Consider the following 71,178-nt stretch of genomic DNA (forward strand, 5'->3'; position numbering starts at 1 on the left):
TCAAATTTACTGCTGTATAGTTGCTCATCATATATTCTTATAATTGTTTGTATTTCTTTGGTGTTGGTTGTGATCTCTCCTCTTTCATTCATGATTTTATTAACTTGGGTCCTTTCTTCTTTCTTTTTGATAAGTCTGGCCAGGGGTTTGTCAATCTTATTAATTCTTTCAAAGAACCAACTCCTAGTTTTGTTGATATGTTCTACTGTTCTTTTGGTTTCTATTTCATTGATTTCTGCTCTGATCGTTATTATTTATCTTCTCCTGCTGGGTTTAGGCTTTCTTTGCTGTTTTTTCTTCAGCTCCTTTAGGTGTAGGATTAGGTTGTATATTTGAGACCTTTTCTTGTTTCTTGAGAAAAGCTTGTATTGCTATATTCTTTCCTTTCAGGACCCCCTTTGCTGTATCCCAAAGATTTTGAACAGTTGTATTTTCATTTTCATTTGTTTCCATGAATTTTTTCAATTCTTCTTTAATTTCCTGGTTGACCCATTCATTCTTTAGTAGGATGCTCTTTAGCCTCCATGTATTTGAGTTCTTTCCAATTTTCTTCTTGTGATTGAGTTCTAGTTTCAGAGCATTGTGGTCTGAAAATATGCAAGAAATGATCCCAATCTTTCGGTACTGGTTGAGACCTGATTTGTGACCCAGGATGTGATCTATTCTGGAGCATGTTCCATGTGCACTAGAGAAGAATGTGTATTCTGTTGCTTTGGGATAGAATGTTCTGAATATATCTGTGATGTCCATCTGGTCTAGTGTGTCATTTAAAGCCTCTATTTCCTTGTTGATCTTTTGCTTAAATAAACTGTCCATTTCAGTGAGGGGGTTGTTAAAGTCCTCTACTGTCATTGTATTACTGTCGATGTGTTTCTTTGATTTTGTTATTAATTGGTTTATATAATTGGTTGATTCCATGTTAGGGGCATAGATATTTAAAATTGTTAGATCTTCTTGTTGGATAGATGCTTTAAATATGATATAATGTCCTTCCTCATCTCTTATTATAGTCTTTGGCTAAAAATCTAATTTGTCTGATATAAGGATTGCCACTCTTTATTTCGATGTCCATTAGCATGGTAAATTGTTTTTTACCCCTTCACTTGAAATCTGGAGGTGTCTTTGGGTCTAAAATGAGTGTTTTGCAGACAGCATATTGACGGGTCTTGTTTTTTTATCCATTCTGATACCCTGTGTCTTTTGATTGGGGCATTTAGCCCATTTACATTCAGGGTAACTATTGAAAGATATGAATTTAGTGCCATTGTATTGTCTATAAGGTGACTGTTACTGTATATTGTCTCTCTGTTCCTTTCTGCTCTCTTACTTTTAGTCTCTCTCTTTGCTTAGAGGACCCCTTTCAATATTTCCTGTAGGGCTGGTTTGGTGTCTGCAAATTCTTTTAGTTTTTGTTTGTCCTTTAAGCTTTTTTATCTCTCCTTCTATTTCCAGTGACGGCCTAGTTGGATATAAGATTCTTGGCTGCATATTTTTCTCATTTAGTGCTCTGAATATACCATGCCAGTCCTTTCTGGCCTGCCAGGTCTCTGTGGATAGGTCTGCTGCCAATCTAATATTTCTCCCATTGTATGTTACAAACCTCTTGTCCCGAACTGCTTTCAGGATTTTCTTTTTATCTCTGAGACTTGTAAGTTTTACTATTAGATGACAGGGTGCTAACCTATTTCCATTGATTTTGGGGGGATTTCTCTGTGCCTCCTGGATTTTGATGCTTGTTCCCTTACCCAAACTGAGGAAATTCTCTGCTGTAATTTGCTTCAATATGCCTTCTGTCCCCTCTCTCTTTCTTCTTCTTCTGGGATCCCAATTATTCTAATATTGTTTCATCTTATGCTATCACTTATCTCTCAAATTCTCCCCTTGTGGTCCAGTAGTTGTTTATGTCTCTTTTTTCAGATTCTTTATTCTCCATTATTCAGTCTTCTATATCACTAATTCTCTCTTCTGCCTCATTTATCCTAGCAATAAGAGCCTCCATTTTTTTATTGCACCTCATTAATAGCTTTTTTTATTTCCGTTTGGATAGATTTTAGTTCTTTTATTTCTCCAGAAAGGGATTCTCTGGTATCTTCTATACTTTTTCCAAGCCCAGCTAGCATCTTGATAATCATTATTCTGAACTCTGGTTCTGACATCTTACTAATGTCTATATTGATTAGGTCCCTAGCCATCAGTACTGCCTTTTGTTCTTTTTTTTTTTTTTTTTGAGGTGAGTTTTCCATCTTGCCATTTTATCCAGATAAGAATAGATGAATGAGAGAACAAAATACTAAGTGGGTAGCAATTATCCCAGAAAATTATACACTAACCAAATCACCAAATCAGAAGAGACCTAAAACCAGGGGGATAAAAAGGAGAAAGGAAGAACAAGAAAAATATATATATACATACATATTAGAAGCCACACACTTAATTTTGGGTGTATTTTGGTCTGTTAGAAGAAACTGCCTCCCCAAATTTTAAAGAAAAACTTATACATACACAAAAATAACAGTAAACATGATGAAAGAATGGAATATGACTGTAAAGATGAAAATTGAAAAAGATTCTAAAAAAGGAATTGATAAGATAAGAAGTTGGTTGAAGGGGCGCCTGGGTGGCTCGGCGGGTTGAGCCACTGCCTTCGGCTCAGGTCATGATCTCGGGGTCCTGGGATCGAGCCCCGCGTCGGGCTCTCTGCTCGGCGGAGAGCCTGCTTCCTCCTCTCTCTCTGCCTGCCTCTCTGCCTGCTTGTGGTCTCTCTCTCTGTCAAATAAATAAATAAATAATCTTTAAAAAAAAAAAAAAGAAGTTGGTTGAAAAAAGAAAAAAGAAAAAAAAAGAGAATGTGATCAGGCTGGAGACTAGAACAGAGCCATATGCTAGATTTAGGGTATAGTTTGATCTGTTAGAAGAAACTGTATCCCAAAACTTTAAAGAAAGAAAAACTTATATTTATACAAAAAAATAATAATAAGGTTAAATACAATGAAGGGATAGAATATGACTATAACAATGAAAATTTTAAAAGATTTTTTAAAAAGGTATTGACAAGATAAAATAGTTTAAAATAGGAAAGATAAAATTTTTTTTAAAGGATAAGAAAAAAATAAAATTTAAAAAGTTTAACTTCGAAAGACTAAAGAATCATGGGGAAAAAGCCATGAATTCTATATGCTACATTCCCAGAGCTCTGGAGTTCCATGGTTCTCACTGATTGGTGAACTTAGTCTTGGTTGGTTGTTCTTGCTAATCTTCTAATTAGCACCCTCAGAGAAAAGAAGTCAATCCCTACGGTCTCCCTGGTCTCTGGCCATGCTTCAAGCTCACCCAGCCTGTGACCAAGCATTTCTATCTCTGGCACACAGCCCCATTAGAGTCTCCAAACCCAGCAGATTCCTGCAGCATGCTCCTGTGCTGCTCCTCCCAGAGCAGGAAGGTGAGTCTCCCTGGATCTGTCGCTTGTGGGGTCCCTGCTGGAAGAGCAGTGGCCAACTGTGCCCCAGATCATGGTTTAAGGTAACCCTGAGATGAGAGCCCACCCCTCGGCTCCATCTCTGCAGCCAGCTTCCCTGCTCTGATACCTGGGAGCTCTGCCACACCCAAGCACCCCTAGTCTTTCTGTGACCGCAAGGGACCTGAGACCACACTTTTCCTGCAAGGGCTCAACCCCCGCTTAGCCTCTGGAGTGACATCCTACAGAGCAGACTTCTAAAAGTTCTGATTCTGTGCTCCACTGCTCTACCCCTTGCTGGGAACTTGCCCCTCCCACTGTGGTCTGTCCTCCCACCTTGGATTCACTTTTCTGCATGTCCTACCTTCCAGTAAGTGGCCACTTCTCTGTTCCTAGAATTGCTGCTATTCTTTTCTTCAATCTCCTGTTGAGTTTGTAGTGTTCAGAATGGTTTGATAACTATCTAGCTGAACTCCTGGGACCAGACATAATTTAGGTCTACTAGTCCTCTGCTATCTTGTTCCTCCCCCCTAGCAATAAGTAAGCATTTTAAAAATTATGTTTCAATTTTCAATATAGTAAATTTTTTTTGAGAGGGAGAGAAAGTGTATAGTAGGGGTAGCGGCAGAGGGAGAGAGAGAATCTTAAGCAAGTTCCACCCCCAGTGTGGAGCCCAACATGGATTGATCTCAAGATCCTGAGATCATGACCATAGCTGAATTAAGAGTTGGTTGCTTAACTGACTGAGCCCAGGCACTCTTCAATATGGTAAATATTAATAATTATAATCCATAAGTAATGCTCCTTGGGACCCTCAATAAGCTTCAAGAGTGCAGAGTGGAGGTAAAGCAAATAGTCCTGAAAAACAATCTGAGGGTTTTGAAGGGGCGGGGGGTGGGAGGTTGGGGGAACCAGGTGGTGGGTATTAGAGAGGGCACAGATTGCATGGAGCACTGGGTGTGGTGCAAAAACAATGAATACTGTTATGCTGAAAAAAAAAAAAAGCAAATAATCCTTTAGGATAATACTCATCATTTCCTTGACAAATAGAAGTATGTACACAGTGGTATTTCTCTGAAGCTATTGCTGCTAAATAGAGCCTCATCACATATATTCATTCTAATTTATGACCAAGGTAACTTCAAATCACAAAGAAAACTTGGGGGTGAACAACTGAGCTTACACACCAGCTGCATTGCAGTCCTTCAGAGCTCAACAATACAATGCAACTTTCTATAGCCATACTTTTTACAACTTCTCAAAATAACAAAAATGAACACATTCATTAATAGATTCAAGATTATCTAGTCTCCCTGTAGCATATAAGAAGAAGCAAAATTATATAAATTTAAAATTATGCTTAGTAATTAATGTTTCAGTATTCATCTTACTTAGAATGGTAGGTATTCAATGTGTAGCCATTACTTAATTCAACTTAATGAAGTCTGAGGTTTAGTTACTTAAACATCCTGGAAATTATCTTCAAGTTGACATGCTACAAAACATAATTGCTGTTGAAATCACATTTTATCAGAATAACAAATCAATTTGGTAAAATACAAAGCTATATTTTTCATAACTTTGAACATTAAGTAGAAGTATTCCTGGCCTATGTGGTCAGTAAATCTACATAAGTTTGGGAAGAATATACCCACATAGAATAAAAATCTACACTTTACACTGAAACAGCAGTGAAGACTTAGCTGTTTTTATTAAATTAAAATGACTAAACTAGCTAATTTGGCAAATTTACCACAATTATGTGAACCTGAATTCTTTTTTTTTTAAGATTTTATTTACTTATTTGACAGACAGAGATCACAAGTAGGCAGAGAGGCAGGCAGAGAGAGGGGGGAGCAGGCTTCCCACTGAGCAGAGAGCCTGATGCGGGGCTCGATCCCAGGACCCTGAGATCACAACCTGAGCCGAAGGCAGAGGCTTTAACCCACTCAGCCACCCAGGTGCCCCGAACTTGAATTCTTAAAACATTTTTGACTTAGTCTCAATAGGAATACTTTTTATTTCTAATACATTGAAAACATTACAAGTTAAATTTCCTTGTTTTCTGGGAATCTTAGAAATATTAATTTATATAAGCACTATTGTATCTCAATAAGCTAATCAGAATACAGATCCTTTCATTTAAGATAATTTATAATTCAATTTGTTAATAACAACCATAAGAAAATATTAGACTCTCACATAAGGAGATGTAAAGGTCTTTCTGACATGTAGACATCCTGAATCAGAGAGAGGGAACCTATCACTTCAATTCTAGAATTCAGCCATGAGTCAAGAGTAAACACAGAATTACAAAACCCACTGGTCCGCAGAGGAAAATGTGGTGCATATATATGGTATGTGTGTGTGTCTGTGAAAATATATGAATATTATATGAATATATTATATGAATATATATATGAATATTTACACAGCCATAAAAATGAATGAGATCATGCCATTTGTGACAACATGGATGGGCCTAGAGGGTATTGTGCTAAGTAAAATAAGTCAGACAGACAAAGATAAATATCATATGGTTTCACTCATATATGAAATCTGAAAAAAACCCAAATGAATAAACAAACAAAAGCAGAATCAGGCTTATCAATGCAGAGAACAAACTGATGGTTGCTGGGGGAGGGAGGTAGAATGGGGAAAATGGTGAAGGAGAGTGGGAGGTCTCGGCTTCCACTTATGGAAGGAATAAGTCATGGGACTAAAAGGCACAGTACAGGGAATATAGTCATTGATATTGTCATAGTGTTGAATGGTGACAAATGGTAGCTACACTTGTGAGCATAGCAACATATAGTAACATAACAACATAAGAGTTGAAGGCTATGTTGTGCATGTGAAACTAAAGTAACATTGTGTGTCAACCATACTGAAATAAAAATTATCTTCTTATATTAAATATATTTAAACATTAAAATAGACATATATGCTTTATGCTGGTAGCTCTTACAAAACCAGGAAAGAATGACATATTAAGTAGAAATAAAACTATATATCTGAATAAACTTCAAATTCACATTAATGTGGTTTAACAGAGAATGCTGGTTTGCTGCAACAAAACTAGGCTTACAAAAGGAACCTGGGATATTTTGCTTTAGTTCCAATTCTTCCGGAGTTCAACAATGACTTTGTGGCTCAAATGTCACTTGGCTTTTCTGCATCCAAACTACAAAGCCTTCATTGTGTGCAAGCCGAGCAACACTTGGCCTCTACACCACACCACGTTACATGGGAAATCAGCCTGTGTTTTCTCCCATTAGCTTGTAATTAAAGTAACACAACTTGGTACCAGTGAATTTTGCCGTAAGTGCCAATGCAGCAGGAAAAATCTCAAGGCATTTCTCAGAAACCAGTTAAGCATATTATACAGAAAATTATCATTTCCCCCCAACACTGTCATCAAAATGAAAATGCACTTTTAGAGAAGTTGTTCAGAGAACCAGCAAATTCCCTAAATTATTCCCATTGAGCCTGAGGGGCACACGGCTTTAGTGAGAAACACAAGGGAAAAGCATGTATTTTGTTGTCAAATGCACGTGGGTTCTAGTCCCTGATCTGTCCATTAATAGCTGTGTGACCTTGAACAACTCAGTCTGTTTTTCTGAGGCTGTTTTCCCTCTGTAAAATGGAAAGAAAACAAAAGACTTTGTTTAAGAATCATTGAGTAGATTTAATGAAACTGTTAAGAAAGGTATTAAATTGGCAGCACAATGATGTATATCCCTTAGACTCCTGCAGCAAATCTTCTAGTTCAAGAAATAACCCACTTGAAGGGCTATTCTAAGAATATTGCAATTGTATATTGCCTGAGGCAGTCAATGTTCTGGGATACGGATTTAACAGAAAGTGTCAAGACTTTGTTAAAGTTCCTGAGATTCACAATTAGCAAAGTGGTCATGGGCAAAAGTGGTGGATCAACACAGGGGTAAGGTGCCAAGCTCTGGAGAATGCATGGTGGGCATCAGCCCAGCCTGTGGCTGATTCTGCAGGCTCCTGGAAGCTGCTCTCCCAACACAGGGGTTATTCTTGGAGGAACACTGGTTGGGCATGGGAGGAAGGCCTGAGGCAGTAGGGAACTTCGAGCCCAAGTGTGTGCCAACACCTGGACCAAAAGTGCCTTTCCTGTGGCAGTGGACACATGTGTCACCTGGACTTGCCTGACCACTCTCTGAGAATCAGAACAATAGCAAGACCAAGAGTGACAGCAGCAGAGCAGTATTTGAGTGAATAGTCTGCCCCTGGAAAGGACCCATGTCCACGACCGCCCCAGATGCTGAGGGTCCCTGCTAATTCTGGAAGAGCAGTGGACTGTGATGAGACTGCAAAGGGGTCCCACTTGAAGATTTTGTTTTAATAGGGGCAAATATAAAGTCGTTTGCATGGTTATCCATAGGAGAAGAGAGGATGAACACAGTTTTATAAGGATATTAATTTTTCTGACTTCCAGTGTGATAATAGAGTAAGGAAATAAATAGCTTAAAAGTGATTTTTGAGGATTCTTTTCTTGTCTCTGAATTTCTTAAAAGATGAATCCTCTTCTCAGGCCTTCAGTGAACACAGCAGAGGCCTAAGTGACAGGAGCATGCCTACTGCCCACACTGGAACCAACCTACAGAAATGGGGGCTGACATGGGCAAATCTCCATTCAGCCAGACTGGAATGCTGAAATTCCAGAAGTATCTGCCCCACCATTTCCACTCGTACCTTGTCTCAAGGGAGGAAATATTTCAATCTTGACTGGAAATAGCACTGAAATGCTAGATAAAGTGGAAATCAGAAAGCAAGAACAAAAGAAGCCTAAGCTGGTTCCAGCCCATAGCTGTATAGAAGTCTTTGGAGGCCTGTAGAACAGTCTTTGGAAATGTAGAGAGCTTCCAAATAATGCTAAATTTCTCCTAAGTTCCTCGAGAGCAGGGGAGAGTGTCTCCGTCTCCTAGTGCTTTCTAAAGGATTCCCTGATTTTATAAAATAAGTTGCTAACTTATACACAGGAAGAAGAAAAGAACTTTAAATACCATGTTGTAACCCAACAGACTTTTGAGAGGAGTCATGGAATAAGGTCCTGTGAGGCCTGACCTGGTCCTGACATTGGGAAAATCTGGCTCCACTGGATCAAGTCCTCCAGAAGGAATTTAAAAAGAAGCATTATTGAAGAAATGTGTATTCACCAGACAACTGCAAGACCATCCACATATTTACCTTTAGTGAAAACAATTCACGAGGAGCAAGAAAGGATTATACAGTTGGCTGTCCTCAGATAACAAATCAGAGGGCAAATTTGGGCCCGGAGGCCAGAGGCCAGATCCTTGCCAGCAAGGTCATGGGTAGGGAATGTGGATAAATGAGTCCCCATCTTGGGTCAAAAGGTTTCACATGATGGAATGCAGGTTTTTTTTCTATTGCTGCATAAAAATGTACCATAAACTCAGGGCCTTGCAGCAACACATATTTATTACTTCAGAATTTCCCAGGGTCAAGAGCCTGTGCATGGCTAGCTGGGTGTTCCTGCTCAGAGTCTCCTAAGCCTGCAATCCTGGAGTCACTGGGTTACATTCCCATCTGGAAAGATATGGGAAAATCTATTGCCAAACTCATGCAGGCTTTTGGCAATATTCATCTCCTTGCGGTTGCAGGACTGAGAGCCCTGTTTTCCTGTTGACCATGGTCTGGAGGCAAGACCCATATCCTAGAGGCCACCACAATTTCTTGCCATGTGACCCCCACACACAGCGCAGATGTGGTTGTCTGCTTCTTCAAAACCAACACCAGAATCTCTCTGGTCTCCTATAACATGACATAAGCCCAAGAGTGATGATTCTGTCACTTTTGCCTAATCTGTTGGTTACAAGTAAGACCCAGGTTCCATCCACATTCAAGGGGGGAGGAGTACACAAGGGGTATGATTCACTGGGGGTCACATTAGGGTGTGTCTGCCACACACTGATACAATTCACTGTGTATATGTAGGTGTTCATGGGCACATGGGCTCATGTGTATGCTTCTGGGTCTGTGTCCCTCCAGACTCAGACACTCATGAGACAAAGATCCACATGGAACTAGTCTACTTGGGAGATGATCCTAAGAAACCTCCAGGGGAGTGTGGAAACTGAGACCGGGAAAGGAAGCAGCTATTAAAGGGGGTGTTAGCAAATTATAAACTGTGGTCAAGTTGAGCATTAATCCTTTTGGGGAACTCTAGAAGCCCGCCTACTGTACACACCTCACTCAGACAGATCATAGGTGAGGGGCCAGGGAGAAGAAGCATTTATACACCAGGAGCAGGCACTGAAATGGAGGCCTGAGAAGATAGGGACAGAGCCCAGATTGTGACTTGACAATCCAAATGTCACAAGTGTGATCACCCCTGGTGCTTTTATCTTGCTTCCCCGAGAGCAGGAGAACTGAGAGAAGTAAGATGAAGAAATACTTGAACTAGAAGTTAATGGGATACCGGAACTCTTCTTCTAATCCATCCCTTGGAGAGAGAATTTATGAATCCAAAGTTGTAAATATTTGCAAATGCTTTTTTCAGGTGAAAATGTAACAGGACAGAGAACATTTTATTTACAAGAACTATGGAAGAACCAGTGGAGGCCAGAAGGCCAGATAGGGCTGTTCCCTGATACAGGAGAAGATAGATCGGAGACCATACCTTCCATGAAGCTGTGCAAAAATGAGGGTAGACGTATGTCCATGGCAGGAGCTAAGATTCCTGAGCATGAGCAGAGCAGCAGGGACACAGTGGAGAGCTGAGAGAAGGAGGAGGCCTGAGAGAGGCCCTACTTGGCCAGGCAGCCCGGGAGGGTCTTTGGAGAGGGCAGGAGTGTCTGATAAGTGTTCTTTCACTTTTTAAAAAAATTTTTTTAAATTTACTTTCAGCGTAACAGTATTCATTGTTTTTGCACCACACCCAGTGCTCCATGCAATCCGTGCCCTCTCCAATACCCACCACCTGGTTCCCCCAACCTCCCACCCCCCGCCCCTTCAAAACCCTCAGATTGTTTTTTCACTTTTACTGAGAGATATAATATGTATACAACAGTGGGCACATACGGAAAGTGCACACCTCAGTGAACTTTCACAACAGAACACACCCACAGAACCGAGACCCAGATCAGGCACCCTGGGAGCGCCCCGTGCGTCCCTTCCAGTCATGACACCTCCCCCAAAAGGCAACCACCAGCAAGACGTTGAGCAGCATCTGTACCCATTTTTGGCTGGTTTCCTTCACTCACCACTGTGTTTGTGAGGTCCTCCGTTGTTGTTATATAGTTGCAGCTCACTTATTCTCATGCTGTGTAGTGTCCCATTCTGCAAACAGACAGTGTTTTATTTGTCCATTCTTTGTTTATTTGTTCATTCTAATGAACATTGGGGCAGCTTGTTTATTTCTTTATGATTTGAGAAACCTTTTACATTTTATTCATTTATTCATTCATTCAGTTATTCATTTATTTATTTTTATGGAGTGATAATTGACATATAACATTATGTTAGTTTGGGGTGTTTAGTATAATGATTTGATATTTGTACATATTGTGAAATGATCACCACAGTAGGTTCTATGACTATAGGCTTATCCTCATCTGCTTGTATTGTGGGGCTCCTAGGGACAAAAATATCACTTAGTTTTATTACAAATGTTCATGAGATTTTGGTTTTGACAGACTGCTGTCATCTAGGCTTTGTTGTTCCATCTAGAAAGCACAGGCAGAGTAGATTTAGCATACTTCTTAAGGCTTCCAGGATTTTTAGAATGGTAAATGAGCATTGACTTCAACTTAAGGTTACCAGCTGCATAAGCCTCTAATAAGAAAGTTAGCCTGTCCTTCAAAGATTTGAAGCCAGCCATCGACTTCTCTCTAAATATGAAAGTTCTAGATGGCATCTTCTTCTGACGTAAGGCTGTTTCATCTACACTTCAGTGGAGCCACCTTCACGAATTATCTGAGCTGGATCTTCTGGATCACTTGCTGTATCTCCTACATCAGTACTTGCTGCTTCGCCTTCCACTTTTATGTTACTGCTTCTTTCCTTAAGCCTCACTAACCAACCTCTGCTAGCTTCAGACTTTTCTTCTGCATCTTCCTTGCTTCTCTCAGCCTTCATGGAATTGAAGAGAGTTAAGGGCCTACTTTGGATTTGACTTTGGCTCTTAAGGGAACGCTGTGGCTGGTTTGATCCTTATCCAGACCCCTAGAACTTTCTCCTTATTGGCAATAAGACTGTTTCTCTTTTCTATCATCCCTCGTTTCACTGTAGCATTTTTAATTTCCTTCAGGAGCTTTTCCTTTGCATTTGCAATGTGGCTAACCCCTTGAAACAAGAGGCCTAGCTTATGGCCTGTCTCAGCTTCAAAACATCTTCCTCACTGAGCTTAATTATTCTAGCTTTTCATTTATAAGAAGAGACAAGGGTCTCGTCCTTTCACTTGAACACTTAGAAGCCATTTCAGGGTTTTTAATTGGCCTAATTTCAAAAATGTTTTGTCTTAGAGAATCAGGAGGCCTGAGGAGAAAGAGAAAGATGATGAAACAGCCAGTCAGTGGAGTAGTCAGAAAACATACACTGTTTATAGATTAAGTTTGCCACCATATATGGGCATGGTTTGTGGCACCCCAAAACAATTACAATAGTATCATCAAAGACCACTGATCACAGATCACCATAATGAATATGATATTAATGAATAAGTTCAAAATGTTTTAAGAATTACCAAATTGTGACACAGACATGAAGTGAGCAAATGCTGTTGGAAAAATAGTGCCCATAGATTTGTTCGGCATGGTTGCCACAAACCTTCAATTTGTAAAAAATGCAATATCTGCAAAGTGCCATAAGGCAAAGTGCAGTAAAGCAGGCACCAGAATTTTAATAGAAGTAGGAGTCCAAAGTCCTCCACTTGAACAAAGCATTTCATTTTTCTGAGCCTGTTTACTCTGTTGAATGGCTTACTACCTGACTTTTGCTCTAGATCCTGCCTCCCCATAACCAAACAAACAGATTTCAAAAAGGAAAGGAAAAAGTCTCCAATGGGCACAAGAGGAAACTTATTCTGCCTCTTATTCTGGGTTTGCAGGTCAGCCAAAAGCCAGACTAACCCAACTCACCATACAGAGAAAATCCCTTTTCTCATCAAGTTACAACAAAAGATGACCCACAGGTATACTGATTGTGCCCTGATGTCCTAGATCTTGGAACCAGCCAAGTTGCAAGCTGCCAAGTTCCTTCCTTTACAGCCAGATGATTCTTAATTTGTTGCTAACCATTTCATAGCACTTAGTTTTGTACCTCTGACCACATTTCACCCATTATCCCTCCAATGATGAACATCCAAATGATCTCCAACTCCCCATTTGAGTTCAGCTTTGTTTTGGTCCACAAAGTCCATTAGCTATTAGCTAATCTATCCTCTTCCAATCGATTTGTGGTACAGTATGTGTCATAAAAATGTCCATGCACATGCAAGTCTGTGGCTGAGCAGCTTACTTTACCCCAGGGGTATATTCTTGTGCCCAAACCACACTGTTTTTACTACTAAGAATTTGTACCACTGGGCAAAGTTTCCCTCACTTTTTTATAGAAGTAGTATTTTAAGTTTAACTTGGTTATTTCTGGATCTTTATTTTTATTTTTATGTTTCAGAAAAATATATCAAGTTTCTCAAAAAATCCACCTGAAACTTTTATTGGGTTGCATTGAATTTGTGGATTAATTTGGAAGAATAAATATCATTACAATATTAAGTTGTGCCATCCAAGAGCATAGGATCCTTCTCTATTTTTTCAAATGATCTTCTATGTTATTTTTTCAAATTTTACATTTTTTTCCAGAGAGGTCCTGTCTAGTCTTATTTAAATTAATTTCTAGGCCCTATTTAGTTTTTGCCACTATTGTTAATTGGATTCATTTTTCTCATCATATTTCCTAGTTGGGCGATGTTAATGTAGCAAAACCCTATTGATTTTTTAAATGGATGCTGTCTCTGACAGCTTTGTTGAATCCTTTTTTTAGTTCAAATATTTCATTGATTTTAGTTGAGTTTTCTAACCAATCTACAAATAGTAATTATTCCTATCTTCTCTTTAGTCCTTTGAACTATTCTTTCTTTCTCTTTCTTAATAGCATTAGCCAGAATCTCTAATATGGTGAGGTAAACGGTAGTGATCATCCTTGTCTTATTCCTGATCTTAAATTAATGTTTTTCTTTTATTTATAGGTTTTTGAAATATCATTTTGGGGAGTTTTACTCAGCTTTTTTGGGTATCTCCCATGTATACAGGTGATACACCTGTTACTAAACCTGTTTGTTTTTCTCCTATTATGTCTTTAATTATAAGGGGAGTCTCAGCCAAGAACCTAGACAGGTAAAGGGAAAATCATTTTTCCTCTGTGCAATTTCTTATTAGAACCTTATAATACAAAATCTTCCTCTCCCTTCTTAAGTACACAGTATGATTATTTTAAATTCTTGGCCTGGCTGTTTCAAAAATTCTCCTTGAGGTGGTATGTATCATTAAGTGTGCTGTCTTTTTTATAGTCCTCAAAAACTCATTATTTTGAGTTCATATGCCCTGGAGGTAATGTTTGCTCTCTGGTTCTGTGTGTTGGGGAGGCATAGAAGTCCTGGCCCCAGTCCGTGTTTCTCAAGACATATTTCAGGTGAGGGGTGGGATAAGCCCACAGTGGAGAGTCCCAGACATCACAGAACCACTAGTGAAATCCCTACTTGCTGCCACTTCACCAGGAGACTCCCCTGACTAAGGTTTCACATTTAAACTGTTAGGAAACAATGGCACCAGGAGAAAATATCACTGGGCCACCAGCTTGGGGGTTTGAGAATGGAGGTTTGTCAGAGCGATTGTCAGAGCATGATGGTCAGTCTGCAACTCTTTTCAAGAACTGGGCACCAGGATACGGTTTTTGTGATGTACTTCTTCCTACTGCCGCCTCCAGCCATATTCCACCCCAGGCTTCAGTCTGCTCCCAAGCTCATCCCTGTCTCCATCCCTACCCCCCATCAGTGCCTCCACTCCTACCCCTCATCCCCAACACCCATCTGGCATTCTTCAGACTCCTCAGGGATTACTCACAGCTTTTTATGAAACTGTTCTTCAGGTTCATGCTTTTACTCACTTTGCTAGTGCTTTCCGGGTTGATCTATGACAGTTTCCCATGTTGCCGAATAGAAAAAGTTTCAACACAAAACGCTAGGCAAACATAAAATAGGCTAATTAAGACAAATACTTGATAATTGTCAAAATTCTGAGAGCTCAGAAAAAGAAAAGATTTATTATATTGATAGGTTATTTTGTGACATATTATTTGTCACTGACACAAAATGACTGTGGGAACCATAATTTTTTAAAAAAACGCTAAGTGTCTGTGAACATAGAGGTTTGACAATAACCCAAAGAAGTGATGACAGCTGATGCTTGGGTCTGGCTCACTGGGAATCATGGGCAACTGTGCCATCACTACACTGTGTCTCACTCATGCAGATATTGAATCTTCCCCACTTGCAGCTACACATCCTCTTGCTAGGTTTCTTCCCTATGCAAGGTAACACCTGGAAGGGTCAAACTCCAGAAACAACAAAACACCAACACTCGGGGTTTTTCTGGGAAATCTCATCAGACTCCATGCCCTTTCCCCTATTTTTCTCCAGACCTATCACCTAATTAGATAGGAATCTATACAGACTAACTTCAAGCTCATTGCCTCTCCTTCATGAAACTCGAGACTCAGAAGCTTGGAATCAAGGTCTGAATGTCACTCTCTGCAATCATAAAAGGCAAGCCCTGGCAAGTGAGAGATTGGCTAACCAGTAACACAATCACAAGCAGTATTGGCTCCTCCTCTTCCACAGCAGAATCCACAAGTAGATGCAATGAGAGAGCCCTAGAAGTGGAACTCAGCACTGATTTCTACTACTAGCTATTACCACAAACTAATCATATACCCACCAGCCAGGGCACTTTGTCTCTCCAAGCCCGCATGACCCAATCGACTTTGTAGAACTGTTGTGAGTACAGATTGCATGGGAAAGCGCTTCTAAACAGATAAAGCACCAGGTATGTTTGTATTGTATTACTGTTACTAAGAAATAAACATGGTTAATTTCCCAAAACATAAAGACATTTCTCTAGCCCTGGGCTGTCCATAGAAATAATTTGCCTAAAATCCTGAAAGCATCCTTCCTTTAGGTTGAAATATAAAGTGCAAATCTCCACTTCAATTTATCAGTCACTGAAACCTAGGGTAAATGCATTTTCCACACATTTGTTGAGAATCGTGAGTTTCTAAGGTAGACAAGAGATGATATGGCTAGAAGGGTAAATTTACCTGGGAACCTTGTTTATAATTTGCTCTCCTAAACCAGCACTCTTGGTAGAATTACGTAAAAAGCAAACTTTGTTTTTGTAAGACTTTCCCCTGGATATCTAAACTTTTTTTTTAATCTACGATAATCAATTTCTCTGATTCTTAACGCTCACCTAGCTCATGACACTCATTTTTAATTAATCAACACTCAGCTGAAAAGCTGCAGCCCAGGAGCTGAAAATCTCAAAGCAAAAAAATATAAGTGTCTGCCTTCATTTAGGAAGTATCAGAATGGGACACTTCATTTAAGTGTTTGAGAGGTAACTTCTTTAAATAAAACAGCTAGATTTTGTCATCCATTTCCTTCAAAACTTGGGGCAACTAATAGAAAAAGCCAGTTACTAGATTGTGCTTAAGTACAATTACTTGATTAAGTCCACTAAATTCCCTTCACAGTGGAAAGCTATGACCTGGTTGTGTTTTGTCCCTTGTCCTCCAATTTATACTTTACATAATTGTATTCTCAGTACTTCCTGGACTTACAAGTTTCCCTTATTCCAAAGGAACAACTTAATATTAGTTTGAACCACACAAAAGTACTTTTTCAGGTCAAAACTGGTTTGAAGACTGGTTCAGATTATGTATAGGTCTGGATAGCCTAGATTCAAAGCCCATTTCGGCCACTTCCTAGGTCTAAAACCACAGGTGGTTATATATTTCTTCTAGATCTCAGTTTCCTCATCTGTATATGGGTGCTATAATATTATCAGTCTCAGTTGTGAAGATTAAATGAAATAGTGCACAAAAGTACTTAGCACAGTACCTGACACATGGCAATTTTTAAAAATTTATTTTTTTTTATAAACATATAATGTATTATTAGCCCCAGGGGTATAGGTCTGTGAATTGCCAGGTTTACACACTTCACAGCACTCACCATAGCACATACCTTCCCCAAAGTCCATAACCCCACTCATGGCAATTTCTTAGTACATGCTGACTTCAGCAACAGAAAGGAGTAAGTTTGATCTTTCCACTTGTATTCCCAGTGCTTAGCACAGTGCCTGGTTTGTTGTATATCACCAGTGAAGTTTATACTAGATTGACTGGTTTTGGTCTTCCATGTTATCAGAATGGTTTATTATGTGTCCATAATCCTGTGTGAATATTTGCATATTGGTTTCTGAGCCTAATGTTCCTATTAGTTCCATCTATTTTCTCAGTGAAATGAGGAGTGTATGGGAACCATCTGGAGCACTCCAACATTCAGAGGAAAAGCAGCAGGGAGGAATGGTAGGTGGTATGGAGAAAAACATGGGAATGTCAGGTCCTATAAGGCAAATGAATAGGGTATTTCAGGAAAGAGGGAGTGAGAAGCCTTGCCATACACTCCTGAGAGGTCTAGTAAGCTGAAAGTTTAGGACCAACCATTGGATTTGGCGATGACAAAGTCATTATTAACCTTGACAAAAGGAACTTCAATGGGACGCTGGGACAAAGGCCTAAATGGATTGATTAAAGATAGAATGAGACCCTCCCAACACCACCTCCTCCAGGGTCCAGGTGCACTTGGGGACTTTGTACTCCAGGGCTGTTTACTCTAAGGCTGCTGTCTCCAAGCCAATGTGGACACAAGGCTGGGGCCCACGCACTCATTGCTGTCTCTCTCTCAAGACTCAGGGCAAAAGCATGGAGCTAGTAAGCAGCCCACTAACCATGCGCATGCTGGACACTGTCTCAGGGCTCCCAGCTCAGGGCCTCCACCTCTACCTATCCAGGTTCGTGGACCATGGGCAGTAGTGGACAGAGCTGAGGAAAATCTACTCCAACTTGGGTGGTCACTGCCCAAGTCCCCTGGCACCAGGCCCAATGAAGGCAGGCATCTACAAGTTGTCCTTTGACACCAAGGGCTACTGGAAGAAGAGGGGGTAGGAGAGCTTCCATTCATATGTGGAAGTCACTTTCACCATCATCAATGAGACCCATAGTTTCCATGTACCCCTGCTGCTGGGCCTGTGATCCTATAACACACATTGAGGGAGCTAGTGGCTGAGCAAGACTCAGGTGCTCTGGCCAACTGCTGGTCATATAAGCATCAATCCCATCCCCAAGACTCACTGAGGCAGTCCTACAGAGAGCACCAGGTTACACATCCTGTGGGAGGTTCTGGTCCCCCAATTTCCAGTAGCACCTGAGTCTCAGGCATCAGTCAAGTTGGTCCTAGCAAAAACAAGAAGAAGGGGAAAAAAAGAATGAGGGGTAAGGATGTAAAACATTGAAAACAGACAATATTTTTAGTGGCTTTTGCTATAGTGTAGCAAAATTTGGTGCATAGATTTGGTGGTCCACTCAGTAAGACATTTAGGGTCAAGAAGGAGTTTTTAAAAATGGGATTATATACTTATAAGAACAACCTAGTAAAAAGGGAAATTGATCAGCAGGAAGAGAAGGGATAATTGCAGGACCACAGTCCTCATGTAGACCAGAGGTGATGCAATCAGCGCACAGGTAGTAACCTTGGCCTTAAACCTAACAAGGACTGTCTCTCTAGATAAGAAATGGGAAGGCAGGGGCGCCTGGGTGGCTCAGTGGGTTAAGCCTCTGCCTTCGGCTCAGGTCATGATTTCAGGGCCCTGGGATCAAGCCCTGCATCGGGCTCTCTACTCCGCAGGCAAGGAGCCTGCTTCTCCATCTCTCTCTGCCTGCCTCTCTGCCTACTGATCTCTCTCTATCAAATAAATAAATAAAATCTTTAAAAAAAAAAAAAGGGGAAAGTCAGAGTGTGGGGTGTAAACACAGGCACTTTCCTGAACTTGCTAATGAAAGACAGGTAGTTCCCTTCTGATTAGTTCTGCATTCTTAGTGAAACAGTAGTCAAAGTAAGCAGCTAAGAATGAGCAATTATGAGAAGAGAAAATATGATTGGCTCTGTTGGGACTGAAAGAGCCAATGTACTAGGAAAATGTAGTTGGGTTGTCAGGCTACACTGGGAGTCCATTTGAAATGTGTGGTAATAAATTGAAAACTAACAAGTCAGTACAGTACTGTGTTTTTCTTCAGTCATGCTTAGCTGTTTGGATATAGGCACAGAGTAGACCAAGAGTGGCTTTCACCAAAGTCAATGACTTGCTTGGCCAGTCTGACAGAGAGAGTACATGGCAAGGTGTGTGTAAGAGACTCTATGACGATGCACTATGGGTAATCTGAGCTGCATAAAGAGAGAAAAGAGGTCATTTAGAGTTATGATAAATGGCAAAAAAGTAGAGAAGCCAATGGTGGTCCCAGTGGGAGGAAAAGGTGGGGTTCTTTTAAGTGGGTAGGAAAGATATAGGTTATTAGAAATTTAACTGTATGAGATTAAAATTTAGAAGGTGGTATAGACACTGTACTGATAAGATCAAGAGTATGGGTTTAGGGTGGGAGCCTAAAGTCATGTGGAGGACAAGATCGTGGAAGTGGGAACTTAAGTGAAAGGCTAGAGTAGATAAATTATCTATATGAAGATTAACATCTTCACAAATGTTGAGAGAATTGATGTGGAGAGGAAGGCAGTGATTCACGTGCTGCAGTCCTCATGAACAAGGGGAGGAGAGCAAGACTGTCAGTTGACCTCAAGAATGAAGGACATTGTATGGCTCAGAGTGATGGCAAGGCCTTGAAGAGAGTTGGGCTTCTGAGAGAAGGAAGAGGAAAAATTCTCTAGCAGTATCAATGTCTTATGTGCCTTATACTGAGTTCTTAATGTCTTATCTTATGTCTTATGTCCAGGGGGTAGATTTTGTGGGGCAGGCAAAGAGCCCAACCACGATTTGAAAGCTGTAGGTTGAGACGGGGCAAGAAACAAATGTCATTTTCAGAAAAGGAATTGGAAATAAAGAACTTAAAATTGATGACAGGACTTTGTAAAAGGCTCAGTGGTAGAGCATGGGTGGCAGAGAGAGCTGGGAGATTGGGTTAGAGCAGTAATGCACCAAGGTGTATGGAGACAAGAACCTAAACACATTAGAAGACCCAGGAGACTTGGACTTCTGGGGAACCTAGAAGGTCTCTGTATGCAGGAAAATGAAGTCACCTCTGATTCCCCTAAAGCAAGAACCACTCTGGTTCTTCTCCTTGCCTTCCAAAGAGTCACATTAGACGGGGAGTCTCACTGAGTGAACCAATGAGTAAGTGCATGGCCCTCATAAAAGACAGAGGAAGACTAGTACTGTGAGAGAGGAATAGAGGGAGCAATTCACTAGCAGATCAGATGGCAGGAAACTTTTCACAAAGAAGTAGAAGAGCAGAGTGGAAAGACCAGAATCTGGAGTCAAAAGACAGTCCCTTAGGTCTTTGGGAAAGTCATGTCTTCTGACTACATATCATTGGCCTCATCTGTAAAGTGGACCTTTCCTCCTCAGGAGAGCCCTGGTTACCCCTTTGCGACTCCTGTACAGCTCACTAGGAGGTTGTGTACAGCTATACATGTGTAAGAGTGGCAATAAAGAGAGTAGAGGTACAGCGTGCGCCACATCCCTCTACCCGCGTGCCTTTGCCTGTGTGTCAATATCTACTCTTAACTACATAAAAGACTGCTATTAAAAGATTCATCCTTTCAGTTTTGAAAGATATTCCATAGTATGCATAATGTGTTAAAATAACAACAGGCAACCCCACAGAGAGCATTCTGGAACAGCAAGCAAGAGTAACCCCGATGAGGAGCTAGGGTCCAAGACAGGCCAAATGGGGTTACCCCAGGATGTGTGACAACAAGGAACATCATAGCCATCCAAGCTGGTTGGCCATAGGAAAAGCTACCACAAGAGCCTGAGAAAGGAGGAATCAGAGCCATCCTTTCCCTCACATGCCCAGGATCAGGGCAGCTGTGTACAAGTTGGAGGGATGATATTTTCCTTCCATTTGCCCATGTTCTGAGTGAGAACTTTAGCCCAGTTTTAGAAGTCATCTGAGTCTTGATAAGCAGGGGCGGGGCTTCCAGAAGCAGGAGTCTCAGAGCTCTATAAAGCCCAATGGGGCCCAGCTGGGCAACTCTCCCAAGGGCTGTGAACTGTTGGCTTTGTGCTTGTTCCTTTGGAAATGCAACGGCTGTTGACTTCAGTGAAGCGGGTCTTGCAAGTGAAGACAGCAATGCAGGAAGTCTTCATCTCACCTGCTAGCCATCTTCCCACAGCCCACCAAAGGTGAGTCATGTTCGCAGGGACTGTGCAGGCCACGCTCTGAGAAGTGTCATAGAACCAGTAAAAGATAGGTAGATAGAAATCCTGCCATAAGGAAAAGCTCACTAGAATCCCAGTGAAAAGTTGGTGAGGCTTGTACACAGACTTAGATGAGCATGTTAACCTGTTAGGGTCTGAGTTACGTCCTCTCTAAGCAGATGATAGGTCCCTCTCAGCTAGAATTGCAGGATCCCAAATCTCTGATACCTGCTTTTCATAGATGGTTACATCTTTCACTGCCCCAGCGGCAAGAAACAGTGGAAATATCGGTTCCAGGGCCCCCGGCATTCTTCTTTCCACCACCGTTCCCCCTTTACCTCCAGCTCCTGCCAAGACCCATAGCACTCTGCGCCAACGGCAGTGTTAGTCAAACCAGCTGCTTCAAATCATTGCAGCAAGATTCCAAATGGACTGGGGATCAGAAGCCTGTTTCTCTGCACTCTGATTTTGTGAAAGGGGGGAATGGGATGTTAAGATAAGAGTGTATGTCTGTGTGCAATGTGTTGTGCACAGAAGCACACATGCATGCCTTGTATTTGTTTTGTTTGTTTGTTTGTTTGTTTGTTTTGTTTTTTTCATGCCTTGTATTTGTAAGCACTCCCCAGCTTGGCCCATGTGCTTGGAGCCTCCCAACACCGATGGTAATAGCTATAGCTAGGGCCTTCAATCTCCGAACCATGCGCTGTACCCTGAGACTAGCCATTTTTCCCACTTCCACACTACACTCTATGACAGCTTAGAAAAATGACTTTGACTCAGTGTCTTCCCTTGCCTGGGATCCAGACCTGGATGTGTGGAGTAGGGGATGTGTGGAGTAGGGGATGACGCTCCTTAGCCTTCTTATTTTCTTCCTCACTCTCTGCCATTTTCATACCCTCCTTCACCCACTTTAGATAGGCTAAATGTCCCAGCTCAGCATTTGACCTGTTCTTACATCTGAGAGGAAGGGATTGACATGGATTTGCTTGTTTCAGTAAGTAACAGTGGGCTGCCCAGCAAGAGACAAACCTCAGAACTCATCCAACCTGCCCCTCCTTCAGGCATCCTTGGTTCACACATTTCCCTTTTCCAGTGCACCCACAGCTCATCCTGTTTTCTGTGGTCTGAAAGAGTATTAAGGATCTTTCCTATGAGTCTCTCTTTCTCTGTATATCGGTCTTCTCTTCTGCAACCTGCCTCGGTTCTCAATCCAATCCAAGAACTGCTCCCGTCGCATGGTTAACAATGCTTCCCTGCAGGTTAACAAAGAGTGGTGCCCTCCGCTTGGTGGTCCCCACCTGCTTTTCTCATGTGCTATGTCCCTAATCACCTTCACTCTCCACTCTACCAGGTGCCCTTACTTGCTCAGTCATCTCCCACTGTGACCACTACCTCCTCCACGCCCCCTCCAGTTCTTTATCAGCAGAAGTTCCGCTCACCCATCAAAGTCAGTCTCAAATGTAGCCTCTTCCATGAAGATTTTTCTTCATGGAAGAAAATCTCTGCTTCCACAGGAAATCTCTGCTTCCTCCAAACTCCGGTGTGATTTTGCCTATATCCCTCTTGAGGTCCTTATCACATTCTGACTCCCAGCTGGGGTATGCATGTATGTGCCCGTTTATTACTCCCACTGGTCAAGGAAGTCCTCAGACCGTTGACCTCCTCTTTTCTTTGTCAACTCTCTCCACCTCGGCAGCCTCTCACTAGCACGGTGCCTGGCATGTAATGGTGAATTTTGAAATAGAAGGAGGAGAATTGGAATAAAGAAAGAAAAGCTTAATGCATATTCTTAAACCAAGCAACCTCAGAATACCGATTTTAGATTAAATAAAGTTTCCTAGAGAAAATATACAGATAAGAAGAGCACTCATAACTCCAGTGGTCTGATCTTTCTGGAAGCCTCTACATGCTAACTCTTCTTCAAGGCTCTGGAATCCTTTTCCAGAAATAGCCCCCTATTAAGACAGTTTCAAAAGTTAACATGTGGCTGATTCTTGGAACCTCTCCTTGAAAGCTTAGAATTCTAACTGGAAAGAGAGGAAGGGAGAGAGAATGAGAATGCAGAATGAGAATGAGAAGACAGATTGATAATGAGGCTGAGGGGAAAGCCAGCCAAGTGCAGGACCTCTGCTGGCTAACCATTAGCTCCAACATACTGGGTAAGATTCTCCACAAATATTTGAAAGTACAAACTCCAATTATTTGGGGAACACCAAATAAATAGGGCAGATAACTAAATTCCAAACCTCTCTTATCAGATATGGGTGAACATTTATACTTTGCCTCATTGTCTTATGATCTTGGGATACACTTTGCCTCAGTGACCTTTCTGATGGAAGAACTGGGATTTACCGAAGTCCAGAATCCTCAGGGTGATTGACAAACACACTCAATCTGAGCTACAGTTCCTGTGGCATAGAGCTAAATGCGTAAGCCTGTGGAGCCATCCTGTCACTTACAATGGTCAGGAATTCTATAGCTAGGTATGAGTCAAAGGACTCTGGTGGCACTCACGAGTGCTTTGGTGGCACCCAAGGTGGTGAAAGGACAGGATATTTCTAACACATGAGTAACCACGAAGGTACTCTGAGCACAACACTTCACCAATGCTTGCCTTGATTTTTTTCACCATCTGCAAAATGAAGAGTATCAGTAAAGTAACCAGATTTCAGGTATTTTCATGTAGGAACATTTGGAGGTGGACCTGGTGATTTCTGTACTTATAGCTGGACGGAGAAACTCCAGAATTTCACCAGGGGTATCAGGAGTCAGGTATTAGAAGAGAGATGGGTAGGTCCAGGAAAGAAACGGATTATCTTTTCCCTCTTCCACTGACCCCTTCCCCATTTTCTCTCTGCTCCCATGTAGAATTGTTCTCTCTGTCCTCTGTATTCTCACAGCCTTTGCTTGTTATACTATGTATTTAGCTGTTGAATATCTGCCTGTTCCATTAGACTATGCTTTCTTGGTGACCACAAAGGATACCTTCTCTACTGTGCATCTGGAACCCAGCACTATGTTGGATGTGCTCCATAAATATTCAGAGGCTCAGTCAGAAAAGGCAGAGAGGATGGAATCAAGCAGGAAGCTTCCTTAAAAAGTAGAAAAACAATAGGTGTGTTCTTGTATAGTAAGAAGAAACAAGGAGAAAAGGGGTGATGAGAGGGGGATTTTTTTTTGAAAGGAGCACTTTAAAACTGAATGAGATTTTTCAAGTTATGTCCTATGAGGTTTATAACATGTGTAGAAATAAACCACATAACAATAATAGCTCAAAGGGATGGAAAGGATAAAGGGAATTAAAGTATGGTTTTTCACTGTTCAGAAAACAGAAGGATTTATGTAGAAGTATTAATGTAAGTTAGATTACAATAAACCAAGCATGCATATTATAATCTCCGAGATCATTCCTAAAAGAAAAAGAGGAGATAAAATGGAGTAATAAATACTTGTTTAATCCAAAAGAATGCAGGAAAGAAGAAATAAACAAAGGACATGTGAGACAAATGGAAATAAAGAGTGAGGGGCGCCCGGGTGGCTCAGTGGGTTGAGCCGCTGCCTTCGGCTCAGGTCATGATCCCAGGCCCTGGGTTCGAGCCCCACATCGGGCTTTCTGCTCAGCAGGGAGCCTGCTTCCTCCTCTCTCTCTCTGCCTGCCTCTCTGCTTACTTGTGATTTCTCTCTGTCAAATAAATAAATAAAATCTTTAAAAAAAAAAAGAAATAAAGAGTGAGACAGTAGATTTAATCCCATCTATATTAGTCATTACAATAAATATAATTGGACCAGTTACTCCAATTAAAGCACCAATACTGTAAGGCTTGTTAAAAAACAAACAAAAAAAGACTCCAACTATGTGCTGTTTAGAAGAGATGTGTGTTGGGGCGCCTGGGTGGCTCAGTGGGTTAAAGCCTCTGCCTTCGGTTCAGGTCATGATCCCAGGGTCCTGGGATCGAGCCCCGCATCGGGCTCTCTCCTCGGCAGGGAGCCTGCTTCCCCCCTCTCTGCCTGCCTCTCTGCCTACTTGTAATCTCTGTCTGTCAAATAAATAAATAAAATCTTTAAAAAAAAAAAAAAAGAAGAGATGTGTGTTAAATATAAAGACCCTGAGACATTAAGACAATAGAAGTATAAAAGGACAACAAAAGATACACCATGCCAACAGTAATAATAATAATAATAATAATAATAACAATAATAACTAGGCAGCTTTCTTAATATCAGGAAAAGTAGGTTTTGTGACAGGAATATCACAAAGACGAATTAAAAAGGGACATTTAATAAGGTTAAAAGTACTAATTTAACAGAAAGATAACCACCTCACATTTGCATTCATCTGATAATATAGCTTCAAAATATACAAAAAATGAATGAGATGATTGCTGTATTGTATTTTGAGGAGACTGGCTAGAGACCATTAATAGGATTTTGATTGTTATCTCCATTACAGGTTTTCAACCATCCCTGCTGTCCCCTTGGCCAAAACAGATACTTGGCCAAAGGATGTGGGCATCCTTGCTCTGGAGGTCTATTTCCCAGCCCAGTATGTGGACCAAACAGACCTGGAGAAGTTTAACAATGTGGAAGCAGGGAAGTACACGGTGGGCTTGGGCCAAACCCATATGGGCTTCTGCTCAGTCCAGGAGGACATCAACTCCCTGTGCCTGACGGTGGTGCAGCGGCTGATGGAGCGCACACAGCTCCCATGGGACTCTGTGGGACGGCTGGAAGTGGGCACTGAGACCATCATTGACAAGTCCAAGGCTGTCAAAACAGTGCTCATGGAGCTCTTCCAGGACTCCGGAAACACTGACATTGAGGGCATAGATACCACCAATGCCTGTTACGGTGGCACTGCCTCCCTCTTCAATGCTGCCAACTGGATAGAGTCCAGCTCCTGGGATGGTAGGTGGTTCCCGAGACCTTATGTAAGAAAGGAACTGAGTTAGAGGCTGAATCCTTGGTTTTGTTTCTCCATTTCCCCAGTGGTTTCATCAGGGAGGGAAGGACAACTTACTCACACAGCTGTTCTTGTCATCAACAACCACAATGATGATTACCACTTAGACTTGTGTAACTGTATACTGTTAACTAGGTAGCATGGGCACATAGTTCATTTAGTCCTTCCAACAGCCTAGGAAGTGGGTGTTATGCCTGATTTACACATGAGAAAATGGGGGATCTGATATCTTACACAGTGTTTGGCAGGGGTGAGACGCCAAACCAAATCCAATATATTCCTATTTCTCATAAGGTTCTTCTAAGCCTCTGAGAGAGAGTTAAACAAGTTTAGGTATTAAGGGGAAAACATGCTGGTAGGAGGAGACCCAAAGAATCACAGAATAAAAAAACAAAACAAAACAAAAAAGAATCACAGGATAGACTATTACACAGAGTATATATTCTCATACTCCCTCGCCTACTTGCTAGGAAATTGCTTTTTGCTTAACATATTTATAAAAAGATTTTACTTATTTATTTATTTATTTATTTATTTATTTAATTTTAAGGGCAGAGGAGTAGAGGGCAAGGGATAAGCAGACTCTGTGCTGAGCGTGCAGCCTGATGCTGGGCTCGATCCCACGATTCTGAGATCATGACCTGAGCTGAAATCAAGAGTCAGACACTTAACCCACTGAGCCACCCGGGTACCCCATGTTTTTTGCTTAGCATATTAACATTATCTTGTTTCTTACTTACATCTTCTCTGGATGTTATACTGGAGGAAGAACCCCCTGTTGTGATAGTAAGAAAAGATCCAAGGGAAACAGTACAAGTTGAGAGTTCAAAATCTAGCTCGGTTGATAATTGCTGGCAAGTCCCTTAACCACTTCAAGCTTCATAGTTCTTATTAGGCAACCTCCCCTGCAGGGCTGGTAAAAAGATTATACAAGAGATCTACAGAGATTATCTGGGCAGTCAAGGCACTTAGTATGCTAAGTGGAAACTGGAATTTAAAACTGTAGAAGCCATAATTAACATTAATTATAAAATCTTAATGTTGGCAGGAACCTTGGAGATTATCTAATTCAATATTCTTTATTTCAAAGAGAAGCCAAGAAGAGTTGGACAGTTTGCTGTGCAGTGTAATTCCACACACCTATTCAGTATTTTTTTTAAAGGAGGGTCCACACACAGCGTGGAGCACAATGAGGGGCCAGAATTCAGGAGCCTGAGACAGAGACCTGAGCTGAGATCAAGAGTCAGATGCTCAACCAACTGAGCCACCCACATGCTCCAATTCATTCAGTATTGTTTTGGAATGCCTTGAATAGCCTCACCATCAACAGTTCCATTGATTTGGGATGTTCTAATCTCTACATCATCAAATCTGTTCTTAGAGCATTTTTCCTATTTGGTAACCCCTACTACCATCACCACCAATATTTCCAACTATGCAATTAGTTGGGAAGTAGAAATGAAGGGCAAGAGATAGTCACCAGACTTTAACCAAAAATCAGAACCTTGTTTGGGAACATCATCAGCTTTAATTATGTCATTTCCAATGAGTAGATTCTGCTGAGTGGCAGGGTATTCCTTCTTTAACAGGATGTCTTGTTTAGAGGGAGAAAAAAATAAACTATTGAGATTTGAATCATTCGTCTGTACCAAAACAAAAAGCATATTTAAGCTTGAACCTAATGGCAACCACCCAAACCAAGCAAAGCCAGTGTAGATGGGATGTCTGCTTTGATCTGACCAACCATCCAGCTGGGGTTTCTCGGACGAGCAAAGGTGGTTTGGGGACTCACCAGGAAGATCCAAATCACCCCATAGAGACAGCAGGCTTTGAGGAAAGGAAAAAGTGACACAGCCTCAGATTGTCCAGAAGACTTCATTTTTCTTGTCTTTTTTTTTTAGTGAAAGTAACTGAAATGCATAGTTGAAATAAATACATATACACAAATGAGTGTAAAGCAAAGAAAAAGTTCTCTTTTGACACCCCATTACCACTTCCCAGAATTTCACACTAATGGTTTCTATGTATTCTTCCAGAATTTTTCTTTGTTCTTGCAAGTATACACATATATAACTATTCAGTTTTGGTTTTTAACATTGTACATATTTTTCCTCACCTCCATGATGTCTTAGAGGTCATCGCATACCAATATGTATAAAGTCTATCTCATCTTTTAAAAGCCTTACAATATTTTTTTGATGAATATGCCAAACTTTATTTAATTAGTTCCATGCTGATAGATAGTTAGGTTCTGTATATTTTTTGCAATTATAAAAAAATGTTTTAATAAACATTGCATAATAGCATTACATGCTTGTGAGAATGTGTTGTAAGAATAGATTCCTAGGAAAGGAATTGCCAGATATGTTGATATAAAAGTTTGATAGAATGTGCCAAATTGGGGCACCTGCATGGCTCAGTTGGTTGTGTCTGCCTTTGGCTCAGGTCGTGATCCTAATGTCCTGGGATGGAGCCCCATGTTGGGAACCCCTGCTCAGCAGGGAATCTACTTCTCCCTCTGTCCCTCCCCAATTGCTTATGCTCGAGCTCTCTCTCTCTTTCTCAAATAAAAAAGACTGTGCCAAATTGTTCCTCAAGATGTTGTACTAAAGTATATCCCTACAATAAGTATTGTTAAGCTTTCTAATCTTTGTCAATTTAATATGGAAAAATAAGGATTTGCCCTTTTTTCATTATAAAAAAGCTTCAGTATTTTTTAGGATGTTCATTGACCATTTTCCCATTACATATTTTGGGTTTTTTTTTATGAGACTTTTATAAATGAAGGAAAATAGGTTTTTATGATTGTAAGTATTGTAAATACTTCCCCAGTTTGAGTTTGTTTCTGTAAAAAGTTTGAATTTTTAGATTGTCAAATTTACTAATCTTTTCTTTAACAGCTTCTAAATACTTTTCTATAGTTTCCAAACTCTCTCTCTCTCTCTCTCTCTCTATATATATATATATATATATATATACATACACAACAATACTTTTTTGTCAGAGTTGGAGTTGTTCCAATACTTAAAAGAAGATTCTTGGGTTTCAGTGATTTTGTGTTGGAATCCTGACTCTGAATCCTTATCATACCATCTATTAGCTGGGTGGCTTGGGCCAAGTGACTTAAGATCTTTGGGCCTCCATTTTTTTGTTGATAAAGAGAGAATAACTGTGCCTGATATATAGGCTGATCATGAGTGAAAGGATTTTTTTTGTTCACTGGTCTATCTTCAGTACCTAAAATTGTGCCTGGCTCACATGAAGCACTCCATCTACTCGAGATTTTGGTTGTGATCTCAAGTAGAGATAATTACTTCTTGTCTCTCATTACAGGTCGCTATGCAATGGTGGTCTGCGGAGACATTGCTGTCTATCCCAGTGGTAACGCTCGCCCCACAGGTGGGGCTGGAGCTGTGGCCATGCTGGTTGGGCCCAAGGCCCCTCTGGCTCTTGAGAGAGGTCTGTGGTAAACTGTGGAAATGTGGTACCAAGAGACTGTGCACAGCTAATGCATAGCTCCCAATCCCAAGTTGGCATACCCCCTACATAGGGCTGAAGTGTGGATTTGAGGATGACATCACATGCCTTCAGAAGGCTGGACTGGGGAGCAAAGGGCAGGGAGGAAGGGAACAGAGGGATCATCGAATTTTCCTCTTCTGCACCATCACATATTGGGATCATGATGCATAGAATGAGTAACATTGTTGCTGCAGACCAGGAACTTTAAGGTGCTAGACTGGCAATTGAAGATGAAAGAAGATAATTGGGCATAATGAGAAAGGTTCTCCTTTGAGACTTTTGGCATCTATTCCAGATTTTGTTAAAGCCATAAAGGTATGGAAAGGGAAATAATAGATCTCATTTATATAAGAGCAACCATCTATTAGATTCCCTTTGAACGTGGGAGGGATGTTGAGTGGGCTCAGGCAGAGAAAAACCAGGGAAATGTTTGTAGATGTCTCCCTATCCTCTCTGTTCTATGGGGGCTGCATCCTGAATCCCCCTGTGTGCCTTGCCAGGGCTTAGAGGAACCCACATGGAGAACGTTTACGACTTCTACAAACCAGATGCAGCTACAGAGTACCCAATAGTGGATGGGAAGCTCTCCATCCAGTGCTACCTACGGGCCTTGGACAGATGTTACACGTTATACCGTCAAAAAATCCAGAACCAGTGGAAACAAGGTATGGGACTCAGAGGGCAGAAAGTGGGTACTCTATTACTAGGGGACAAAGAGTTGGTCCTAAAAGCTTAAGACAAGGTTTCTTCTCTCCTTCAAAAATGATCTCAAGAGCATGGCTTCATGTCCCTTTCCTCTTACACCCTTTCGTGGGTCTATGCTAAAAAAAAATCCATCTAGAAGCTTCCAATTCAAGTATGAAGCTGCCTCTTACTTGAGCTGAATGCAAGAGATTAAACATGCTAGGACCAAAGCCACCAGTAGGAAACCAGTGACTGTCAGCCACCTGGGGAGGTACTGTGGTGAGTCAGTGTAACCACATCCTACTGGGGCTAAGATTTGTTTCTGTTGAAGTCAGGAGTGATTTAACTCACCATTTGTAGTTTGCTGCCTTTTAAAGCCTGGCCGATGTTGAGAAATCTTATCTCTATTTTCAGTATAGTAAAGTGTTCCTGATTTTTCTTTGAATGATAATATTACAAGTTAATTTTATTTTCACCTTTAGTTTCTGAGTTCTCCCGCTAAGAAAATATGTGCTGTTTTCATAATCAGAAAGGAAATAAACTTTATTTTAAAAGTTCAGAGCACTCTAAAAAAATCAAAGGGTTCTTATTATGACCAGAAGGGCATCTGTGACAGGCAATTTTCAGTATGGAAAAAGTCACGTGTGGAAGTGTCAGAGCATGGATGCTTTAGGGAGTGGCCTGAGAAGCCACTTCTTGCCCCTTTCCACTGCTCTGAGAGGGCTGCCAGCCACCACGGCTGGCCCCTAGAGGTAGGCAGTGGACTTGGACTTCCCTACCTTCCATCCACTGTAAACCTGCTCTTGGCTAACTGCTCTCACCAGCTCTGTATTCTTTCAGCATTCTCATTTTGCTCCCTAACCTTATGTGGAATTTGATTGATGCTGCTTTGGCCCTCAGCTCTAAGAGACAGTCTGGAGTGTCTACAGAGTCAGAAACATCGGAACCTACATCCAAAGCCAGCCATTTTCAAGCTGACTAAACTTGAAACATGACCTAGCTTCATATTTTAGAGACTCTGTTTCCTCCTCTGAAAAACAGAGAAAGTAACACAACACTAGTTTGATTTGGAGGAATTATCTGTCATAAAGGTTGGCAATAGTAGACAGGAAGAAAATGCTTGTTTGTTTCCCGTCTTTCTTCATAAGTAGAGTGCTTAAGTGAATGAACAACTTACATGTGTTTGCTGAAGGTAGGAGCTGGTTCCCTGGGACACCTCATGTTCCTCGGAACACTTCGGTCTTGGAGTGTAGGTCTAAGTGGCTCATTGGCCATGGCACATCCTTGTTTTCACACTTCCTCTTCCAGCTGGCATCAATCGGCCTTTCACTCTTGATGACTTACAGTTCATGATCTTTCACACGCCCTTCTGCAAGATGGTCCAGAAATCCCTGGCTCGCCTGATGTTCAATGACTTCTTGTCAGCCAGCAGCGACACGCAGACCAGCCTATATAAAGGGCTTGAGGCCTTCAGGTGGGTCCTCTTCGGGGAACCCTGGAGGTTCTTGAGGGATAAGGAAGGAAGAGGTTTCCTTACTCCTTGAGTTTGTACCACCAGCCAACCATGGGGGTGAGAAAAGGACAATCTTCCAACACAATAGAAAGGACACCAAGTTCATACATGACTGATTGAGTTATGGTCTACATGGGGTCCCCCCCATCTTTTATCTCAGGGAACATGGGGAGTTTGCCAGCTCCTCTAGATCAAGTGGTTGGCTATCAGAAGCTTCAGACAATAAGAAAAAAGGAAAAGGGAGTGTAGCTAAAACATTTAGTCAGCAAACATTTTATGAACATCAACTATATGTCAGGCCTCATACTCAACTCTAGGGACGCCAAAATAAATATGACTCCATGATATTCCAGTCTGTATAGACAGAAATACCTAGAAGTAAATAATCGCAGTACAGGATGGCAACTTGGGATCATAAAGTCTCATTCTCACTTGCCATTGTTGAATTAATGTCTTGCCTGTTGCCTTAATTTCCCCCATCTATGAAACAGAGATAGTTCAGCTCCCCCCAACTTAGAAGAATACTGTTTATTGAGAAATTACTCCAAGACATTTAGAATAGAAGAATCTTCAATACACAGTTTCCAATGGGAAGAAAATATTCCCTTTTGGTATGGTAGCTGTTTAGTTCAAGTTTGAAGTATTCTACCAACATCTGCCCCCATTACTAATTACTACTAACCCTGCCACTACCTAAAACATCAAAGTGAGCACAAACATGATTACGAGACCTGCCCCGTGAAAGAAAATTCTAATATATGCCAAAGATAATAGCTTAACATCTTTAACACATGGAAGTCTCATCAATAACAGAGACCCTAATAGGAAAATGAGCAAAAGATATGCCCCAGAAATATCCTCAAAGAAGAAATGCACATTATCCCATTTGCAAATGTGCTTGCCCATTAGTAAGAAATTAAAAGAAGCTATCATTTTTTTTACATAGCCTTCCTATTTTTTTAAAGATTTTTTATTTATTTATTTGACAGACAGAGATCACAAGTAGGCAGAGAGGCAGGCAGAGAGAGAGGAGGAAACAGGCTCCCTGCTGAGCAGAGAGCCTGATGCAGGGCTCGATCCCAGGACCCTGGGATCATGACCTGAGCCAAAGACAGAGGCTTAACCCACTGAGCCACCCAGGCACCCCTTATATAGCCTTTTTAAAGATCTGAGGATTCAGATCTTTAAAAAAGGAGGAGGCTCTAGGAAAATGGACAACAGTGGATGTGTGAATTGAAACAAGGGCTTTAGGAAGAAGTAAGAAAACAGAAAGCAAAGACCTTAAAGACATGCACACTTTTTGGTTCAGTAACTCCATGTGTAAGAGGGAAGAGGCAGAGTTTTAACTGGTGAGGACAGGACGGGGAGATTGGTTCAATTAGGGCACATCATATCATGACCCATTCTGCAGCCTTTAAAAATATTGCTAGAGAAGTTGATTTAATGTCATAAAGAAAGTTAGTTAAGGAATCATGTTGAATGGAATATATAGCATGATTTTATTTTCTAGTTAACCTCTGAGGGCAGGGATAGATTCCACAAGAACAACTGACCTAAGGGCTCTCTCTGAATGGTATGACTATTAGTGACATTGGGTTTTTGTTTTGTTTTGTTTTGTTTGTTTTTTGTGCTGGTCTGTATTTCTAAATATTCTGTAGAAAACAAACAAACATACAAAAAAAAACCTAACAAAAACCAACCAAACATGTGCCTAAAAGTCTCTCCAGGAGCTCTTACTTTTCCCCCTTGCTGCCTCCCTCCCCTTCTGCGGTCTCTCACCTGGCCCGTGCCTCTGCTTGCCTTCCAGGGGGCTAGCGCTGGAAGAAACCTACACCAACAAGGACATGGATAAGGCACTTCAAAAGGCCTCCCTGGACATGTTCAACAAGAAGACCAAGGCCTCCCTTTACCTCTCCACTCACAATGGGAATACGTACACCTCATCCCTGTATGGGTGTCTGGCCTCTCTTCTGTCCCAGTGAGTACTACCCCCCACCCCATGGTCAAGGTCAGAGGGCTCAACCAAATTTGGTTCCTCTTCCGGTTCAGAAATTCTTAAGGAAGGAAAGATAATGAAAGAAACTTCTTTCAAAGGGACATGTGTAGGCAGCTCTACTATCAGGATTAAGTAATGGTCTCCAAAGTGACGATGTATGATGTCAAGGAATGTGTAAGGTATGCTTGGATGCAGCAAGCATGTAACAGAACTTCAGTGCATAGTTTTATCTCATGCATTTGAAATCTCTGGCCTTAGTAAAGCACAGTGGTTAAGAGAGTCTAGCATTAGAACGAACAGCTGGGGTTTCAATACCACTTATTAGCTTTGATCTTGGAAAAACACTTCATCTCTATGTGCTTCATTTTCCCCATCTATAAAACATATGCACTAACAATACGTCCCTCCTAGCATTGTGATGAGTGCTCAGTGGGTAAAGGAATTAAAACACTAGAGCTCAGCAAGTGCTCAGATACGGTTGTTATTTCTATTGATACTCTATTTTCTGGGGTTTATAGGAAATACTTGTACTATAGTACCTGCACATAACATAGGAGATAGATATATATGAACTCAATCAAATGATTACCAATGAGGATACTGCTGAAACATTACCAGAAAACATGGAAGCCTTGAAGTGGTCTGACCTCCAAACACCAGAGTTCACTGAATTCATCTTGTCCCCATAGGTGACAAGAAGCCACAAATTCTGTTAAGCTCAATGGGTCTTCTGTATCTTGGATTTTAGCCACTCTCCTCCTGATAAGTTTTCTTCTCTCTGGGTCTATCCCCAGGGTCTTCCAAAAGCCCCTCTTTGTGCAGGGTGCCTGGAGCCCATTTCTACTTGCAAGAGGTTGACTAGATTGGGGCGATAGGTTGGTAGCTTATTTGAAGGGCAGAATAATGCCAACGTGCTTCTTGGAGTTTGCTTTCTTTCCCTGCAGGTACTCTGCCCAAGACCTGGCTGGCTCTAGGATTGGGGCCTTTTCTTATGGCTCTGGCTTGGCTGCAAGTTTTTTTTCATTTCGAGTATCCAAGGACGCTTCTCCAGGTGAGTCCTGTCTTTTTATTAGGCCCTTCCGGTGGGATTCATCTGGTCAAAGAAACCACTCTCTTCCTCCCCACTACTGAGGCTCCCATCTGGGCAGAATGATGTTGTGATTAAGAACAGAGGAACTCCCAGAAGGGATTTAAGCAATGGAGTAAGTTTGTCTCATTTATGGAGTTGAAGCATTTGGCGGGCTACTACTTGGAACTAGATTGAAGAGAAATGAAGGCGGAAGTGGGAAACCAGTCAGATTGTTCCAGCAAACAGTTCAGGCAGGAGGTAATTAATGGCTGTTTGGTTGCAATTAGTTCAAGGGAAGTTTATGGATTTGAAATTTTCAGTAAATATATGTTGATTATTTTCTGTGAGATGTAAATGCGGTGTGCACCTAAACACCCTGTGGGACATTCCTTGACTATAAGAGTGTGTCTGCCAGTAGGTTTCGCTAACATTATGTTTGATGACCTTTATCATTTCTCGACATTCCAAGCCACACACAACACTGTCCTCCAGGGTTGGAGCCTCCACAGAACCTGGCTCTTTATCAAACTCGTGATTGGCAGCAGTGACAATGACAGTGAAGCAGATATAACGATTTTGCCTTCGTTTCCCAGGATCCCCCCTGGAGGAGTTGGTGTCTAGTATGTCAGACCTTCCAAAACGCCTCGCCTCCCGGAAGCGTATGTCTCCTCAGGAATTCACAGAAATAATGGACCAAAGAGAACAATTCTACCATAAGGGTAAGAAAAGGACGAGAAGAGAGGAGATGGAAATTTTCTAAGATTTCATGCTGGTGGCAGAGAGCCGGGGATTCATCAGAAGTCTGGACTACATTGGGCCAGAGCGAAGATGTCTAGACAATATGATTGGGAGAGAATCTGTTAGGCCCAAAGGGGCAAGAATTGGGTGGGAAAGCAGGAGGCAGAGTGGAGAAGAGGTGGATGGTAGCATGTGGCTTCCCAGTATAGATTGTAGCTAACCACTCAAAACAGGATCCTGGAAAATGCAGTTCCAAGGACTTCTGGCAGGTGGTCTTTTTTTTTTTTTTTTAAAGATTTTTTAATTTATTTATCTTTTTTTTTATTTGACAGAGAGAAATCACAAGTAAGCAGAGAGGCAGGCAGAGAGAGAGGAGGAAGCAGGCTCCCTGCTGAGCAGAGAGCCCGATGTGGGGCTCGAACCCAGGACCTGGGATCATGACCTGAGCCGAAGGCAGCGGCCTAACCCACTGAGCCACCCAGGCGCCCCCTGGCAGGTGGTCTTTAAAACTGCTCTCTATGCAACCATTGAAGTAGACCGGACTTTGGAGCTAGATATTCAAATCTAAACCGACCTGTGATCCCCAGTAGCTCTTGGGGAAATCATTGATATTTTCTCAGTTGTCTTATTTCTAAAATCATACCAACTTTGCAAGACTGCCACACAGATTAAATGAGTTAATGTACATAAAAAAGTTCTATTATTGACAGATATTACTGTCTCTGTGCACCTGCCCCCCTTTCCCTACCGAACATAAAAACAAAGTATTGTCCAATGGAGCACCTGGGTGGCTCAGTCAGTTAAGCATCTGCCTTTGGCTCAGGTCATGATCTCAGAGTCCTGGGATCAAGCCCTATATCATGCTCCCTGCTGAGCAGGGAGCCTATTTCTCCCTCTGCCTCTCCCCTGCTTGTGCTCTCTCTCTCTTGAATAAATAAATAAAATCTTTAAAAAAAAAAAAATATTGCCCAGAAAAGCAACAAAGGAAAAGGAGACAAAATGGAAGTTATGACTGGAGAGACCAGATGGTGGTTTTAATACCAAAACAAAACATATTTTCTCAAGCAAGACTTCGGACGCATGGCTTGCAATGGGATCTGAAAGGGAGACAGAATACATGGAACTGGGAATGTTCCAGAAAACCTAGGCCTAGTAGTCATCCATCTTCTCTGGAACAGGGACATCTTAGGTCAAAGAGGAAAAACAAAGTAAAAATGGGACTTCTGAGATGAACTTTGTTGAACAAAGAACAGAAATATAACAATGAATCAGAGCCGGAGAACTTAGGGCTAAGAAGGAAGTGTCTATTAGAAGACAGGAAGCTCTGAGGTATACTACCTCAAGACAGGTATCCCCAGCAAGAGAGCGTGGTGAGGATTTCAAGAGAGGAAGGTCATGTTTAATGTAGGAACAAGTCATACTCCTACAGTAAAATTTCTCATAACTGAGGCTTATGTACTAGATCCAAGATGACTGCCTCTGGTTCTTGGGCTGGTCCAGGGCTCTGCTGGGGCTGGGACAGGTGGCCAGCCTCGCAGCCAGGAGAGCTTCACGGTGAAGGCATCCCTGGCACTCTTTCCTCTTCCCAGCCTCAGGTACCTCTTAGTAAGTATTGCTTCTCCTCATGCCACAGTGAATTTCTCACCACCTGGCAACACGAGCAGTCTTTTCCCCGGAACGTGGTACCTGGAACGGATAGATGAGCTATATCGTCGCAAGTATGCCCGGCGACCAGTCTAAAGGTGGTGAGTGACATTCTGTAGGGTTGGTGATATCAAGTTTGTCCTCTGGGAAACAGATTCAGTTCCAATAGTGTAACCAGGCCAGACAAGGTCTATAGCTCGGAAATGATTGGGGGTGGGGAGTTTGTACCACGAGGACCACCCAGAACCGGTGGGGCTCTTTGCCCTGGAAAGACAAAAGCTGGGGGAAGGGCACGTTTGAAACTCTGGAATGCAGGGAAAAGTCAACTTGTTTACCTGATCAGCTCAGGATAGGAAGCTCCCCTAGAAATGTGATAGAAACCAAATTGGCATCTGTTAGGGAAACCTACAGAACCCATTCCTCAAAAGGGGTAAGGTAGGAACAAAGATGAGTGATTTCAGAAAAGGTTCCTACATATTCACGAAGAAACGCAGTGTTGGGGATTCTGCTGGGGCCAGAAGCCTCAGGAGGAGGGGGCCTCACCTGGGTAAAAGCAGTGAGGTTTGGAAAATCAGTGGAGGGGGGATTGGGGGTGGTTTCTTGCAAGAGGACTGCCTGAAGGGGAGATGGGAGACTTGTTGGGATACTTATTAAAGGAGAATCAAGTATTTAGAAGGAGAATCTTGGGGGTGTCTGGGTGGCTCAGTGGTTTAAGTGTCTGCCATCAGCTCAGGTCATGATCTTGGAGTCCCGGAATCAAGTCCCGTGTCGGGTTCCTTGTTCAGGCAGGGTGACTGCTTCTCCTTCTCCCTCAGCCACTCCCTCTGTTTGTGCTCTCTCTTTCTCTTTCTGTCAAATAAATAGATAAAATCTTTTAAAAAGGGGGGGGGGGGGTGAGGGGAAGGGCTAGAATCATATAGTTCATGGACCCAGACATCTACCTTCAGTTTATCTTCCAAGTTGCTAAAACAAGCAGAATGGAGGCGTGAGAAGCCATTTCTTCAACAACCTATAAATCTCAACAAATACAGTCCCCAAATACTTCCTTTATATGTGTATGTGTTTATTGTTTCCCTTCTCTGGTAGGTGAAGGGTAGAGGAAGGTTTGCCGAGGGCGGGATATGGATCTGGGGAGGAGGAGGAAGTCCACAGGCAAAGGAGATACCCAGACAAAGCAAGAAAACCACAGGGTAGGCGGGATGCCCTCGTTTCGGTGCACATGGCCTCCTCTAATGTGATGTTAAGTGCTCAGCAGGGTGGACAAGGGGCCTGACCGGCCAGGGCTGCAGATGTGGTCGGACTCCAAGCTCAGTATCCAGGACTACAGACTTGGACACTGCCCCTAAGTCATTTGTTTGCCTGCTGGCTTATAATAGGATTCTTAAGGGCAAGTCAATGGCGAAGAGGGGGCAATTAGATGTGTCAATGGCTAGTTCAGTCATCAGAAGGAGAGAGAGAGAGATTTGGGATTTTCAAGGGCAAGTTTCTAAATCAGGCTCCCTCCCTCTCATGGTCCTCAAGCATTGTACCTCTGAGGAGGAAAGTTGGGACTCCGGTCCTTGTCTCGTGCTGATGTCTCGTGCTTATGGCTCACACAAGAAAGAACCTCACAACAATGAAATTTTAAGCGAACGAAAGGTTTTCTGTCAGTGTGCCACTCTGTGGAGGTGTCTCTTCACTGTCCAACCTGTCCAACCCTCTCTTCCATTAGGCAGAATGTATCACAGTGTCCCTGCCCCTCTCCCTTGGCTTCTGTGGTGTTGGACACATGTGGCTCAGGCGTCCAGGTGTGGAGCTGGGCTGGCAGCAGAGCCCCCCAGACCTCATGATGCAGGCAGGAGATCCCTCAGCATAGCCTTACCTCAGACAAAACACAGGTACTGGGAGCAAGGCCGGAGGGATGCCTGGGATGAGGCTCACACTGAATGTCCTTCTTTTGTCTCTTTAATTTCTACAGACCGCGGTTCCTGGAAAATCTACAGTAGCAGAGTTTATGCTCATGGATCCTACTTTTAAAAGCCCACTCTTAGATGGAAATGAATTGGATTGGACACCATAGTCCCCAGAAGCAGCAGCCTTGGGGAGTGAAGGGCCATCCTTAGTGGTCTTTTCTGCCTTTCTCTGGGCTAATGGTGGCACAGGGGTCCTCTGTGGAAGAGGGGATGCGAAGAAAGCCTAGCCCAGAAACCTTGCCCTCTGCAACTGAGGAAAAAATCCAGATAACTTTGCCTGTCATGTTCCCTTGTTATCGCATTATTAATAATGTTATCCCATTATTATCATTACTAGATTTCTGTGCTGTTGTAGCTTTACTCATTTCTTAAGTTTTTCCGTCAGTTTCTAGATGTTGCAGCTGGTACTAAGCCCAAACAACACAACCCAAAAGTTAGAGAAGGAGGCAGTCCCTCGTTGCATTGCTTGGAAAAACCAAGGCTCAAAACAGGCACCAGTTGACATGCCGAGGAGACTACCGGACACCCCGGCTCTGAGGGCCCCACTCTCCGTGACCCCCACCTGACCCCACCACTGAGTGCTCACCTCACACACCCCATCCCCATCCCATTCCATTCTCCAAGAAGCACAGGAGAACAAAGCTGCGCCCAGCTTCCTTCCCTGATCTAAAGACACCACCTGTAGACCCGGCCAGAAATGAGCTCAAGGGCGGCTGCAGCTCCTTGCCCAGGCCTTGCCAGTGTTCTCTGGGCAAATACACACCAAGCAGAGGTTAATGCGGCATGCTCTTGACTCCTCCAGCCAAAAAAACCTGCATTTTGATACCTAGCGGGAATTCTTCTGCTAGAGATTGCTTTGTCTCCCTTGGGTTAGGCCACTGCTTATTCTAGGACCCTCTTATAAAGTAGCAAGGGTCCATGGCAGTGGGAATTGAGCTGGTGTGGGAGGGGGAGGAAGGATACCAGGTCTTTTAAAAAGCTTCCTCAGCTGCCCCGTTTTGTAGAAGAGAAGCTGGCTTCCTTTGGTGGGAAACAGGGCTGGCTAGGAGCGGTGTTGCCAGAGATAAGGGGGCACGGGGCAGAAGGGAATGAGATCTGAGCCCGCCCACTTCACGGCTGGCCCAAGGCTGTCCACATCCCCACACGCACCAGAAAATCCAAGATAAACCCGATTTGAGTTCAGAACTCAGGAGGAGTTCAGCTGACTTCCCCAGCCCTCTCTCCAGGTGCGTGCTGAACTCCTCCTGTTCCACCAACTGCCCCTCTCTGCCAGCCGTAGCTCCTCCCCTGCGAGCTGCCTGGAGGCCCTTAGTCTAGATGGCATTCCCACAAAACAGCATATGCCTTCCCTAAGATCTCTGGCGTGGCATCGGAGTTATGGGCAAAAGTCCCTACTCCCAATAAAAGTCTCTGGGCCTTGCCGTCTATCCATACGGAGCTCACTGGGGGGTCTTGGTGCTGAAACTGCCTCCATCGGCCTTAGCAACCAGGCCCTTCATGTCACCCGGTGCCTCCACTCAGGAGTCCTTTGGACACGATGTGGGAGTGAGAATAAGATCTGACAATGAGGATGTCAGGGTGCTGAAGGGTTGAACGGATGCTGCCCGTGCCCCAGGCACGCCAGGTGATTATCAGCCCTGGTTCAACTCCAGGCACTCAGAACGCCATTGGTCATTGCCTCCACCCCGCAGGCCGGGATTCCTGGCCCCCCTCGGGTCCGCTTCTTTACCAGCTTTGGTACTGAGCCCTGGGCCCTCCTATGGCAGCTCTGGAAGCACTTCATTGAAATGGATGCCTGCTGGCTGCTGAACAAAGCCCTCCCCTCCATGTAAGGTCAACATAGCGGGGAAGGATTTCCAGTTGCCCTGTCCCATGCTCACCTTCAGGTCTGCTCCTACCATTTGTTTCCTTGTCTAGATAACACTGGCAGGCAAAGACTCTCCCTGCAAGGGCATCTGGGTGGGTCAGTCGTTAAGCGTCTGCCTTGAGCCAGGTCATGATCTCAGGGTCCTGCTCAGCGGGGAGTCTGCTTCTCGGTCGGCCCCTCACTCCACTCATGCTCTCTCACTCTCTCTCTCAAATAAAGTGTTTAAAAAAAAAAAAAAAACCTGCAGAGGCAAGAAATCGCCCTGGCTGACTTGGGGCTGGGAAGAGGATGAAGGGATCACCAGCTAAAGGCACTGAGCCGCGAGAAGAGTGTATCACATGTCCTATTAAACTGGACGTGAAGAATGGCCAGCCGACCACTTCCGTCACAGCTCTGCTTCCTAGTCGAGGTACATGGAATGACATGGCACTCTAAGGTGAGGTACGGCGGCAATGCCACAGAGCAACACCAAGGAAACAGCTCCCTCTGTGGGGCGCCAGCTGGATTGTGAGAATCTTGCCCTTTTTGATCTGGGAGTTATGTGGACAGCCACGGGACGGGAGGGATGCAAGGAAACTGTCCCCGGCCTGCCCATGCCACCCAAGGCTAGGAGGCTGTTTGGAGATGCTCAAGTAATTTGAGCCTCCAGAACTGGTTCTGACCACCTCTGAGCCCCAAGTATGGTGTGTCCAGGGAATTTCGGAGAATGAGGCCAAGAGACTAAATATTGAGCTCAAATTTTAACAGAATTTCTAACTCCATCCATCTCAGCCTGTTTTTCTAGGATCAGTGGCCTCAAGGGAAGGTCTCCTTAGTGGGAAGGACTCAATGAGAAACTGAGGGAGAACTGCTGTCCACCCTCAAAGGGATGAAACGTTTTAATCCCTTTGTTACTGGAGCTCTGAGGCACCCCATTCATACAGATGAGGAAACAAAGGTATAGGAGAATTAAATATTCTTCGAAGGCCACCCCCCCGCCCCTTCCAGGTCTGCTACAGCCAGGCCAGAACACACCTGTTTCTCCAAGGGCACTGCAGACACGGTGCAGCCGCTGATTCCTGGTGGTTCTCGTGGACCTTTTGCTCAATCTCAGCACAAAGAGGCCAAAGTGGTGGGTTTGCACCCACTGTGCCCATCAGCTGCCTTGGTCCAACCTTCTCCGTCCAGTCGGGAGCCTCAAAAGCAGATGCCATTCAGCCCAAGGTGGGGATGGGTCATCCCCTACAAATGCGGCGGGGAGACCCTTAAAAGCTGACGCCCTTAGGTTCAGGAGTGCCATTCTGCCGTGTTTCAGAAAAATCACATTTTTTTTAATGTCAAGTAATATACTGTCCAATCTATACTGAGCCGGCTTTGTGAGATAGGCAAATATTCTCATGCTTCATACCTTAATACACTTTCCCTTATGAAACCTTCCCAACATCTCAGACACCATGCTCTGCTCAATCACTCCCCTGGACTCAACAGAATTCACACACACCCCACCACACCCAGGGGCCTCTGTGTGCTGTCCCTCCCAGTGGACGGAGACTTCGCTGGGAATGGTCTGGGCTTTAACCCTCCTCTGGGACAAATAACCCAGCCCAGTGTCTGGCGTGAAGGGCTGTGCCTCTTTACTGATACATTTATTAACGTGCGTGTATACCCCCAGAAGGAAGGGATCCGAAACACCACAGGAATCGGAGATACTGAGTTGTGTTCCCATAAAGATGCCTCTGAACAACCTGAGACAGGCAAGAGAGAGATCCCTCTTCTGAGCACACACCTAGGCATGCTCTTTGCCCACCCCGGTCTCCCTCCACATCCCCAACCCTCCTGCCAAGGAACCTGCTGCAACAGCCCACGGCTGCCCTCTGGTGGATCTGCAGCGTAATAACAGAGAGACGCAGGGATATTTGGGGCAGGCTCTTTATTAGGTGGTTATTGCTGCATTATGGGGGTCAGCCAAGGTCTGCAGAGTAAGCAGCTGTCAGCCTCAGGAACGTGGATCTCCTCTGTTGATCACAGTGGGCAGATTTCTTCAGAAAACCTCCCCAAAGCTTAGAAGTGGAACTGGAAAGCCTCAGTCACATGCTGCTTCCATGTTTCCAGGCTGGGCAGCAGGGAGGAGATGCCCATGACGTGCCAGGTCTCCCCATCTGACACCACCGAGGTCTGGTAGGACAGCAGCTGCACGCCTGCTTCTGCCAGGAGGCCTGGAAGTAGATAGGAAAACCGCTGGTTGGCAGAGGGCACAGGGGAAGAAGCAAGAGGCTGGGAGCAGGGCCAGAAGCCTTGGACCCCTGTGAGCAAAGTTGCAGTGAGACGTGGGGGAGGGATGGTCTCAGAATCAGAGAGTGAAGAGATGGAACAAGAGGGCACCTGCCCAGCCTCCTTCACTATTCAGAGACTCTGTAGAACCCTGACCATCTGGTCAGCAGAGAAGGAATGATCCAGCCACAAATTGCTTAGAGTTAGAGCAATCTCCTGACTCGCCGGTCGTCAGTTTCATCCAGACCAAGAGCAAAGGAGCAAAGCAGGGGAAAGTTCCTCTGGTCAACTGGCAAGGATGGTGAAATTAGGCCTTTTGAGGTCTGCGGACACATTCTTCCACACCTGGAAGTGCTCCAAAACGCTCAGAACGCCCAGGGCCCCACAGCCAGGGTCCTGGGGCAGGTCCATGATGTCCGCGGACTGCTGGAACGGACGCCCTGACGTGGTAGGCAGGCTGGCCCCCAGGGCCTGCGGTCAGAAGAAGGAAACCTGCACTCAAAAGCTCAGAGTTCCTGGGACACAGCCCTGCAGGCAGGTCTACACTGTGAGCTTCACGACGGTGAGCAGGACGGTTGACAGGGGCTCTGGGGTTCTACCCTGCCACGTGGCTCTGCTACCTCTGAACTCTGTATCCCCTTCCCAGATGTTCAGAAACTGGCTTGACAGACCCTCTGTATGCTGCAGATCCAGAAATATTGAGACGAAGCTAAAGGAGGCCAAGGCCCATGGAGTCCAATCCCAGGAGAGAATCCCTTCTGTCACACACATCCACACATGCACACACGCACGCACACTCGCCCCGGCTTCAAGGACGCAGGCAAGCTCCACAGAGCCCTCCTCACCGATCATGGTGGGTAGCATCACAGGGTTAGACGGCTGGGCCCGGAACAGGAGCAGGGGCAGGCCCCTGCGGAGAGGCACTTCTGGCCTGAAGACGGCTCCGTTGAGCGCCTGCAGCACGGGCGTGGTGCCCTGGACCAAGCCCACAGCCTGGTAGGGGGCACCTGCCAGGGCCACGGTCAAGAGGCCTTCCCCAGAGCCCTGTTCCCCTGGCCCTGCAGGGTTGTGGGAGGTGGTTACCTGCAGGGAGAAGGAAAGGAGCCACGGTCAGTCCTCCCAGCTGTATGGCACCCACCCTCTGCATCCACCCAGCAGCCGATTGGTAGGGCTGCAGCGGGGCCAACATGCTCAGCACTTCAAGGCCGGAGAAGAGGGCAAATGGGCCAAGCCTGGTGGTCCTGAGCATTAGCTTCCTGGGACAGCGCATGGCCTCCCTCAAGGGAAGGCCAGGAGGGGTCTGCCAGGTACAGGTGAAGGCTCGGAGCTGGGAAGGAGGTAGAAAGGAGGGAGGCCTGTCCCAGAGGCCCACGCAGCCGGGTCCCTCCAGCTCACTACTTCCTGAACAGAGTCAGTGGCCTAGTGGAGGGGGGAGCAGAGGAGGAGAGACGTGAGGGCTGTGCTGCCCACAGTTCCTGCCAGCTCCCACAAGCTGAGGGATGCAGCCTGCGATCTAAAAAGGAAACCAGAAGGGAAGACATCGAAGGGTCAGCGTGAGGGCAGCAGAGGCTAAGAGGACACACTGCTGGCTTCCGAGGCAGCAAGCTGATCAGGGGGCTGGGGGCGGCAGGAAACAGAGCCCTGCATGGGGTCAGACACCGCCCGCTGGCCACCCCCCAGCTTCCCACCAGAGACCGCGGGCTCCTCACGCTCCCCAGCCGTAAAGGGCCTCTGCTGCCGCCGCCTCGCACGCACAGGGCACTGGTGCACAAAGCACTTTCAAGAGCATTCAGTTCGCTCTAGCAAGGCTCAGAGCAAGGCCTTGCGTCTGCTTGGCAGATGGAGAAATCCGAGCTGCCCGGCCCAGGTGGACCACATCAACAGCAGGAGCTGCGCCCTGGGGTCCCGGTCCACAAGCAGGGCTAGGAGCCTGCTCTGAAAATGCAAGGAGAGAAAGCGCCGACAGGAGAGGCAAGGGGGCAGGGGGACACGCACATTGAGGCCGGCCTCTTTCACCAGCAGCTTGGCATTCACCAAGTTCACATCCGCCTGATCGGCAGTGTCTTTCAGGAGGCCGACAATGACCGCGGGGCTTAGGCAATTGCCAGCATTCTTCAGGGATGTTCCTGGGGACAGAGAAACTACCATGAGGTCGCTGTTGGTTAAGCAACGCCAGAGCCGGCAGATCACCATTACCTAGCTTCGGGTCACGGACTCCTGACCACCTTGGGGGCGCCAAGCCCAACTGGCTGAGGCTGTCCTGCTTCCTTCTGGAAGGCAGACAGACAGTGACTGTGCCCGTTCCCTGCCTTGTTTCCTCTGGGGTTCCCCCAGCTCTGACTTGTCCTGTCACTGGCAATGCCCAGGGTCTCACCATCCCCGAGCTCAGATGCCCTACAGACCATAGGGAAGACAAGCCTCCACAGGGTTTAGGGAACTAGAGCCTTCCGCAGTCTCTCAACTACATCTGCACAGGCTGGAGTCACTGTGAAAGTGGTGGGAGCCCAGCCAGACCCTCAGGTCAGACATTTAGGGCGCTGTCCTCATTCCCCGCTCACCAGCTGAGCAGAGGCTCCCGAGGACCACCCACTTACCCGAGGACCCGCCTCACTACGTCACAGAGTACGAACTGTCCCATGGTCAATCTAGCACAGCCATCCCAACTCTCGCTTTAGACACGAAGAGCCCAAAGTCAGAGAAGGGGATGTCCATGGCAGGTAAGCAACAGGGTCAGACCCAGAATCAAAGGTCTCATGGCTTCTCTGGGACTCCCTCCACCCACCAGCTGCCTCTCCCATGAAAACTGTCTCTCGTGGAATTTTCTTTTTGCATTCAGCACATGTCTATCTTAAAACACTATTGAAATGTGATTTATGAAAATCACATATTTCCCAGTGATTTTCTGTACCCTTCCCTGTGTCCCCACTGGGTAGCAAGTGAGCCGCATATAGACAGAACATGGGACGTGGAATCACAAGGACCAGGGTCAAGTCACTTGCCAGCCCCTCACTGTGACCTGCTGCAGACACAACCCTCTTCCCCTCCCTCTGCAGTATCCCCAACTCACCCTGTGTTACCACCTGGATGGTCCCTTTGGGGGATCCAGCCCAAGCTCGCATCAGGGTCCCCAGAGCTTCTGCCAGACCAATCCAAGGCTTGGTATGTGGAGAAAAGGCACTCGTGAGGGCCTGGGCATTCACCTGCACAGAAAAGGGGAACAGAGCTGAGGTCAGGAAGAGGCACAGCTCCACCTGGAGAGCAGAAGGCACAGGGCCATCCTTGTTTCCGGTGCCTGGGTTGGGGAATGTGGAGACAACTTCCATCAGGCACCAACAAGACAATGACTTGTGCCTTTAGCTTGGGAGAGCTGTAGAGCAAGGAAAGAACACAAAAGGCTAAGACCATTCCAGATTGCCAGAAGCAGGAAAAAGGCATTTCTCTTACCACTGAACTGTGCCTGCTTCATGCCCTCCACAGGAGACTGGTTTTTCCCGTGCTGGGAAAGGTCTGGACAGCACAATACGAAGGTGGGTCTCTGATACAAGAGGGATATTGAGTCGCGGACTAATGGGACCTACGCTAGGTCTCTCCAAGATGCCTTCCTTTTTATTTACATGTCAACTAAAAAAAGAGAGTATGTGTTTACATTGTCATTAATCACTTTGGCCAAACAGCACAATTTATAAAGCTGGATTCACATATCCTCAACGACCCTATCACTCTTCAAACATTGGCCCACGGGAAGTCCACCAGGAGGCATGCTGGGCAGCCGGCAAGGACCAAAGCCACATGTCCTTCTAAAGTTGTTAACTCTAGGTTCCAGACAGCTGGATCCCCACCAGGGGCTTGGTAACAAAGCCAGCTTGTCGCAGGTCAAAACTGCAATTCCATGTTGTGGTTCATGATGGTCTGGCTTCGAATTAAGCACTGGCCACTTTTGTGAGTCAGTGTGTAAAGAGAACCAAAGGATCTAAGAAGAATTTAATTCGAAACGCAGGGTTTGATACGAATCAAACAGGCTGCCCATGTTGAAAATGGTCAAGGGGGCAGGGCTTCCCAGCAGACCCTTCTGTGCGGCCAGCCGCCTTGCTTGAGGGCTCCCGCGGCGGCTCTCCCCCTGCTCCTCTCCAGAATGACACAGAAAAGACCAGCAGTGAACCAGGAGGTGGGATGAGGGCAGGCCAGCTGCTGGGAGCAGAGATGCAGGCCCGCATGCCGGTGGGCTGGGCTGAGGCTACAGCAGGTGGACGGAGGAAGTGACCTCCAGACAGCCCCCGTGGAACCCGCACTGAGGATGCTCACGGCAGGTCTGGAAAGCCAGCCGAAGGGCTCCAAGAGTCAGGCGCCCTTGAGCACATTTGATCCTATGTTCATCTGCGTCTAAGGTTCTGACAAAACTGAACTGGAGAGGGACATGGAGAATGAGAGATTTCCCATGTGACACAAATGTCTCTCTTTCTAAAAGCCTACTGTAGGACTACCAGCCACTTTGGCCAGAGACTGAAATCTGCCCAAGCTTAATGACTTTGACTGCGAGATTTTACCCCTGCTAGAGGATAGGTACAGTCTATCTAGTTCCATCTGGCGGAGCTGGTGGCAAGGAATCCCCTTCACATGCCACCCACCACAGTGACTCCCAAGGGCTGCAACAGTGAGGGCAGAGGCCTGCCTGGCAACGGGCCTTGGAGGGAAAGGCCCAGCCCTGACTGGCTGGCACTGGCCACAACCCAAGCCTCAGCCTTGGTCTCAGCGCATCACCTGGGGAGAGTGGCTCAGAAGTGATATGGGCAAAAGGAATGAAAAAGTGTCCCATGCTCTGAGGAGCCAAGAGACGCAGACCAGAGAGGGGAGAGGCACACAGATGGGCAGGCCAAGCATCATCGTCATCATCGTCATTTACCACCATCCTGTAGCTGCCACCAGGGTGGCCCTGAGGGGTCCTTCAGGGGAGGAGCTGGCTCCCTTACTCTCCCGGGGGGGGGGGGGGGGGGGTGGTGTTTAGAAGGCATGGTGGCCCAGGGAGCTGGGCCATCACACCAGGGCTGGCAGATTGAACAAAGCATGCCGTGTCTCTCCTGCTATGGTTCTCTCCTCAGCAATGAAAATCCCCAGCAGAGGGTCAGCCAGGAAGCTCGCGTTTCACTCTCAGCCCCGCCCCCGCCTTGTTCCCAGAGAGCCACACAGCTGCAGAGAAGCTTACATCCTGGGCTTTTTTTTGTCCTCAGAGAATTCAGAATTTAAAGATACAAACTCAGGAAATCTTAATAAGAGAGAATGTGGTTCATTGCAAAAGGGTGGAGGCGGCTGGGAAGACCAAGCAAGTCTTTGTGAAGGGGTGGCAAGCCCCTAAAGGAGAGCTATGCTTGCCTTACTCATCTGTGACCCGCAAAGGGCTAGGACAGCATCTGGTACCCTCTGGAGCTTAAGGAACATCCAAAGACTGAACGGAGGAGACAGGCCTGGAAGTATAGGTCAGGTTAAGCTTGGGGGAGAAACATGCCAGGAAGGGCGCAGTGTGAGCTAAGACAAGAAATAAGGACATTAGGCCATGATCTGAGGACAGAAAGGGGGCCTGGAGGGTTCATTGTGGGGGCTGGGACTCGCCCTGCCCAGAGTTCTAGGATGGATACCGTAAAAGGAACGTTCAGGCCTAGGAGGTGAGAGAGGGCCTTGACAGGCTTCTCCAGAGGCCAGCCCTCCACCCGCCGCTCCACGGCATCCGGCATCACCCAAGCCACACTCCTTCACTCCCAAGGCATGTGGAGAACAAAGGAGCCTTTCTCTGAAGCCTGGACCCTGGGAAAAGCCACAATCTCGGCAGCAAAGCGACAATATAGCAGGGCCAGGCCGCTCCCTGCTGCTCCCCACCCCCCCACCACCGTTAGCCAACCCAGAGGGCTGGCTCCAGAGGAGCGCTTATCTCCAGCTCCCAGGGCTGAATCTGGTCAGCACACCACTGCTTCCCGGAGCAGTCACCTTCGCCAAAACCAAACGCCCTCCCCTACCCTGCTCCTCCCTCTGCCCTCGGGGGCCCCAGCCTCACTTGGCCGTACTTACCACGCCCGCTAGAGATTTCCCCTTCACCATGTCCACAAACTGGATGGCGATCTCCTCCCCACAGCGGCTCTGGGCCTCCTTGGTGCTGGCGCCCAGGTGGGGGCAGCTGATGACGCTCTCGTGGTCCACCAAGGCTCGGTCCCGTGGTGGCTCCTGCCCAGGAAGAGACACCTCTCTGTTGGCTGCCAGGGGAAGTTGGAGAGGATGCGGGCAAGGGGGAGGACACCTTCCATTTCGGTTTTGCCAGAGACGTCATGGGTTTTTGAGCAACTGGCTTCTCATCAGTGTCCCTCCACAGCCCCGTGGACAGAGCTAGGGATGGGATTTGCCTCTCAGCTCCCCACTTATACCTATGTGTCCTTGAGTAAATTGCACCTCTCTGTGCGTTGACTTCCCCATCTATAAAATGGGTTAATACTACTCATCTCGTATCACTTTGTGCACACTGTGATATGTATAAGAACAGAAGGTTCTCAGCCAGTGGAAGCTACTGTTTCTGCTACTGGTTCTTCCCTCGAGTTTACCCTCACCCGGGAATCCTGCCAGCACTTACAGCTCCTCACGGCATCAGACTTCACAGGCCCTCTGCACAGCTGTCCCAACCTGGCTCTCACCACGACAGGTGGGCCCCCTGAGCACCTCTGCCCACCCTCCAGTGTCCTCTCCATCCCTTCTGCTTACTGGGCACCATGTACTGCCCTTGGGAGGGTCACTCAGGCCCCTTCTCTGGCCACCTGGGCCTATGAGTGCTGTCCACACAGTACCGGGGGCCACAGGAAGGCCAGGGACAGCAAGGGAGGGGCTGAGCCAGGGAACTCTTTCCCCTGGATCTGTGATGCTGGTGGCAGGACTTTGAAGAGAGGCCAAGAGGATTTGAGTGGACATGCACTGTCCATCATTCCCTTTGGTGTAAGCAAAAGAGCAGGCAGGGAAACAGGTGAGCAAAGATGGAATCTCTGGTTCCGACAGGGAGGCAGGGACAGCAGCCCACACAGGACACAGGAGAACGCTTCTAGCCATTGTCCTCAGGCTGCCTTTCCTCCCCACAAGAGAGGAAGGCAGGGAAAGCCAACGGACACTGGGTGGGATGTTTTCTTGAACGGGATTCATTTCATCAAAGACCTGTATCAACACATTAAATCCTGCCCCAAATCCTCAACCTCAGAACGGATTTGCTTCACCTCCTCCGTGGAATTCCCACATGGCAGCAGTCCAGGGAGCCTAAGACCAGGGACTGGGTCCTATTTAAAATCTGGCTTTGCTGAAAGCCAACATGGCTGCCTCCAAGCTATGCCCTGCCAGGGCTCCCGAAACCACAATGGCATTATTTTTAGCAATGGAATTTCTCCAGTTTGCTATGGATGCTATTGCCCTTAAGCCGGAGCCCTTTGTGCACACTGGGTCTTCTGGGTCCTGGGCCCCTCTGCTCAGCGCTCCCCTCCCTCCTGCAGGCACTCACCTCTGTAAAGACGTCCAGCGCAGCACCAGCACACTGACCAGACTGCAGGGCCCGGAGCAGGGCCCCCTCGTCCACGATCCCTCCCCGAGCGCAGTTCACCACGCGCACGCCCTTCTTGCACTGGGCGAATGTGCTGTCGTTCAGCAGGCCTGGAATGAGGGAAGAGCTCTCCTGTGGCCCGGGTGCCTCGCCTCTTCTCCTTCCCCACGGGCCCACAGCCTCTCTGGCCTCACCTCTCCCTCCTCAGCTGGCTCTGGGGCCAGAGTCCCTGTTCTGGATTTAGACCAAACTCTGTTTAAAAACATCTTAAAGGTCCCTGAGCTGTGAGTACTTTGAGTAGATCCCTGGAACCAGGGAGGGAAGCAGTGGCCCCAGGAAAAAACCATGGGGTCACTGTTCGTGCACATCCGGCCCGCTCATGTGTTTCCAGCTAGCTCATCTTTCCTCCGTGTGGGGCAGGTAAAGCCAGCAAAGCATCCCTCCGTGCTCGACGGACCTAGTCCCCAGGGTGTGCGGAAGGTGCAGACCAAGGGCCCACACTTACCTGGGCAGTGGTTTCTGTGGCTGACCCACAAGCAGGGACACACCTACCTGTGGTGGAGGGCAGGAGAGGCGTGTGCACAGTGATAAAGTCACAGAGAGGCCAGATCTCCTCCAGGGGCAGCTGCTGGACACCAAAGGAGGCCGAGACCTCCGGCGCAATGATGGGGTCGTACCCTACAGTCTGGCCAGAAGCGAGAGAGAGACTAAGACACAAGTGAATGTCGCTGTCCCTGATCAGTACTGGTATTATTAATAATGGTGGACATTATTTGAGCATCTACCAAGCACTACTGCTAAGCCTTTCCAAATGCCACTCACAGTAAGGGTTGCTACCATTCTGCTTTCGAGATGAGGAAAGTTGGGCTCACACATTAGGAGGGGCAGGCCCGGAGCGCGAAGGGAGGTTTGTTTACCTCTAAGCTCTTAACCACGAACACACGCATGAGGAGCAAGTGTACACGTGTGTGGCTGGATAAGGTGGAGCTCAGGAACCCTTAGCAAGGAGGGAGCCCAGGAGAGGCAGGACAGCCACATGGGGAGCAGCGACATGCTCAAAGGGTATGACCAGCCGGGGGAGGACAGGCTGGCCACAGCGGAGGACCCTCTGGGCCAAAAAACAGGCGGGGGACCTGACTTTTTTCACAGAATAAGAAAGAAGCAGGAGGGGGCAGGGGTGCAGAGCAGGGTTATCAAGGAGACCAAGCCCGGCCGCTGGGGAGGGGCATGCTGACACAGCAGCAGGCAGAGTCTGGGCCCCTCTCGACGACTTCATTCAAATGCATCCAGTCTTGGAAGGCCTAACTTGGAGACTAGCCACATGGAGGTCTAAAGGACTAAGGATAGATCTTTTCTTTTTTCTTTTTAAAAGTTTTATTTATTTATTTGACAGACAGACATCACAAGCAGGCAGAGAGGCAGGCAGAGAGAGAGGGGGAAGCAGGCTTCCTGTGGAGCAGAGAGCCCGATGCGGGGCTCGATCCCAGGACCCTGGAATCGTGACCTGAGCTGAAGGCATAGGCTTTAACCCACTGAGCCACTCAGGCGCCCCAGGATAGATCTTTTCAATAAAGCAGGTTTGACGGGGACAGGGTGCAAGCACATTAAGAAGAGGGAAAAGGGAGGTATAAAGGCACCATGGATGGGGAAGGACCCAGAAAGAAGCTTATTCTGGGCTGGCAGGGGAGGATGGACCTCTCTAAGGCTGCGGAGAAGGGAGGGAGCAAGGGAGGCAGGCAGGGAACTCTGGGGGGTACAAACTACATCAGATTCACGAAACTTGCCAAAGGTCCTCAGATACAGGTGAGGGCAAGAAGGAAAGTCAGGAAGCCAAAGCTCAGAAGAAAGGTCACGTAGTCGTAGCTATTAATGGCAAACATTCCTTTAGCGTTTACTGTGTGTTAGGGGCTTTCACCTCAGACCCAATGGATTAGGCAATAGGATTTCCCCATTTTACAAGGGGGGGAGATGGTCAAGGGGGGACAAGAACCACCATTTGGATCCGAGAGCCTGTACCACAAGTGCCCATCCCTCAAATGTGGGGCGAGGTCAGGAGGCTCCCAGCCCCACCTGAGAAAACAGGAGTGCAGTAGATAGCAACAGTCTTGGGTGCCGGTCACACATCTCCCCAGCAAGGGCAAGGCATTAGAGATGACCACGTCCACACCAGCAGCTGGGAAGAATCCATAACCAGCCAGGAAGTATCTGTACCTCTCATTACCGCAAACACTTAATCCACTTTCTGTGTGGTCTACCGGGGAGGCCCCCCCAGGGCTCTCTCCATCAGCTGGGTCCATGTCAGCGGCACTGACTGCGGGGACAGAGGTGGGGAGCCATTACAATCTCAAAGGCATCACTCTCCTCAAGAAGGCAGGACAGACAACTGACCTGGACAGAACTATAGGCGCCAAGGTACGGATGCTGAACCAGGAGGCCCAGACCTGAGTCCTCAGTTCAAAAAGTAAAGAAGCTGGCTGGGTGATTTCATAGTCATCCCTTGCTCCGAGACTCAACAACTCAGTGTTCCTTGAAAAGGCAGTTCCCTTAACTCTAAAAGGTTACAGGTGAATCCTAGAATGTTCAGAGGAGGCTAGGGATTGAACAAGAACAAACCAACTCCACAGAAAGCAGGATACTCTGACCATGGTCATCTCTGTGTGGTGGAATTCATTTTTTTTTTCTCCCTTAGGCTTTCCTGGGCTTTGCAACATTGCCCCTTCTCATCCTGAATCTCTTTCGGGGGAAGAGAAAAGTCATCTTAGAAAATAAAGGCAAAGAGTATTTCTATGTAAAATTCAGCCCTTCCAGAGAAGACGCGGATGTGGTTATGAATGAGGTATAGCTTTTGGACCATAGGGGGAGAGGCTGTAGATCTCAAGCTCCTGACCACCACAGTTCCCGTGGCCATTCCCCTCAGCTATAACCCACTCATTTCAGCCGGGACAATGAAGCGTCCAGGCGAGGGGAGAGGATCCCAGGACCCCTGCCCGGACTCCTCCATGTCATCTTTGGCCACCGGCTTGGAGGCCGCCCGGAACAATGGCCCCGTTCATCTCTAATCCAGATGTTCTTTGTTCGTGTGAGTGGGAAGAGGAGGGGAGATACCAGCAGAGGTCACAAAGCCGAGCCCGACGGAGGCGAGTCCACCCTACTCTGGGTCTTCCAGGCTCTTGGGAGCCAAGAAACAACCCACAGAGAGGAAGGGTCCCGAGGGCTGAGCCAGGCCCCATGGCCCAGTGGCGGGTGCCTGCAGCTAATGGGGAGCACATGGGCCAGGAGGAGACACGCATCTCCCACAGTGGTCAACAGGCTGTGACTCGGCTTCCTTTCTCTTGCTCACCTGCAGAGAACTGCAGGGAAGAATTCGACTGAGAAAACTGTTTTCATTTTTCACTGGAGATACCCTGAGCAGATGGGAGCTGAACACCGCCAGGAGCTGGGATTCTTATACCAGGAGACCATGTTGCGGAGACTGGAAAGAGTAGCATTGGGCTCAGAAGACCAGTGTCTGAGTAGGGTCCTGACGTGTCCTGGAGAGGGTCAGAAGTACCGATCCACGGAAGGTGGAACGATTCCGGATATGGACCGTCCGAAGACTATTCTTATAGAGAAGCCTTAGGGAGACCCACGGAGGGGTTCCCCACTTGAACCCCAGCCTCAGGACAGACTCCTGATGCTGGGCAGCAGGGGAACTCTAGTTTTTCCAGAGGTACTCCAAAGCCACTTCCTAGTTGGAATCGTAGAAGGCAGCCTTGAGAGGCTGACCATGGCTGCCCTGGGCCCTCTGGCTTGGCAGTAGATGCCAGAGAAAGAGGGGTCCTTCATGGTAAGGAGGCTCCAAAAACGGAGCCTAACTATCACACCCTCTTACTACCTCTGGCCAAGTCTTTCAGCTTAGGATTCAAACTCTCTTCCCTTCACACAATGAAATCTTAAATGGAAACCCAATCTAAAAACTGACCAAAGAGGCAGAGGTGAAGGCCCAGAAGCCCCACCACCTACTCTCTTTCTCTAGGGTTCCCTCCCTGTGTCCCTAAGGTACTTTCTAGAACTTAAGGCTCTGGGACGAACTTAAAAAAAAAAAAAAAAAAAATCAGTACTCTAGGGTAGTAGGAATTCTAGTTACCAGAGTAGGTGATAGGAGCTGCTGTCCTGGGAAGCTACTATCCTGAGTAAGGCTGAGCACAGTGACCATTTAACCAACATGGATCAGGAACAAAGACGGTGGTGGTGATGCAGGACAAAGGGTACCAGACTAGAGGTCGGGAGACCCGGACTTTAAGCTGGATTCCATCATTTACCAGTCCTATTATCTTGAACCTATCGTAAAAGCGTCCTGGGCCTCAGTTTCCTTATCTGTAAGCCTGGGGTAAGGATACTGACCCCGCAAGGGTCATTGTGAGCACAGTAACTGACACAGCAGACCTCAGTAAACATTGGCTGGGCCTGGAAGAACCAGGGACACCTGGCATCTCGGGTTCAATGTCCAATCCTCTGGGCTAAGTTTGGATTCATCACAACACTGTCCTCCAAGAAATTGGTAAGAGATGCTGGCCTGCTCCTCACAGAAGACCTTCGTAAGAGAACACAAGGCTCAGCTCCTGGCTGGCTTGGGCCTGTTAGCTTAGGCCAACACATTCTAGGGGCCATGCCAGCATGCATGAGCTGTGTCTCCAAAGTGTAGAACCTGTTCTTCAGCAACATGATTGAGAAAAAGCTTCAGGAAGAAGGAACGCCATAGGGCCTCAGACTCGGATGACTCAGACCACCTGGAGGCTACAGGCTGCCAGAACCCTCCTGAAACCCACATCTGCGCCATGTGGCTCAGAGCATGCCAGCAGGTGCTCTCAGATGGCTCGTGAAGATTCCTTTCCAGGCCTGTGCCGGTTGGGAGGGGCAGCCTCGGTAGGCTCTCCTCCAACCAACCCCACCACACACACCCTGGATACTGCTGGGGAGCCAGGTGGCTAAGCTCCCTAGCAGAGCTAAGGCCTAGGATCCCCGCTTCCCTGAGGGACTGGATAGTGACAAAGAAAGGACGGGGGGCAGTCCATCCCCAACATCTGAGCACAAAAGCGTCTCTGCCGATCGCTCCTGTCGCATAAAGAGGTCCACTCTTAAATCACGATACTCTGGAAGGGGTCAGATGTCAGTCTCCCATTAACAGCCTTATTAGTGATTAACAGCCTGGGTGATAGCCTGGGAAAGACCCCAGGGCCAGGGAGGGAAGGGGGTAATACGGATGATCTTCACGTGCTTTGCAGAGATCCCTGAGCAGGAACTACTCAGGGCTCCCTACGCCGCCGGGTCCACAATCTCTTTAATTACAGGGTTCTCCCAAGTTTCTGTAACAAACCACAGTCCTTAATAATTTTGCTCTATTTCCTATGGCCGCACAGAGAACTCACTGCTAGAGACCATTTCACAGATAAAGAAACCTGTAGTCCACAGGCAATGATGGGTGCTCAGAGACATCAGAGCTTTCAAGCCACCTGCTTCTTCCTCTCTGCTAATGCTCACCGCTCTTCCTCACATGCTGGCCAAGTGTTTAACCAGGCTCGGGTGTGTATCTGTAGTAGTGGGACACTCTCTCTCTCCGTACCATCTGGGGCCAGCTCTGGCTGCAGCTCTGTCCCCTCTGGCTTATACCTGCTGGTCCTCCTTGGATCCACTCCTCAGACGGCATGACTCTTCTACAGACCGCCTGTTAGCTATCTGATGGCCTCCCAAGTCATGATGGGGTTTCAGAGACCCCAGTGCCTTCAACCTTCCTTAGGAAGTACAGACATGAGCTTCTCATCACCACCTTCCATCTCCGGAGCTTGCAGTCTCACAGAGTATGTGAGATTCTGACACGTACAGAGCGTGAGGAATGTCACCTTCCTTGTTCTGGAAGCCATACTTCTTTTAATGTGGCCAAAAGTCACATTACCTTTTCCATCAGCCATGCCACCATTAACCACACTGCATTTTTGTCAACCGAAGGTCTCCTGCCCTAGAAAACTTTTTAACAACACCTCTACATCCAATATGTGTTTAGTTGCTGTTGGGGCTCATTTTAGGGCACTTATGGGGGTTCTAGCTAAATTTCCTATTAGGATAGCCAATCATTCTAGCCTTCTTATCTCTTAGGATCTGATTCCACACTATTAAGAATTACCCACTTCTGCCTGCTTCCTGCCCCCCAGGCCGTTGATGAAAACAGTGGAGAAGGCAGAGCCCTGCACCGTCCTATACCATCTCCCTCCAGATTGAGACAGAGCTATCCTTCAGCCAGTTACTAAACCATTAGCACCAAGCTCATAGTCTCCATCTTAACCTCAAGGGTATCATGAAAGATCTCACCAATGTCTTACTCACGTCCAAATTTCCAAACAATGTAAATGTCCATTCTTGAGGAAATGGCCAAATAAAAAGCAATTTGTCCATACAACAGAATTCCATGCAATAGTTTACAAATATGGTAAATGTATTTGTTCTAAGACATACATTTTTATCTTAACACCGTGTACAATATTCTATTTTCTATAGGCATAGGATCCCTCTAAAGGCAAAGAACTGTATGCATTCCATGTAATCACAGAGAAAAAAGTCTGAGATGATACACACCAAACTGGTGTTACCTGTGAGACCAGGACTAGGGTGGTTATCAAAGAAATAAGAATCTATATTTCAATTTTTGTGAGGATTTATTCACATCTTACGTGACTAAAATATAATTTTAAAGACTTTATTTATTTCAGAGAGTACACAAGGGAGTAAGATCAGAGGGAGAAGCAGACTCCCCACTGAGCTGGGACCCTCATGCGGGACTCGATCCTGGGACTCCAGGATCATGACCTGAGCCAAAGGCAGTTGCTTAACCAACTGAGCCATGCAGGGGTCCCAAATCATCCAGTTATGTAGTTATAAGAGCCCTAAGGATGACCCTGATCAATCAGTTCAATATTGGTTTTCAAAGAGAGAACAAGGGCAATTTAAAACAACCTGTGCTTAGCAAACACTTATCATTGTTTCCTGCCTGGACACTGATAAACCATCTCTTTCACAGCTTGTTCAAGAATCTTCCTCCCTTGCCCTTTAGAAAACCTTGCTCTTCCCCAAAAGCTCAAATATCAGTGGAGGAGCTCTGGATGATGTCGTTCAGTCATCTGTCTGCCCCGAGGCAAAATTCATCTGGACCCAGAAAGGTTAGGGAGCTCAGTCAAAGTGCCACCTGGGCCACTCCGAAATGACCAGGACTGCTGGCAGGGTCGGGGGGTGGGGGTGGCGGTGACCATTCCAAGGCATGTTTCCCTGCTTTACATAGATCACATCCCAGAAGCAAGACAGCCTACAGTGAACCCCCAGAGACATCTGGACAGAAGAACCCGCAGGGGAGCGGCAAGGTGCTGCGACAGACGAAACCACCCACACCGTCAAAGCCGCGCCGGGAATGTGGTTGGGTGGTACCTGGTCTGCCCAGACACCAGGATTCACATTCAGGAGCAGGCGCCAGACCTCTCTGAATCAAACACATGCCCCAGGGCTGAGGACCTGCCTCCCTCCTTGGGCCACTCCGAAGCCTGCCGCAGCTGCTGAGTTGCTGAACGGGGCCAGATGAACAGAGAAGGTGACCAGTCACCTCCACAACTCAGGAAATGAGGCGAGGCTTTCTGTCTGGGTAAGTCACTGGCCCAAAGTTTCAAGTCCCTGAGAACGAAGGCTCCCAGTGAGCCAGCAGAGGCCGTGGGGAAAGGGGAGCCACGTCTTCCCCCAAGTCTCTGTGTCATCAGCAAGGCGCTCCCGTTTGTCTACTGCACTCGGAGTCATACTTAACTGCAGGCCCCTACTTTTTGAGGATCAGAATTCTCTGTGAGCTAAGCCTTACCCTCAATCCCTCACAAAAGAGGAAGGGAGAGCGCTCCTTGTGGCGCATGGCACCTGGCCAGCCCTGCACAGGAGGGCCTGGCTTTGGTTTGTCCTCATGATCAGTGGATACTGCAGGGCCGCCTCCCCCTCTTCCAGGGATCTAGAAAAATGTGCTGAGGCTTAGGAAAGTGGTCTGGCCAGCATAAATAAATGTGGTGGGGGAGCAGGGACACGAGGGGGAGAACAGGTTCAATGCGGTACCACGGGAAGCCTATCTGGGCTCTTGTCTACCTTCCATTTGCTGGAGGCCTGCGCAAAAACGGACCAACTCCAGACATCAATATAAAATTAAGGATTAATCTCTAAGGTTCCCTTGAACTCTATGAAGCTGGGCCGACATGGAGAAAGGGAGGAAGAAGGGGAGAAAGGGAAAATGCCATTGCAGCTCTATGTCAACTTTTCTAGAAATGATCTGGCTGTCAAAACTGTTCTCCTTTCTGTTTCACGAAAGGCTTCGCGGCCGCAGTTTGAACACACCATCCCCCAACAGCAAACAGTGAACCAGGAGAGAACAAGGAGACGTCCACAGGCCTCCTGGCCACCCCATCACCAGCCCCAACAGGTTGTCTCTGTGGTTCTACGGCCTCCCCCTTTGCAAGGTCTCCTGAATGGGCCTCAGGGGGTGACAACCCTCCCTCAACTAGAAGAACCATGGAGTTCCCAGAACAGGATGAAACCGGGTCCTAGGAGGAAACGGATCAGGGAGGATTTCTGAGCAATAGGTGAGGTGATCGAGCCACCACACCTTCTCACAGCATTCACACCATCACCGCTCCGTCCATCCACACTGTGGCACGGAGCTAGAAGATGGATGAAGGACTGCTCTGCCAGAAGGCTGCACATTTGCTCCTGTTTCTCTGAATTATACAGGCAAAAGACACAGGCAAACAAAGAGCCCTTGTGGCAGGCGAGGAAAAGATGGGCAGGCTGCATGACCCCACAGCTCCGCTGGGACCCAGAGCTGAGGCACCTCCACCGAGCGCACCCAGACTTTGAGTTCAGGTGTCCAGAATGGCAGCCAACACTCCCCTCCCCAGCGCCCGTGCCGACTTCATCAGGGACTCTGAAGGACAGTCAGACCCTCCGAGGAAAAAGCCTTCACCTTCTCTCAAGCAAAGCTGCCCCTCCCGAGGAAGCCCCACGTCAGAGGAGCTCACCAACCTCTTACCTTCATCCCAAAGGACTGCATCCGGGTGGCCACCTCTCTACCAATTCTGCCCAGGCCAAGAATTCCCAGGATCTTTCCATTTAGCTCTGTTCCCATGAACTGCAACCAGAGAAGCAAAAGGCAAAGTGGCCGAAGTAAGCACCACGAGTGGGACCTCGGCCACTGAGCCGGGAGGGACGAGGCAAGGCTGGCCACTCACCTTCTTCCGTTCCCATTTGCCGTCCTTCATGGAAGCCGTCGCCTGGGGAATTTGCCTGCAAGGACAGACGCAGGCTCAGTGGGCCCATGCAGTCTTGTGACATGAGTTCTGCACAGCGCCCCCCTCTGACGGTCATTCCCCCAAGCTCAGGGGCAGAGACACGGAGGAGGGTCAAGGGAATTCAGCAGAGGGAAACTCATCAGCGAGACCTGATGTGGGAGCCCCAGGATTTTTGTCTTCAGCTCCCAGGGGGTCTGGGAGAAGGCTCTGATTCTACCCCAACCACTGAGTGACTCCAGGCTGGTAAAAAGAACCAACCCTCCAGGGCTCATGGATTAATGAAATGGGGGTACCGAGGGGCTCTGATAACATCAGGTGCTCCAGAAGTCCAAGGATTTTTGCTTTGCTCTTCCATCCAAGGCCGCAACCTACACCCTCCACTGTATCAGCGGACAACTGAGAACTTACTCTTCCTTGCGAGTTTCTTAAGCCCCTAAGGCTAGACTGGGTGGGTGAGTGAGTGCCAAATCCATACCAGCTCCTGTCCCAAAGCAGCTCACTCCCCAGCCTATCTCCTCCTCTTGGTTAACATGGGGGTCCTAATGTCTGCTCTATTTCAGACACTCCATGAGAAACACTCAGACATGCTTTAGCCCATGTCAAGCTCACCCCAAGTGCACAGAGAGACAACTGGGGGCTTCAACCCCTTGTACAGCACCATCCCACCAGAAGTAGCTGAATGGACCCAAAGCCGAGCACGTTCCCAGCACAGTCAGCCTCCTAAGTATGTAAAAGCAGTCCTTCCTCCCAGCCACAAACTCAAGAGTGGCATGTGTACACGTATGTACGCATGTGCGTGTGCGTAAGGAGGGGAGACTCCAACATACTGTTTCCATGCTCCATCTCACTGAGTTCTTATAAGAGAACATTCTCTCATGTCTACACATTGCCAGGACATGCTTCCATCTGAGGATCAGGTTGAGGGGAGATCTGTGCTCCTGCAATCTCACAGGCAAACTCCCAAAGCTTCAGTTACGAGCCTCATGGGGAAGAAGCTCCATCCCGCTGCTCTGCCCATCAGGCCCCAGGAGAGGGTCCTTGTGTCAGCCATGTCCCAAGGGCAATGACCTTATCGTGAGGAAGTGCTCCCTGCTCAGCAAAGCGAACCTGCTCCTACACCCCTGACCAAGGGAGACAGGGCCCAACCACCTTCTCCCAGGTCTGGCTCACGCCCTGCGCTCTGCCCTCCTGGGTCCACAGTGCCATCCGAGAGGGCAGGTGGCACTGGATATCCCCAGCCCCCTCCAGCTGCTCATGGGTCCTCTCCAGCCTTTAGCACTTCAGGGTGCTTGCTCACTGGGCGTCTGGGGAGGACGACGAGGTGGGCAAGGGGCTTACCGAGAACCTAGCGGTAGCCATCCTGACTTACAGAAAGAGAAGGTAAAGCAGGTGAGATGAAAGCTATGGAGGTTGCCTTCCCCTCTCTCTCTCTCTATGTCACTGTTGTTCCCCTGCACTTCAGGAGCTTCTGCCGTCTGTTCAAAGTCCCCCAGTGTGAGGCCCATCCAGGCCCTCCCTCCACCCACATTGCTCAATGCTCTCAAGCTTCCAGCCACAGCGCCCACTCTGCTGTCACTGTCCTGCTGGGAAAGCAGTCTGAGCAGACACACGAGAAGGTACGACAGACTGGCCCTTCCTCCTTTTATTTATTTATTTGTCAGAGAGAGAGAGAGAGCGCGCACGCACAAGTAGGGGGAGCAGCAGAGGAAGGAGAAGCAGGCTCCCTGCTGAGCAAGGAGTCGGGCATGGGGCTCGATCCCAGGACCCCTGAGATCAGGTCATGACCTGAGCTGAAGGCAGATACTTAACTGACTAAGCCACCCAGATGCCCCTAGGCCATTCCTACTTAATAGGGTGCTTAGTTCTTAATTTTGATGCATCTTTGATGAGTGAAATTGTTGGATAAGAGGTTGGAAATGGGGCATTTCCTTGAAATCATTCCACTTTATTTTTATTTTTTAAAATTTTATTTATTTATTTGTCATATATAGAGAGAGAGAGCACAAGCAGAGGGAGTAGCAGGCAGAAGGAAGAAGTAGACTCCCTGCTAAGCAAGGAGCCCAATGTGGGACTTGATCCCAGGACCCTGAAACCATGACCTGAGCCAAAGGCATATGCTTAACTGACTAAACCACCCAGGTGTCCCCTTTACCTATTCTCTTAAATAAAGCTGGTCCTGGAATAGGACAAAAATCATTCCTGGCTCCCAAGTCTTTCCTTCCATCTCCAGAAAAAGAGTAAGAGAATTAATTAGATGGAGAGCTACAGATCAGTCACTCAAAAACAGAAACAAAAACACCACTGAATTTAATAGCACGAGTGAAACCAGCGCATGAGGCTTCTCCAGGGGAAATCCATCCAGCCCAGATATTCTGGAAGATTCAGACAGCCAGCTCACGGGCCCCTTCCAGGCTTGGTCCGCTGTGCACACTGGCCCTGCTCCTCCCTTTCTCCAGTTTCCTCTTCTCTTCACAGGCCAGTGAGTAGCAGTGAATACTTAGGAGTTCAGGTAGAAATCTTGGGGAGGAGTTAGAACAAAGGTCAACTCCTCCAGACCCTGTCCCTGAAGGAGGGAGAACAAGTCTCGAGAGGGGAAAAGAGTAATTTCTCGGCCCCAGAAGTTTCAGGCCCAAGTAGAGATGTAGCGTCCTTGTTGCCTGGGTCCCCTGGTTTAAGGACTGAGGGTCTGTGAAGGGACCTAGCGGACTCCCTGCCCTCCCCACTGACCGCACAACGGTTTATTCAACATCAGTCCTCAATACAGTCATTCTACTGCCCAATACAAGAAAACTCAGGCCCATTCTGTGCCGTACCCAGTGGTTCCTAGGTTGTCCCCTTCTACTCCAGAGGCCGACACCCCCAGAATTCCTGCTGCAAGAGCAAGACATTTGACCATTTGGATTCCCTTGTGTTAAGAATCTACAGGTAGGCGGGGGCCTGTGTGGCTCAGTTGGTTGAGCGACTGCCTTCGGTTCAGGTCATGATCCTGGAGTCCCAGGATCAAGTCCCACATTGGGCTCCCTGCTCAGCGGGGAGTCTGCTTCTCCTGCTGACCACTCTCTTCTCATGCTCTCTCTCTCTCTCAAATAAATAAACAAAATCTTTAAAAAAAAAAAAAAAAAGAATCCACAGGTAGGTACAGCTTTTACTCCATTCTATCACAATAAAGATATGTAAAGCCAGCGACAGAGGTAAGCCCTGGAGGCCAGGGCAATCAGTGAGGGACACGGCCCAGCCAGGGAACCCAGAGAGAGCTTCCTAGATGAACTAACAGTCGAGCTTAATCTTGAAGAATAAGAGTCACCCAGGGATGCCTGGGTGGCTTAGTTGGTTAACCATCTGCCTCCAGCTCAGGTCATGGTCCCAGGGTTCTGGGATCGAGGCCCGCAACCAGCTCCCTGCTCAGTGGAGAGCCTGCTTTTCCCTCTGCCTCTGCCTGCCTCTCTGCCTATTTGTGCTCTTTATCTCTCTGTCAAATAAATAAATAAAATCTTAAAAAAAAAAAAAAGAATAAGAGTTACTTGGATAAAGATGATGGGGAAGACTTTAGTTAAAAATCATGTATCAATATCTCAATGTTAGTTCACTGACTGTGACCAATTTACTGTACTAATGTCCGATATTAATAATAGGGAACACTGGGTATGAGGTGTGTGGGCCCTTCTACTATCTTTACAACTTTTCTCTACATCTAAAGCTCCCCCAAAAAAAAGTTTATTAAAAAATCCCCATGCCATATTTCACTCCATCCCAACTAAATACAAATTTCTGGAGTGCAGGCCAGGCATTAGCATTTTTAAGCTCCCAGGTGATATCAATGTGCAGCAAAGTCTGGGAACCTCTGGGGTATGAGAAGTCTCTGAGGTACAGAGGCTGGTACCTTTTGGCATTAATTCACTCAAAAATGTTCCAAACTAAATAAAAAATGTTGAGCACTGTTTGTTTTCTACCTATGTGAAGTTGGATTTTTAATAATGAGTATGATAAAAATAAAGTACTGGAAAGACTCAAGGGAAAAAAAAAAAAAAAAGATGATGAGGAAGAATATTCCAGGGAGCAGAAACCGCATGCTCAAGGTTTAGAGGTTCAAGAAGCCAGAGGATGGTGTGGACTGCAGGAAATGCCTAAGGAGGAGGGAAAGACAACAAGGCAAAGGAGCAGCCACGCAAGCGCCCCTCCCCCACCCGATCCCTTCTCGAGAAGCCACCTGACCTTTCTGTGCCAGAACAGGGTATCGAGTGTTTCATAAAGGACGGGTGGCCTGGAAGGTTCTTGGCAGTGCACACGGTGCCCAGCCAAAGTGTTTCCACCCTTCTCCGGGTCACTTCATTTAGGGACACAGGGACACACCAGAGGCTGGTTCTGCTGGGAAGACAGGGACTTACCTGGCCAGGCACATGATCATCCCGCAGGTGAGCTCCGCAGCACTGAGGCTGTTCCCATTGGGGGTGCTAAAGATGGAAGAAGGAAGGAGACATCAGTGGATCCAGACCCCATATTCCCATTCCTGTCCAGACAGAAACCACCACCCTATGCCTCCCACCTGGGCTCTCCGATGGACACCGGCCCTAATCCTAGGGTTGGAGGGAAAACCCCCACCCTGGCTTTATGTTGTCACACCGAGGGACTCCAGTTAGGGAAACACAGCCGGCCTCTCTCCCCAAGCTCACTTCTCCCAAGGCCGAGAAGTGCCTCACTTGATTGGGAGATACATGTGTGGCTCAGCATTTCATTTTCCTCCTGTTTCAGGATCCACCTGCCTACAGGGAGCACAGATTCCTGCTGCTCCGAGCCATCACTCATCCTGAGGCCGTGCCCCAGATGAGTGAGCAAGCCTATCAAATTCAGGTCAGCCCACTGCCCACACACCTTCATCAAGCTGCCCAGCCCGGGTTCTGTCAGCAACAAAGCTAGGATTTTTATCTCCACCTGTCTGACTTCTCCTCCTATCTCTCAGCAAGTTCTGAAGCGAGAAAGCTTCCTAACACCTTAATGCACGGGGCCATGCTGACTCGGCCCACTTCACAGAAAGGAGAAAAGAGCTGAAACCCATGAAACTATTTTCCCTTTCTCAAAGGCTCTTTTGTTTGTTTGCTTGGTTTGGAATAATTTATTAACATACATGTTTACCCTCCTTTTTCCTCTATTGGATCTTTTCACCTCTGGAAATGAAGGTTACAAGGAGGGAAAAGTCAAGAGATCTTATCTCCCCCCCCCCCCCCAAAATAAAAAAAGGCAAGAGAAAAGGATTCTCAGAGTCCATCCTTTCACCTAGCTTCCTGCCTAACCCTGCGAACCGGCTGTACTGGGATGCAGGAAGGGTTGCAGTGCTGGGGGGCGCTGCCTCCGTACCCAGGCCAAGAGGGTAGAAAGGGCTACCATTCCACCTTCCCTCAGCTGGGTATTCACCTCAGCCCAATGACCAATTAACTCCTACGCTATAGGAGAAGTGGAGGCAAGGGAGGGAACGGTTTTGAGGACACTGAGCCTCCCAAGGGAAGAGAATGGGCTTGGGGACGAAGAAATGGGCTACAATTACCTTGAGACACCATCTAAGTGCCAGACAGGAACAAGCAGCATGTGTGGCCAAGGCCTGGCGTGCAAGTCACAGTCTCTGCGCTGAGTTTCTGCAAAAACCGTTCTAGGGAGGACCCTTTCTCTCTAGGTACCAGAGTGTGAAAAGAAAAATGGGGGTCCTGGTTGCCGAAGGGCGAGGGGCCGTGAGGAAGGGAAAGAATGCAGAGCCACTCAGCTGGCAAACCCCGTGTACCTGCCTGGGGCAGGTGACCAAGCAAGCCAGAGCTAACGAACACTGGGCTCCAGCCAGAAAAACGGAGAGTGCTGAGGCAGGAAATGCAGCTAAATTCACTAATGTTCTTCTGATCCCCAACCAGGCTGCAGTTCAAATGTCTGCAGAGCAGGTTTGTGAAGGGATCTGAGATCACAAAGGGAGCCTCCTTGTCGAGAACCTGGGGAACTCCAATGCTGTGAGTGCGGACCACCTGTCTGGACTCAGCCTGGCCCAGGCATCCTTGTGGATGACCCCGCCTTCTCTAATCGAAGAGCTCCCCTCCCCCTGCCAGGTGAGCCTCCACCCTCACCCCTGCCGAGCTCCACGACTTACTTCATGACCAGAACGCCCTTCCTGGTGGCAGCCTCCAAGTCCACGTTGTCCACGCCCGTGCCCGCCCTGCCCACCACCTGGAGCTTCTCTGCGGCGTTGATGACATCCGCAGTTACCTTGGTGGCCGAACGGACGATGAGGCCTTCACAGTCCTGAGGCAAAAGAAACATCTGGGTCCACAGTGGGTCCTCAAGACCTCCTAGCCCCTCTTTGCCTAAAGTGAGTGTTCCTGCATGCTGGCTGGGTGGATAGCTTCAGAGAAAGGAAGCAGATGGCAACCACACCCAGCAGGGGATGCCAGCAGGCAGGTCTGGGGTCAAATCCAAGCTCCATCCCCTATGAGCTATGATCCTGAGACACGGTCTCCTCACATGTGTGAGGAGGAAGTGAGAAAAGACAGGTACAGCCAGACACGCTCTCTGCCTCATGCCCAGTGGACAGCACCTCCGCCATCGGACACCGTGAAGCTGAAGGGGCGAGGCGGGACTGAACTCTACTTTGAAAGCCCCAATGACCAGCACATGGAAGGCACTCAGTAAGTACCGGCTGGCTGAATAACTAAGACATGAACAAAAGACAAACTTGAAAGAAAAACACTTCCTATAATAGAGTCCGAAGTAAGGGCAGGAAGGGAGAACAATTAAACTGGTCTAAGCTGCTCAGATACGCCAGCAATTTTGGACTCAAAATATACATATGCAAAAAATAAGTACTTTCTGGATTCATCATAGCTGCTTTTCTTGGGCTAAGCTAGACCCCAAGACAGTCTTTCCTAGGCTGATCCAGAATCCAGTGATATCTTCTCAGAATAAGGACGTTGTTGCCTGAACACCCAAGAAGAGTCCCCAAGAAATGGAGAGCAAGCAAGGATACGCTCTGTCCCAAAATGGCTGTCCAAGGTTGGTAAGGAAGCAAGTGTTGTAAAAGCAGCAAGCTGGGGACCAGGACGCTGGGGTTGTGGTCACGGTGCTAAGTCACCCCACCCCCACTCCTGGTCTTCATTTATAAAATAAGAGGGTTGGAACCCTCAGGTCATTCTCACGTCTGATCTGACACCAATGATGTAAACATCTCTGCAATTTCCACAGACAGCCAGATGCAGGACCCCTCCCAGTCTCCCCAAGCCCTTTCATGTCTGCAGTTTGGAAACAAGAGCCTCAGAACGTGACGCTCCAAGCAACACTGATAAGCCTCTGGTCCGACTCCATTTCACAGATGAGACACTGAAGCCCATCAAGATTAAGGATGCCCATGTCCCCTCCTCCTGCCCTTTCCATGCCCTCCTTCCATCTACTGGGTGTCTGATCAGTATGCATCCGGCATCATGCTAGACTCTGTCAAGCCAAGATGAAGAAGTCACAACTTACCCTTCAAGAGGCTCATACTGCCAGACACCCCAAAACTCACCAGTACACATGTATGCTGTGACTTCAGAATATATAAGGCCACGGACATGGAAAGGTTAGAGCAACCAAACAGGAGCCACCCCATCTGGGCTGACTGCCAACACTGGCCAAGGCCAAGGGAATCTTGAGGGTGCTTGGAATTCCTCCCTATAAAGCAGCCTAGTTGAACATCAGCCAATGCCTGGGCAGACGGGGACACTGCTGACTGTCCCACATTCAAGTCCACTGCACTTGGCTCCAAAGAAAAGGCTCCCCCTGCCTGGCCACCTACTACCAACTTGGCAAGGCACAGTCAACTTCTCTTCCATGAAACCTTTACCAACAACTCTGGACTCAATATCGCACCCTCCCCCGACCTTTCAATCATCTGTTTTACATTCGGGTGTCCTTTGTCTGATCTCCAATTCGGTCTCCTCATCTATATTTTATATCTCTAAAGCAGGGTTATCTCTATAGCTGATGCTAAAACACTGCACTGAATACATGAATTCAGCGATTTGAGAGGCTGGTGGAAACCTACCCTCACCATTCTCCCCACACCACCTTCCTTCCCTAAATAATTCAAACACGTAACATGATCAAAAATCAACTATGGGAAATACCTTCTCTTGACTGTGATAAGGAGGCATCAGATCTATATGACAGCACTCAAGAGTTTTATGAGCCTAAGAATAAGGAGAGAGACAGGAGAAAAATGTTCTGAAACTGACAAATTAATCAAGAGAACTAGATAGGCACCTGACAAACAGACCCATGTATGTCTGGGACAGACAAACAAACCCATGTATGCCAAACTGATGGGGAAAGGAAGAGCTATGCAATAAAAGGTATTAGGAAAAGTCAGGAAAAAACCTCACTACAGATTTTTAAAAATCCAGAAGAATTAAAGAATTTTTTAAAAGTAAGCATTAGTAGAAAATCTAAGGGGATATTTTTATGATCTCAGCATCGGTAAGCTTCATAAGCAAGGCATAAATCACAGAAAGCATAAAAGAAAATACTGATAAATTTGATACTGATAACTTTTCAAATGTCAATTGTTTTTTTTTTGTTTTTTAAGTAAGCTCTAGGACCCATGACCCCTAAAGATCAAAGAGTTGCATGCTCTAGGGCCGCCTGCGTGGCTCAGTGGGTTAATCCTCTGCCTTTGGCTCAGGTCATGATCTCAAGGTCCTGGGATCAAGTCCCGCATTGGGCTCTCTGCTCAGCAGGGAGCCTGCTTCCCCCCTCTCTCTGCCTGCCTCTCTGCCTACTTGTGATCTGTCTCTCTCTGTGTCAAATAAATAAAATCAAATCTTAAAAGAAAAAAAAAGAGTTGCATGCTCTACCAATTTTCAAATGTAAATTTCTCATGGAAAAGATCCCATAAACAAAGTTAGACAAGTGATAGGCTTAAAATGGGGTAAAATCCTTGCACTATACATGACAGAACAAAGACTCATCACCAAAAATAATCAAGGCTTCCTATAAATCATTTTCTTAAATGCTGAAGATCCCAGTGTAAAAATGGACGAAGGTCCAAGTAGGCAATTCACAGGAGAAATACAAAGCTGCCAGTAATTTATAAAGACTCTTAAACTACTAGATATCAAGAAAATAAATTTTGGGGGCACCTGGGTGGCTCAGTCGGTGAAGCATATGCCTTCGGCTCAGGTCATGATCCCAGGGTTTTGGGATCAAGTCCCAGCATCAGGCTTCCTGCTCAGCGGGGAGTCTGCTTCTCCTTCTCCTTCCCAGTTATGGTGCTTTCTTTTGCTATCTCTGTCTTTCTCTCAAATAAATAAATAAAGTCTTTAAAAAATAATAAAATGTAGATTTTAAAACGTGGGATTTTTCAGGCATCATACTGACAAAATGAAAAATGGTAATAGTCAATGTCGGTGAGAGTGCAGGGGAAAAGGATTATAAATTGCACAACCCAGAGAGAGCAATTTGGTGGTGTGCGAGCACATTTTCACGGTGCATTCCTTCACCGCCAGCTCTGGCACCTAGGGTCAATGGTAACACACTGAGGATGTCAAGCTCCCTTGGAAATGATCAGTCCAGGACCAAGGGCCAACTGACAAGAAGCAGGCCTGGAGCAGGACCACCCAAAGGGTCACGATCTTCTCACCTTGGCACTCTAGTATCAAATTCCTGAGCCCAAATCTGAGGCCCAAGTCCTCTTCTGAGGGGCCCCAAGAATCTGGCCTCCTTGAATGCTTTCTCCAAAAGCCATCACCACTCTCCCCAAACCTTAGGAATCTGTATTCCAAAGTGGGGGCTGCAGGCCCTCCAGGACCCTACCCCAAGCTCGCAGGCCTAGGACAAGCACAGAAACATCACAACTAGCCTTGAACAGGCCCAGCCTTGATGCTTACTCTGAAGTAAGCTTACTTTGAAGCCAGAAGTCTGAAGAATCTCCAGTCGGACCAGTAGAGATGTTCATTCAGATCTCCCCTGTCCCAAGCAGGGCATTTGCCTTTGGAGACTCCCCTTCAGTCGATCTGGACCCACACTGAGCGCGACATCCCACTTGCCAGGATCCACTAGCTTTCAAGGTCTCCTAACACCCTCTGCCACCCCCCAGTTCATTCAATTGCATCACCAATTGATACATTCGATTAGCACATAGTGGTGACTCCTCAAAACCCCTGTTCCCCCTCCCCCCATACCATACCCTCCTCAGGTCACAGCATCCATCCAGGCTTGGCCCCAAGCTGCCTGCTCCTCTACTCTACTTATGCAAACTGCGGGCCTTTAAAGCACATCCTCCCACATCCTCAGTGCTGTCTGCCATGACTATGACTTTCTTTTCCCCTGTGTCCTGCAGGCCATTTTGGCCCCTCTCAGAACCTCACCCATTCTGCTCTCAACTGCTCTCCACAGCTGCCTTAGAGCTGGAAAATGGCCACTCTTCTGCTGGATTTATAGTTGTTCCAGAAAAACTATGCTAACTCAGTAGTAGAAAGCCATTCACATCTCTCAAGTTCAAACACGCTTCCTTTCCTGAGGACGACAGACTTGGCCCTGAGGGGGGCTCCAGCATGGCGGGTGCCTCTAACTTAAATCAGACGCAAAGCCAAATTCTCCATGTCATTGTTCCCCAGCTAGGCAATGCGGGAAGGAACTGCTTGGCACAATATGCATGTTTCTGATTTAGTCAATGTCTATTTAACTTCTGCAAATTAAGCCCTAATGTAAGGGCTGAGAACTTGCTAATTTTTTTCAAAGATTCATTTATTTTTAGCTTAGAGAGAAAGAGAGTGCACACACTGGGGCAGGAGCAGGGGCAGAGGGAGAAAAAGAATCCTCAAGCTGAGAGTCCAAGAGTTTTGTGAATTCTGAACACGATGCTCCGCTGTTCCAAGCCAGTGTTTTCCAAACTTTTTTGACTACGACTTACAGTAAGAAACATACGTTTAAGTTGTGATTTTATACTCACAAACCACACAGGCACCACCACTACCCGTATAACTGAAACAAATTTCAGGGCACCCTACTGAGCCTATCTGCCTCACTTCATTTGTTTTTTAAAATGCTAATCACGACCCAGTAAACCAACATCACTACACACCTATGTGCGATGACTC

General features: G+C 46.6%; 2 protein-coding genes across 2 annotated transcripts in view; one reads left to right on the plus strand and one right to left on the minus strand.

Annotated features, from left to right (window-relative positions):
- The first annotated feature begins 20,804 nt into the window (after positions 1-20,804).
- Positions 20,805-39,420, plus strand: HMGCS2 (3-hydroxy-3-methylglutaryl-CoA synthase 2). Its single transcript, XM_047727987.1, has 10 exons — positions 20,805-20,976; positions 25,442-25,896; positions 29,285-29,410; positions 29,971-30,135; positions 31,463-31,628; positions 33,475-33,645; positions 34,608-34,714; positions 35,326-35,451; positions 37,104-37,215; positions 39,072-39,420. Exons 1-9 carry the CDS (start codon positions 20,873-20,875, stop codon positions 37,208-37,210), a joined length of 1,527 nt encoding a protein of 508 aa, XP_047583943.1. The 5' UTR covers positions 20,805-20,872; the 3' UTR covers positions 37,211-37,215; positions 39,072-39,420.
- A 3,407-nt stretch (positions 39,421-42,827) lies between these two features.
- PHGDH (phosphoglycerate dehydrogenase) overlaps positions 42,828-71,178 on the minus strand; it is a 31,082-nt gene continuing 2,731 nt past the window's right edge. Inside the window, exons 2-12 of the mRNA XM_047726834.1 lie at positions 66,201-66,352; positions 64,462-64,527; positions 60,017-60,071; positions 59,818-59,916; positions 51,291-51,423; positions 50,700-50,848; positions 49,241-49,393; positions 46,251-46,383; positions 45,179-45,309; positions 44,029-44,266; positions 42,828-43,128 (exon numbers count right to left, since the gene is read on the minus strand). Coding sequence (XP_047582790.1) covers positions 42,974-43,128; positions 44,029-44,266; positions 45,179-45,309; positions 46,251-46,383; positions 49,241-49,393; positions 50,700-50,848; positions 51,291-51,423; positions 59,818-59,916; positions 60,017-60,071; positions 64,462-64,527; positions 66,201-66,352 — 1,464 coding nt within the window. The 3' untranslated portion in view covers positions 42,828-42,973. The remainder of the gene's footprint in view (positions 43,129-44,028; positions 44,267-45,178; positions 45,310-46,250; positions 46,384-49,240; positions 49,394-50,699; positions 50,849-51,290; positions 51,424-59,817; positions 59,917-60,016; positions 60,072-64,461; positions 64,528-66,200; positions 66,353-71,178) is intronic.

This window comes from Lutra lutra, chromosome 4 (assembly GCF_902655055.1).
Source record: "Lutra lutra chromosome 4, mLutLut1.2, whole genome shotgun sequence".
Lineage (NCBI taxonomy): Eukaryota > Metazoa > Chordata > Mammalia > Carnivora > Mustelidae > Lutra > Lutra lutra.

Bases quoted from the DNA above. Each gene is read 5' to 3' on its own strand.
- HMGCS2 (XM_047727987.1), top strand. From the start codon at position 20,873: ATGCAACGGCTGTTGACTTCAGTGAAGCGGGTCTTGCAAGTGAAGACA. The intron at 30,136-31,462 runs GTATGGGACTCA...TTCCTCTTCCAG, and splicing joins CCAGAACCAGTGGAAACAAG to CTGGCATCAATCGGCCTTTC. The intron at 34,715-35,325 runs GTGAGTCCTGTC...TTCGTTTCCCAG, and splicing joins ATCCAAGGACGCTTCTCCAG to GATCCCCCCTGGAGGAGTTG.